The 72,089-nt window shown below is 38.7% G+C and overlaps 3 protein-coding genes and 2 long non-coding RNA genes across 7 annotated transcripts; 3 read left to right on the forward strand and 2 right to left on the reverse strand.

Annotated features, from left to right (window-relative positions):
* Positions 1–15,658: 15,658 nt before the first annotated feature.
* On the reverse strand, positions 15,659–16,642 carry LOC145807607 (uncharacterized). The gene is made up of 3 exons (XR_014350854.1): positions 16,496–16,642; positions 16,284–16,371; positions 15,659–16,135 (listed from the first exon to the last, which is right to left on the reverse strand). It is a non-coding gene; the product is annotated as an uncharacterized LOC145807607 (long non-coding RNA).
* A 6,599-nt stretch (positions 16,643–23,241) lies between these two features.
* Positions 23,242–25,643, reverse strand: LOC145807132 (uncharacterized). The gene is made up of 3 exons (XM_082905065.1): positions 24,122–25,643; positions 23,848–24,041; positions 23,242–23,745 (listed from the first exon to the last, which is right to left on the reverse strand). The coding sequence occupies exons 1-3, from the start codon at positions 25,641–25,643 to the stop codon at positions 23,242–23,244; spliced, it is 2,220 nt and encodes a 739-aa protein (XP_082761191.1).
* A 6,352-nt stretch (positions 25,644–31,995) lies between these two features.
* LOC145807401 (uncharacterized) lies at positions 31,996–40,766 on the forward strand. 2 transcript variants are annotated; one of them, XM_082905490.1, is made up of 9 exons: positions 32,001–32,458; positions 32,917–33,094; positions 33,619–33,752; positions 33,856–33,968; positions 36,785–37,028; positions 38,573–38,728; positions 39,260–39,339; positions 39,450–39,499; positions 40,472–40,764. In XM_082905490.1, exons 1-9 carry the CDS (start codon positions 32,060–32,062, stop codon positions 40,609–40,611), a joined length of 1,494 nt encoding a protein of 497 aa, XP_082761616.1. In that variant the 5' UTR covers positions 32,001–32,059; the 3' UTR covers positions 40,612–40,764. The 2 variants fall into 2 exon arrangements, with proteins under 2 accessions (XP_082761618.1, XP_082761616.1); XM_082905492.1 differs by lacking the exon at positions 38,573–38,728 and having other exon boundaries at positions 31,996–32,458; positions 40,472–40,766.
* A 9,687-nt stretch (positions 40,767–50,453) lies between these two features.
* Positions 50,454–51,661, forward strand: LOC145807841 (uncharacterized). The gene is made up of 5 exons (XM_082906801.1): positions 50,454–50,738; positions 50,836–50,865; positions 50,955–51,205; positions 51,288–51,494; positions 51,574–51,661. Exons 1-3 carry the CDS (start codon positions 50,456–50,458, stop codon positions 51,047–51,049), a joined length of 408 nt encoding a protein of 135 aa, XP_082762927.1. The 5' UTR covers positions 50,454–50,455; the 3' UTR covers positions 51,050–51,205; positions 51,288–51,494; positions 51,574–51,661.
* A 96-nt stretch (positions 51,662–51,757) lies between these two features.
* LOC145807900 (uncharacterized) lies at positions 51,758–54,404 on the forward strand. 2 transcript variants are annotated; one of them, XR_014351306.1, is made up of 4 exons: positions 51,758–51,846; positions 51,943–52,283; positions 52,381–52,464; positions 54,223–54,404. It is a non-coding gene; the product is annotated as an uncharacterized LOC145807900 (long non-coding RNA). The 2 variants fall into 2 exon arrangements; XR_014351305.1 differs by having other exon boundaries at positions 51,768–52,283.
* Positions 54,405–72,089: the final 17,685 nt, after the last annotated feature.

Consider the following 72,089-nt stretch of genomic DNA (forward strand, 5'->3'; position numbering starts at 1 on the left):
TGGCATCGCCGAACAAAACTGATACAATCTTCCTTCATAGTAGACCGGTAGTAACCTTGCCTGAGAATCTTCTAGGTTAATATTACCCCGTTCATATGCGCTCCGCACTCTCCCCCATGGACTGCCTCCATTAGGCACTTCGACTCTTCTGCGTCAACACACAGCTTGTGCATTCCCAGATGACCCCTCTTGTACAGTTTACCTCCGCAGATAATAAATTGAACGACCATCCGCCGAATTGCCCTTTTATCTTTGGCATTTGCCCCAGGTGAATAAACCTCTTTTTCCAAGAAGTTTCAGATATCATAGTACCAAGGGTTTTGATCTTGAACTTTATCTATTGCGGCGATAGACTCGTAGGCTGGCGTATATCTTTGCTCAATGATAATCAAACACATCCAGGCTCCAAAAGGAATATCTATCATAGAAGATAGAGTTGATAAGGCGTCAGCAAACCTGTTGTTCTCTCTTAGTAGATGTGTGAAAGTCAGTTTCTCAAACCTAAGAATAAGAACATCTAGGGTCTGGTGATAGATCTTCATCTTTTCTTCTTTGAACTTCCAATCTCCTTTTGCTTGAGACACAACCAGGTTCGAGTCCCCAATGACGTCCAACCTTTTTACCCCTAGTTCTAAGGCGGCTTCCAAACCAGCGATACACGCTTCGTATTCTGCTTCATTGTTGGATACTTTGCACCGAAGTTTGAAGGTTAAGGGTATAAGGAAATTGTCGGGTGCTATCAACAACACCCCTATCCCATAACCATACTGGCTAGACGCTCCGTCAAAGTACATTGTCCAAATCTCTTTCTCGACTTGCAAAATAGCTTCATCTGGGAACAGGTATTCTATCGCTTCATCCCCTTCTACTAGGTGATCTACCAAGAATTCTACTACAGCTCTCTCCTTGACAGACTTGCGAGTAACATACTTCAAATTAAATTCAGAGATGAGAAACAACCAATGAACTAGCCTAACCGTAAGCACTGGTTTCTCAAAAAGATATTTGATGGGATCTAATCTCAAAACTAGAATTACGGAGTGAGCTAACAGGTAGTGTCTTAACTTCCTGGTAGCCCATACCAAGGCTAGGCAAGTTTTCTCTAGCGAAGTGTAGCGTGTCTCATAATCCAACATTTTCTTGCTCAGGTAATAGATGGCTTTCTCTACCCTATCCTCAGATTCTTGAGCAAGCATGCATCCCATCGTTGTGTCTGTTACTGACAGATATAAAATCAAGGGCTTCCCCGACTCTGGCAGTGACAACACAGGTGGATTCTAAAGGTACTGCTTGATTAGCTCGAAAGCAAATTGACATGGATCGTCCCATCAATCAAAATTTTTTTCCTTTCTTCATAAGACCAAATAGTGGTTCACAAGTCAAGGTTAATTTAGAAATAAACTGTCTTATGAATTGCACTTTACCTAGAAAGCCCTGCACCACCTTTTTAGTCCTTAGTGGTGGCATTTCTAAGATGGCCTTGATTTTGGAAGGATCTGCCTCGATGCCTCTCTGTGTGATTAAGAAACCTAGTATTTTCCCTGCTATCATACCAAAAGTACATTTTTGCGGATTCAGCCTCAACCGGTATTCTCTAATCTGTTGAAAGAATTTCTTCAAGGCGGTGTAGTGGCCCTCTCTTTCCTTGGACTTGACAATCATGTCGTCCACATACACCTCCACCTCTTTATGGATCATATCATGCAGAATCATGGTTGCATTCCGTTGATAAGTAGCCCCAGTATTCTTCAACCCAAATGGCATCACCCTATAGCAGTAGGTTCTCCACGGCGTAGTGAAAACTATTTTCTTTCTATCCTGGGGTGCCATCAGAATCTGGTTATACCCGGAAAATCTATCCATGAAGGAGACCAATGCATGGCCTGCGGTGAAGTCCACCAATTCATCGATGTGCGGTAGAGGAAAGTCGTCCTTCGGACTGGCCTTATTCATATCTCTGAAATCCACACACACCCAAATTTCGCCATCTTTCTTCGGCATTGGAACAATGTTGGCCAAACAAGTCGGATACTCAGATACTAGCAAGAACCCTGCGTCTATCTGCTTGGTGACATATTCCTTAATCTTCAAAGCCCAATTTGGGTGTATTCTCCAAAGCTTTTGCTTGATGAGTCGGGCCTCAGGGTCAAAAGGGATCCATTGTTGAACAATCTCGGGATCAATTCCAGGCATGTCTTTGTAGGACCACGTGAAAACATCTTTGAATTCTTTTAATAAAGTGACTAAGCGCTCGCGCTGCTCCAAGGACAACGTGGACCCGATCTGGACTAGATGCGGATCCTTCTAAGTACCCATATTAATTGGAATGATTTCATCAACCAGGGGTTTCACAAACCTCTCCTCCTTTCGATTAATCAAATGTTTCAAAACCAGAGGAATTCTTTCCTCATCATTTTCATCAAAATTTTGAAAATCATTATCAATGCAATAAACAAGAGGCACAAAGAAGTATTCAAAATCTGCAGCGGTATTCTCATTCAAAAGATCCAGCTCGTCCAATTTCTCGGTTACAACTGACTCAAAAGAAAAGAAAAAAGACGACCTGGACAAAACTTCGGCATCCAGGTTATCAACCCCAGGAATATCGGACCCAGACTTAGAAGAACCGGAATCTGATTCCGACTCCACAGACTCTGTAGAATCAGATTTTGGTTCACTACCTGACTTAGAATTGCTAGATAGGTAGCCCCCTTCCGAGTGCCAAGCGAGGGATGGTGCGTCAAATGCATCCAAGATACCGCTAGAAGGGTTCGCACCCGATTGGTCTCTGATCATGGAAACGGTTAGGCTATCCCCCAAGCTCTCTGAGTTGATCTGAGGATCTGAAAGAAGACATGCCTATGCTGCTCCTACCTTAAGTTCATTGTTGTCGGGGTCATTTCCTGTACTCTTTGTAGCCTCAGTGGTCAGTTTAGTCAGTTCCTCCATTTCACTCTCTTGCAGCTGCAAGTCAAAGAAAATCTCAAAGCCGGGAACCCACTGCTTCTCAGAGTTGAACCAAGGTTCGGGGAAACCGCAGAATAGGAAGTCTTCACCCTCCCGAACAAAATAGCCTTTAAGGGTTCCCCGAATTGGTCGGTGCACAAGCTCGTACCGCTTCCCGTTCTACTTAGCTTTGGCTTTTCTGGCCATCTCTTTCCCTTTCTTTACCCAATCCTCTTTGCTAGGCGTATAACCAAGACCAAAGGCATGAGGGTTATGTGGTACGTTGGCTAATGCAGCGATGCCTTTCCGGCCACTTCTTTGTAATCCCATTCTTGGTATATGTTGGAGTTTGTTCATGAGGTATACAAATTGAGCGCTGACATATAAGCCCTCATCAACAGCCAAGATATTCTACACTACTCGGGCCTCATCCAAGGTAAACCTCAAAAAGGAAGATATCCTTTTCGCCATGCACAATCTCCAGTACTAGCGTATTGACCTCTGGCGCAGGATGAATAGATGAATTCCCGAAGACTATGGCTTGGTAAAGGGTAAAAAAGACAACTCTTACTTACTGTAGCCAAGGTCGCCCAAGTAGCAGGTTGAAAGTGGCTAGAACATCTAGGATGTGAAATTCAATATCCTATTGAGCGGGTCCAACTTGCACTCTAATCTGTACCGTTCCCATTACCTCTCGGCTCGTATTGTCGTACGCCCAAATAACCTGGGCCGTAGGCACGAAATCTATCGGTTTCAGGCAAATAGCATAAGTTGTGCGGCATGGACAGACATTGATTGCTAACCCGGTGTCGACTAATACGACTAGCACACACTTTTCCCAGCACTCTACGGATATGTATGGAGGCTTGTTGTGTGCAGAGCCTTCCGACGACAGTTCTTTGTCTGAAAAGGTCAAAGGTGGCGTAGCGCCTTCCAGGAAGACTAATCCCACCAGTTGTTCTGGGGTAGTCTCAATGGACAACTTGGCTTTATCCATCGCCGACAGTACAGCTTGTCTGTGCAGTCGCGAAGCCATAAGTAGCCCTTAGGTAGATATATCATCTTGAATCTTCTTCAACTGTTTCAGCACAGCCTCTTCCTCCAACAGTTTTTCTTTCTGTTTCTGCACCTCTTTGTCCTTCCCAAATGCCTCAGGTTGGTCCAGATGTGGGGGTTTGAAATATCGGCCACTTCTTGTCATGTGGTTGACTTCTTCCACATACCAGGTATTGTTAGGAAGGCTTTCAGCCCAATCCTTGTTAGTATGGGCAAGATGCAGATCATCATCTTCCCACCACATACCTCTGGCAACCGACAAGCAATTGTTCGGTTCCAGTCTAAGTGTTCTCTCAGTAGAAACATTCCCCGCAGGCCGTTGAGCTATTCCAGCTTTCTGATCACTTTCACTCATTTCTTGCCCAAACCACTCCAGCACGGCTTCTTGGTCTGTATGTACAGTGCTAACAATTCCTAGTTCCTGAGCCAATTGTTTTTCACCGGTGCTTTCTGGTAGTTTACCCTTTCCATTAGTCGTTCCGACCATTGTTGCAGTTCTCGCTTTCTATTCTTCATGCTCTGATTCAGTTCCCTCATCTATATCAAGTTCATCACTCAGCCATCCAGAATTGTCTGTTGACCCATTTAGATTGAACCAATCAATATGCCCGTCCCCTTGATCTTGCTTATCAAAGAACTGTAAATTGTTTATGTCCTCCTTCAGGTCGGCCAGATCATCTAATCCCTGACTTGGTCTATCTTCTCAAACTACACTGACCCCCAACCCAGTTGGCAACACCACTTCTGGCTTAGCTTGATTGATTGGCAGTACGTCCCTTCAAATAAGTCCTCAAAGCCCTCGGGCAATAGACTGATATTCTCTACCAAGGCTGACCTCCATTCATCTTCCACTGCCACCACCACTGGTTTGAGTTTGAATGTGGACGTGCTCGTCATGCATAAGTCTATGCTCTCAGGGATGAACAACGCAGGCTTAAGTAGGTGGGAAGGGGTGATGTATATACTGGGGTCATAAGGGATGGCCAGTGTATGGATGTGGTTTATATGCCGGGGTAAAGGGACTTGGTTATGTGGTGGGAGAGGATTTGTAGTATTGTTTGGTTTTTCAAGAGGTGCTATCACCTTATTGTCAATGAGATCTTGAATCTCATGATGCAGCCTGAAGCACTGATCAGTATCATGACCATAATGATGGTGAAAAGCACAGTATTTTGCCGGATTGCGTTTCAAAGGGAGAGAATTGGGTAGCGGGCGTTGTTCCAATGGCTTAAGATGCCCCTTTTTTATTAGAACCCTCAGGGCTGTAGATAAGGACATATAGAGCGGGGTGAAGGTTCTTTGGTCTCGGGCTTGATGGCTCGAGGTTTGCGAAGTTGTATTAGATGTACCGGTAAAAGGGGTGGCCTTTTTGGGTGTGGTAGTGACCATGCTCACATCCGAAGGCTGTACAAAGGTGCCATTAGTCGTGGTTGTATTGGACCTGCGTGTAAAGGGCCTTTTGGGTTATTCCTTCTCATGGTCTATCAGCCCCTGCTTCATCACATCCTCAATTTGAACTCCTATTTCATGAAACTCAGCAAATATAAACAAAGGCAAGACTATCATTTTCTGTAATAGTCTTCCTTACAAGTTACGAACCACCATTCCGATTTGCTCTTTTTCAAACGGCCAGATAGTCATCATAGAGGCCTTAGCCCTCCATTGGGTCACAAAATCTGAGAAGCCCTCCTTCGGCTCCTAGCGAGTTACTTTGAGATCACAAGTAGTGACATCGATCTAAGTATTGTAAAAGTACTGTACTATGAAGGCTTCAGCCATTTCCTCCCAATTTCTCTTCACAGAGTCTTCAAGCTTGGCATACCAAATAGCCGCTATACTCGACAGGGTCTGACCAAAAGCGACAATTTTTGTAATCTAATGAGACCCATTGGTCATAGGATATCATAGAAGAGCCGTAGATAGACCATAGGATCCCCGGAGCCGTCGAACCAGTCTATATACGGCATCTTGAATCTGTCCGGCAGAGTCACTGTCGAGTTACTATATCTATCCTCAATATCAAGGATTAAATTCATGCCCTGCGCCTGTTTGAAGAGCTTTTCTAGCTTGTTCACCTTCAGTGTAATAGGGTCAACCTTGAATTCAAATGATGCCTCCATTTGGTAAATTGGTGCCTTGGAGGTCTGAGGTGGAATCAGATCTGCTGGGATGCCCATATTTTCTTGGACATTGATTGTGACCCCGAGTGCTAGAATTCCCGTTGGGGGTACATGGGATGTAGAGGCTACTGTCGGTTGTGGTTGCTGTTGTTGAAGCCTATCTATCACTTCTTCTTGGCGGGCTATAACCTCAGCTTGGGAGGCTATGACCTCAGCTTGTCGAGCAGCATCTCGTTGCATAGTCTCAATAGTCTGCTAGAGCTGACAAAGCATATCTTCCATGTTGATTAGAGGATGTTGGGTTACCGGAACTGGCAAATACCCTCTTTCTGGAGTAGGAGACTAGGCCTAACTGGGCGCGGGCGAAGTGAACGGTGACTGCTGGATTGGTGAATTCTGCCTAATCCTCCTCCGTTTGGTAACCGGTGGGAGTAAAACAAACACGGGCTGTCCCCTAACAAGATCCCCAGATCTGTAAATCCTTCACACTCAAGTCCAGAGTGCTTGAGGGGTAACAGAATCATCTGAAGCAATGGTGAAAAAAACTACCTCTTGAAAAAGAAAAATAAAGCAAAGAGAAAACAAAAATCAGAAACCACACAGCCCCTCTGCTCAGATTCTAATTAGTACATTGATGTAATCAAAGTTGTAGAACCATGATCAAAACTGAATTCTGCCTTCCAAAAACTAATACCCAGACTTGCAACTGATACATCCATTCCTGCAGAGTTTCACTCTAAAAGCACATATCAAGCAAGTGAGAACCAAAACACCCTATGGTGGGGTAGGGTTACCCTATCCTAGTTTCATCAAGAACTAGGGTTCACTACTCAAGCAAAGTGTTTCACACAATCCTGAATTCGGGTAAGCAACCTGTCCTAGTTTGGAATAGTCTCTATGGCTTCCGATATGCAACTAGGTTGATTGGTCAAAAAGGGTACCTTAGCAAGACTAACTAATATACCTCTCACACCTTACACCAAGAAGTGAAAGAAGGATCAAACGGTACAACGGTAGTCCAAATCCAAGGGTTGTGTTCCCATCGTGGCAGACCCCGCAACCGGTCAGCTTTTTGGCAAGCTTTTCCAAGCGAGCCTCCGGCAAACCGTTCAGGAATAGCAAATGGCAAACACTGTGACTTTAGGCGCACCAATGCAAATGCAAATGCAAAGAAACACATAAGTGTAGATAAAAAAGTCATATCATGAGTTCAAGTCAGGTTCTCTAATTTCCCCAGTAGAGTATCCAGAAACTGTGGCTCGCCTTTTTCATGCCCCCTTTCGAAAGGTTTGAAAGAAAGGCCTCACAGTTCGGACCCCCGTGGTTCTGAATCTAATTTCACAAGTGCAATGTAAAACTGATAATCACCAAAAAGTCCAAATCCTGTAAATCTTTTGAAAAATTGATTTTAGGATCAAAAATGCCAAAATTGGATTGCCTTGCCAGATACAGAGTCACCGCCTAAATATTTTATTTTTGGGGAAATTTAGGAAACCTTGACTCGTGCCAAAGGCCACGTGTCCGTCATCACCAAAGTTGCCTCGGCTTGGGAACTTAGGTACGAGAGGGGAAGGCCATGAATTGAGCACCCCTGCTCGTCCGATCAAAGATCGGCCTCTACTAATTATGATATGATTTTTTATAAACATTATGTGTTCTTGTTCCGGTTATTAAACTAGCTTTATTATGTGATGCGCACAAACAAGTATAGACTAGTTTGCACAATTTAGAACAATTCAACTCATGTTTGTTTGTGAAAATGGTTTGAATTTGCCACCTCAGGTGGGCTTAAAGTTTGCGGTTTTGCCACCAAACATAGTGGGTTTAAAACATGATTTGCCACTCAACAAAGTGGGCTTAAAACACACATTCGTTGAATCATTCCAATTCAAACAACAAGCCTTCATCCACAGGCATTCAAGCAGTTTAGCATTTAAGCACATAGCCTTATGGAAAGCATGCTAATCATGGCAACATTCACACTTATGCAAGTATGCTAAAGCGTAAAATAACTCACCTAGTACTACAAGCTAGGAAAACATGAGTTAGTGAAAAATATGCATGATTCCTAACTATGTTAAGTGTCTAGTGCAACACATGCAATATGCAATTAATAGGCTCAGCTACTAATATGACATATGAATCGATTTGATAACATGCAGTTAAACACGTATTCAATTTGAAGGTATTGAAATGACAATGCAATTTGAATTATGCACCAAGCCTCGGTGCATGCAATACAAATGAATGGATGCAAGCATAAGGTATGCTAATTGAGATGTGACCCTAATCTAACCATCAAAAAAGGGTAAATAAAAGGGTGAAAGACGTGGGGTTGGAAGACATACACACACGCATGCACACTTATTACAACATTACACCTTCGCGAAGGAGGGTCCGAATGAATAAGCTAACCAACTAGCTACACTAATTAAGTTAACTATTACAAACTAAATTAATTAATTATTCTAGTTAACTAATTATTAAAAACTGAAATCGAATAACTAGTTAAACTAGCAAATTATTTACAACTCTTAATTAGCTACAACTAATTAATTACAACACATATTTGAGTTGGATATTTAAGCGTTAAATAAGCTTGAAATGCAAGGGAGGCTCATGCACGTGCTCAGTTTCCACCCGAAAAGCCGTTGTTTTGCTGCTGCAAGCCTCTATTTGCACAAATGAACACCAAGAAAGCCATCCAGTTCCAGAACACTTCTGCTCCACGTTACCAATACACTGTGCAAATTTCATTGGCGGTTGACAGGGGGCCGGTCGGCTACCATTGGTGGTCGGTCAGCCACTGGTGATGGCTATCAGCCACTGTTGGCTTGAACTTCCTTACTGTAATAGAGAGCAAAACAGAGCAAAACAGTGTATTTCTCAAGGGTTGTTTGCGCACTTTGCCTCTCCTTTTCATGGAAAAATCAAATGAGGGACAAGCTTTGGTTCACAAACTGTTAATTAAGCAATTTCATTGCATGATGGCTTATGAAACCAATTGTGCAAGTTTAATAAATGCAAAATGAGACCAGGATGACCATCACCCTATCATGCATTATCAAGGGCAATGGAGACCAAGGAAAGTGGCACATTTCATCACTTTTGAGTATGAAATGTCCCATTTTCCTTGTGTTCAAACTAACGTCCGATTTGTACACATGCAATGCAACATAAAAGAATGTTTATCTTGCCTCTTTTACTAGCCAATTTTGTTTATTCATTTTAATTACCAAATCATTCAGTAATCCATTAAGTCCATTGGTGAGTGTCCTCTAATGGAAAGATGGCTCAAACCACATGTTGCTTTTGGCATGAAAGAGGCATTACACTGTTGGTAATGAACCCTCTAAAGGATTAAACCATTAGGTGTAGCACCTCCATTTCACACTTAGGCAAACAAGTGGTTTAACACCACTTTCAAAGAAAAACCAGAAGGTGAAGAAATAAGGGATATTGCAGAGATTATAAGTGCTAAAATGAAGTAGAAAAAGCACTAAAACGTGCTATCAACTCACACCAATGATGGCTAAAGCTTTAAAACACTAAGCTAGTGAAAGGGGTCACACTACAACTATGCAAAACAAGACTCAGATGGACTAGCTAGCCCAAAACCGAGCTAAAACAGGTTATTGCAAAGGATAAAACATGCTAGACTTGAGCTAAGTTAAGCTAGAAAAACATGTTGACATATGAAGCTAACTAAGCATGCAAACATGACAAAAGGAGGGGAGGCTAACCCCTCCAAATTTGGACTTGAAAATAAGTTTTTTGCCACTAGAAAACCTCTGAAATTCAATGGTTAAAAGGCCGAAAAAAATTGATTTGGAAGTGATGAATAAAGGTACAAATGCTTTACAAACTAATAAGTAAGAAGGGTGAACCACCACCTAAGGGCTCAAACCAATACTTTTAGGCCACAAAAACAGAGTTTTTCTCAGTTCAAAACCAGCCCCAAAATAGTAAGAAAAGATGGTAAAACAAGCTTGCAAAACAAAGTAAACGAGGCAAGTAAACTACCTCTTGAAGCAAAGGGCAATTCTAGGCACAAAACCAAGGTAAAACCACCTTCAAGAGCTCCAAAAAGACCCCAAGTAACCTCAGCTCAAAGGTAAGAGGATTTGATTTAGGATGTGTATGCAAAAGTGTAGAGAAAACAAGCAATTAGGAACAAAATTGTAAGAAAGAGAGAGAGAGAGAGAGAAAGACATATATTTTTGCTCTAAATTTTCTAACCTTTAAAAATGGGGGAGGAACCCCCCTATATATAGAAAAACAAGTCTTGAGCTTAGAAACATCCTACCATACACGTGCAGGGAGATGCAGCTCAATGTGCTAACAGCTGGCACAACTGTCAACAAATCTCTGGAAAAAGAGACTGGTGGCCGTCGGCCACCACTGGTTGCCGACCGGCCACACCAATGGCCAACAAGCACAATCCATGGCCGACAGCCTATGGTGGTGGCTGACAGGTCACCAAGAGTTTCCAAACACAAAAACAACAAGATTTGGTCCAAGACCAGGCAAAGAAAAGACAAGGTTTAGAGGCTCAAAGACAGGGCATTCTGCCTAGGGCTTCAGGCGCTTAAAACGAATACAAACAAACACAATCATCGAGTGAACAAGTGATGACGTCCAAGTCTTGAGGATGGTCAAAAATGGGGTGTCTACAATAATGTTCACTAGTTAGCTAGTAATTCCGATAATGTCTCACAAGGGAAAGTTTGAAGCCAAAAGCTACCTATCATTTGCAAAATATTTTCGATTTCTGTACTCTCTGTAATAAGATCATGTTGTTGCATTTTCTCTCCATCAATTCCATTCATGTGGGGGATTGTTGGAAATTATGGTTTTTATAGGCATATTTTGGGCCAACTTTCAGCCTAAATTTGAGTGGGGCCCACACGTCTTTTGGAGTGGGTCCAAAGAGGTGACATGTTCCTTGCCGCATGGCAAGTCACACGGTGCAAACAGTTCATCAAAACCATTTATGAGTAATTGGAAAATTGACATCATTTTCAGGGTTCGTGGAATGGGAAACTAAAGAGTCAAATGTGAGTTTCCTTGAAATGGTTGTCCCACATTGAAAACTTAAGAGAACTTATGTGTGTGTACAAGTTCTAGGCGGCAATACTTGGGTTGGGCCCCAAAGGGCACCCCAAGTTTTGTGAAAGGAGGAGTTAGAAACAAAGTGGGCTTTGGCCAAAACCACCACATGCGCGCGCGCTGCAGCTGTCCATCCGTCTGTTCGACTGGTCGGCGGAGCCAAGCGTTGCCAGGCACGGGTGTGGGTTGTGGATCGGGTCAGTCCTAATATTAATTTTTTGGACAAAATTTATTTGTATTTTTTTTCAAAAATTTTTTGATTGGAATTTTCATTTTTTCAAATTTCAAATATGAAAATTCAAACTCCAACCAGTTTGACTTTTTATACCAACCAAAATTCTCTTCCTTCTCTCAAACAGATTCAAACTGTTTTTTGCCACACTTGTTCAGTTTGAATTGAACCTGTTCGGTTCATATTTCAGACCTATATATATCGTTTGCCACACTTGTTCAGTACCACTTACCTACATATATACTGCCTTCCAGCAGTCCGAAAATTCATTCAATTGTTTTGCAATCCAGAAAATTATATCGTTTTTCCCATTTTGCTCTCTTACATTGATATTATTCATAGTAGTTTTTTTTTATAAAAATTTTTGAGAGCGTAGAACATAGGTTTTGGTTCGCCGAATAGATTGTTTCGAGTGCTACTATAATCTGTGTAAGATCATTGTATCTTGGAAGATAAATGCCATTTATCTGTAAGCACCGAAGCAGGGCGAATCTGTCTTAAGGACAGAGTGTCACACACTCGACTTAATAATTTTTTGTACTTATTCGTTTTGGTAAATAAATTATGTAAGTAATTTATTTTTATTTATTTGATTTGTTTCACATTATTTGCTCTTACACAATAGATCGTTCCTATAATTTCAAGGTTAAAGTCGTGTTTTCAAATTTTAAAAAATTTATTGTAACAATTTTAAAGTATTTTTAAAATACAAACAACGTGTATTAGAAAAATAAATGTAAAGTTGATAATTCTATTTTATAATAACTTGCATTTGGTAAAAAAAGTCTTATATGGTTGGCGCTATGACTTGATATGGCTGGGTTAAGGGAAACGTTTCTCTTCAGTTCAAATTAGATTGAAGGGTGTTATTAAGCTTCCGTAAGCTCATTACAGGGCCCGTATCATTAATTCGAATTGTTCAATGTGTAGGACTCGTTTTGTATTTCACTCTATAGAAAATCACGTTGATCAGATATTGATAGCCACTTGATCAAATCACATTTGTGTCAACAGTAAGTATAATTTTTAAAATAAATAGTTGGTACAAATGTGAACTGATCAAGTGACTATCGATATTCAATCAATATGATTTTTATAGGAATGAAGCACTGGACAAGCTCTACATGTTGAATAGTTTGGATTATTGATGTGAACTTCGTGATGGGCCTATGAAAACCCAACATCACCCTCCAATTTGGAAACCAACTGGAGAGAATCCTCCCCTTTAAACAATCAGATTCATCATACGTATTAGTATTTTGACCAATATGCAATGATTGGTTCAGTTGTGTCCCTCTCTCATGAATAAGTCTAGGTACCAGACTAATGCATTTAGATATTTTTGAGTGGGTGGTTGTGTGATAGATATTAAATTAATATAATATGGAGTTTATATGTAAAATAAATCTGAATCATAAAATGATAATTTTGAATAATTTGTGAGTAGGTAAGTCTAGATTTGTAGTATTGTTGCTATTTCATTTTACTATATATTTTCTTGTCATTTATATTTTTAAAAGAAAATTAAAAATACACACCTTGAGATTCATTTAAAACATGAATTGTCCTCTATAGTTCTGAAAATTATAAATACCCCCTAAACATAATTTTTTGTTTCACAGAATTAGAAAAAAAAAAATTAAATTCTTAACTATTCTCTCATGCAATAATAAAATTACCAAAATTATAATTGAAATACATTTATAATATCACTACAAGAAATCAGCTTTTTAGAGACGAATTTATTCTATCCCTAAAAATGTAATATTTGTCGAAAAAAACTTTAGCCAACTAATTTTTTTCGTTGCAAGGTTTGTCCCAAATGGTGTGTCCGAAAAAGTCAAAAATTGACTTTTAGAGACAAAATTTGCATTTGTCACTATAAACAGACTTTTAGAGACAAAAATATGTGGTTGCAAAATGTTTTTGTTTTGAGACAACCAAGATTTGTCTCTAAATGTCTATTACAACTCTATGGTAAAAAATTAGTTTTTGAGACAATAAAAGTTAGTCTCTAAAAGTTTTAATTTTTGAGACAATCAAAAGTGGTCTCTAAAAGTTTTACCTTTCTAAAAGTGGTAGTTATAATTTTTTTGAGAAAACTAAAATTGGTCTGTAAAAGTTTTATTTTGCAACTTTTGTAATAAAATTGTTTCTCTTAGAAAAAATTGTAAAATTTTTTTTTTTGATCAGCAAAACACGAAGCTATATTGATTGCAACAACATACAACATAAGATTCAAATGATATTTTCTATATTTTCCCTCCTATTTCTTAGCAAGCAAACAAATCTCAAATAACCAAATACCATAACAACTTTCATTCACATCCACTAATTTATTATCAACAATTATTCTAATATATCATCACAAACATCCAAAAGAAAGCAATTTGCATTGACATTGATATTTCCAACAAAAAATCAAATAATCAAAAGCATAACAATTATATATATATATATTCCCTTTTTGATTTTGTAACATTTCTCATATATAACTTTTGCAATAACATTGTTTCTCTTAGAAAAAAATTGTAAATCTTTTTTTTTTTTTTATCAGCAAAACAAGAAGCTATATTGATTTCAACAACATATAACATAAAGATTCAAATGATATTTTCTATATTTTTCCTCCTAGTTCTCAACAAGCAAACAAATCTCAAAGAACCAAATACCATAACAACTGTCATTCACATCCACTGATTTATTATCAGCAATTATTCTAATATATCATCACAAACATCCAAAAGAAAGCAATTTGACATTGACATTGATATTTCCAGCAAAAAATCAAATAATCAAAAGCATAACAATAATATCAGAATTAGCAATTTAAAGACAAGTCATTTCTTTCATCCTTCTATTTTCTATGTCTGGGATAATGTTGAAGTATATCAAGCTATGTCGGAAACCAACCTAATCTCGATCTACCCAACTCTTCCTTGTTTCCACCATCTGATTCATGGTTTTAAGTGTGGCTCCTGAAGCCCAGATCCAAATTTAAATGGCTTGTGTTTGAATGTTGAATCATTTCTTGTTTGCTGCCTACAACACAAACCAGTTAAGCATATCAAGAACTAGTAATCATGAATAATCCAACATATGGAAATCTTTAATTCAATAGCCAAATCCTTTCAAACTTTCTTGTTTGCTGGATAGTAAGTGACAAACGAAAAAGGAACCAAAAAGAGGGAAAAAAATTAATTTGAACCAAATATCAAACATGGTAATTTAACTAAACATCTTCCAACATAAGGAGTCGAGCGGGGAAAACATATAATTATTATAAAGAATAAAAAAAATCAGTCATTCCTCCCAATCTAGGCTCAAATTTCATCAACAATGACAACCAAAGCTGAAATCTGTGATTTCAATCAATAATAAGCATACTTGTAACCAACATATACTTTGGGGCGATTCACTTGAAAATGAAATATGTGCATTAAATCTTCATTGGTTTTATTTATTTCTTATACCAATATGGCATTTTGAAGTTGCCCCAAAACACCTCACATGTATATCTACAAACTAAATTGCTAAGGAAACTATTGTCTAAAACTCGGGATACATTCTACTTTCTATTGAAATTGGAGTGTAAGAATTCTGCTTTCATTTTATTTTTGGTAAATAGGAATGTAAGAATTCTGATTAAGATGTATATTTCAAATGTATGTACAAAACTCTACTTGGCTGATTTTTGATAAACAAATGTCTAAAGAAAAGCATGAATTGCGAATATCTATATCTAAATCGTGTCATAACCAAAAAATTAAGGCTACATAAGTATATTCTGACCTTGGGTGCCAACCAGTAAGGGCTTCCATTAAATGATAATGGACATAATTGTCCAGCGATCTACAAATTTAAAGGATGCCATTATATTTTCTAGGAGGATAGATTTTAACAAGCGATCTCATGGTTTAATGCTAAGCATTGGTTGACACTTGCTATGAAATATCTAGCAGCCAGAGATACTTAATTTAATTCAAAGTATATGACAGGCTATAATAGTAAATGGCAAAGCATACTATGTCCATTTTTTTTTATAAAAAAAAAATCTCTGATTGTGTAAACTCAACGAATGATAATATTCACACACAAACATACAATTTAGAACTCAACTCAAACATGACTAATACTCAATTGGTTTGATTACATTTCATGAGTATATACCTATTGCTGCATAGACTTACATGCTTTGTCATTCCAAAATCAGCCAATTTGATATGGCCATTTAGGTCCACAAGGATATTTGCTCCTTTAATATCCCTACACACAAGATATAGCATAAATTATAAGTTTAGAGATAGTGTTAGATCAAAAGACCTCTAGAAATGACAAATGAAAAATATACTTCTCTGTAAGATGCAATATCAAATGTGTAGTACAGCTTATCAATTAAACAATTTCCATAAATGCCCAAAATTACGGTCCACGGGAAACTATATCAAATTTTTTTTTTCATAATTAGCATCACTTAATGAGTCTTCTATTTCAGAACATCAAAATAACTTTTGGAAATAATGACAACAACAAAATACATGTTACAACAAAAACAAAAGCATTGCCCATTTTTTAAATCAACAAAAGTAAATGGAAGGCATAAAACTTACTCATTCATACCAATATACTGCACAATATTAGGATACCTTAACCGGCTCAATAAAGCAATTTCCTATCAGAAACACTCAATATAAGAACTTCCATCCAATAGTTAATAGAAATTAGACCAAAACGAGCAAAAAGAGAACTAATTTCTAATGAAAAACAAGAAGCCTTCTCATGCAGATAACCTCAATTAAATTTATGACTACCAAACTTACTTGTCCCAGCTACTTTGCACTTTCCTTTGACTTTGCATCATCCAAGAATAATGTAACCTCCTTCATTGCACACATTTCACCACTTTCCCTATAATGGTGAGGATAAGGCAAGATATAAAAAAAACTCGATCAGTGAACAAAATTTGAGAGAATGCATTAGAAAAACTATACATGCAACTGTAATCAAATGGATTTGATGGTAGGAAGCACACCACATTATGACAAGGTAATACAATCTCTTCCATCATCAATCTCTAACTGATCTACATCATCGCCAATTTCGCCATCTCTTCCTTGAGGCACGATCACTTTGGCTCATTACACAATTTACATTAATCAAGTTGATTGAGATGCCACCAAAAACATCTAATATTGAAGATGAATCATCAATGCTTAGCAACTTCATCCCAAATTGTCACAAGGAGTAGTAGTCATACATGTATAAATTTTATTTATTTATTATTTATTTTGTGTCAAATAGCCATGCAGCTCAAAAATTACAAAAATTGCAGAGAGATAACAAGATTGAAATTCTTAGGATCTGTTTGAACGGATGTGGATTTAAAATGTGTGTATTTAACATTGTGTACCACAGACCTAGATCAAAAGTGGATCTAACTGCTCACAAATTGAAAGGCTCTTAGTAGACTATTTAACTGCATAAAATTTAAAGGTTCTAATATTGTTAACCTAGCATTTTGGTCAGGCCTCAAAATTGAGGTGCAAAAACCAGCATTTTGGGACCTGCTACAAATATTGTTAACCCAATCTGCAATGAGAAGCCAAGTAAAAGTGAAACCAACAAAAAGAAACTAGGCCAAGAGGAAGAGTAGGCCATTCCTTTTTTCTCTCTTTCTCAATGCTTCAGCTACTAATGAAGGCACTCTGATCTTATACAAGTGCATGCTTCAATACAAACGCAAATAGGGATATGATATGATAGGATAGAAATCTAATTATTTATGGCTCAAGAGTTAAAAATTAGCCGATTTGTCTTTTGACTCATTGAGGTAGTAGTTAGGTAGTTGATTCAATACAACTTAGGCATTGGATTCACTTGTTGGTTGATTTGGTGGCTACTTATTATGCTCTCTGTTTCTCTCTTTTTAGTCGCTCTGTTTAGACTTGATGCATACCAAGTGTTCCATTTTTTTTTGTTAAATTACAAATACACTCCCTAATAGAGGTCACCTAACCCAAAACCTATTAATTACAATAATATAAAATCTTATATCATTGTAATAGACATCAATCTCATAATTCCAATCACAATTATGGCCATCTCATAAAATTTAAGCTAAACTAGTCATAGTATATCAAATTCGGACTATCAAATCATTACATATAACAAACTTAACATTTCAACTTCTCATTCTGCAATTCTTTTTTCTTTCTGGAAATGAACTCGACATTACAAATTGTGCGGGGGCGAAATATCCTCTGCTTTCCGTACTCCTTGGACGTCAAGCTTCTCGTGACGGCGTCTATCTCTGCAACACAGAAATGGTGAGCTGCTCGGCGGTGGTGTGCCGGATAGACCCTCCGACGATCAAGTCAGACCACTGGAGGAAGAAGAAGGCTATCAGAGAGAGAGAGAGTGTTGGCGATAGAGTGAATTTTGCATACCTCTAACATTCCTCTTTCCTTCTATTTCTAGGCTGGTCATGTAGCCTCAAGATTGTGCGCGCACTACCTCTGCTGTCCTTCCCTGGACAGGTGACAGTGCTCACCTCTCACCACCTTACGCGTGTAAAGGCTTAGTCCTCCACCAGTACAAGCAGAACTGTCTAACGGTATTGATGCGCGCGTGGAGTAGATGTCCTCTCCCTCACGCCATTGGCCTAGGTGGCACACCTAACCGGAGTACCACGACCGGCCTATCCCTTGTGGAGAACTGTCACCACATGCACGCAACCGAGCTATGTGTCGCCGGCCTGCCCCTTTGGCAAAGGGGCCAAGGGGTGATGCTCATGACCGGGCTGATATTGACCGGTTTATTGTGGCTTACCAGTTCCGAGGCATGCCGGCATCCATCCGTTCTACCTTTATCCGAGGTTATCTGGAATCTGTCCATCTCGGCTAACCATTCAAAGGCATGCCGGCCTTCACCTCGTCCTCGGTTTAGGCCAAGCTATTCGTAGCCTGGTCTCGCCACTCGACTGCGTGCCCTGCCAAATGTCTACAAGTCACAGTTCGGCCGGGCGTAGTTCACGTCTGGTCTGCCGATCTCCTTGACCGAGCAAAACAGATCCACCGACCGTCTCAGTAGAGGAAATAGCGCGGCGCCGTAAAGTTTGTCACGACCGGCACTATCGTAGCTCGGCCGTACTAATGGTGCATATCTCCCCTTTCAATTGCCCCTTAATCCCATCCAAGCTAATCGTGATTGGGGTTACCCCAGTGACCGAGCTAATGGTCCGTGATTTGCACTATTTCTGAGCTGAGCATGACGGCATCTCTTCCAAGCCGAGCATGATTGCATCATTTCCAAACCGAGTAAGTCGAGCATGATTGAATCATTTCCGAACCGAGCAAGATTGGGGTCAAACGGCGTCGCCGAGCAATCCCATTTGATCGGTAATTACTTCAGCAATCTTATCGAGGGCCATACAATCGTACTGACAGCCGTCCTTTCGATGCCACGTGGCTTTATCCCGTGCGGCCCCAAAGCTATCTTTTCATGCGCGAAATTCAAACGGCGTAGCCGTTTGGTTTTTCCCCCCCTCTTTTATGCACAAACGAAGGGTCACTTCAACCCTTACTGCTCATCGCTCTCAAGCCCAAAAACCCTTGCTGTCAAAACCCTCGTACCTTTACCATTACTGCCATTGCTGCCTTTCCGATTCCTCTACACCCGTTTTCGTTCCTTCTGAGGCTATAATCGAGCTCTTGGTCGATTGATCTCTTTGGAGTCCGTCGCTGGTAAGTCTCTTCACCAATCCACCCTATTTTCTGTCCATGTTCTTCACGTTTTCCATCTTGTGTTCTTCGTATTTTTGCTTGGAAATGCTAGGCACCTACCAATACCTCCTCCATGGGGTAGTATTGGCACACCTTAGGGTAAACTGGAACTGGAAAGGTGAATGGGGCCTTCGTGCCCCTGTTTCTCCTTAGTTTGAATGGATGGGCTTTGAACTTAGGATGAACCGGATGAACACTGGACAGAACCGAGCTAAATGCTCATTTAGATCCGTAAATCAGATTTAACCGAGCTAAAATTTGTTTGAGGTCTCTACTTGGGGCCTTGACCGAGCTGAACACCCAATTAGATCCGTAAATCAGATTTAACCGAGCTAAAATTTGTTCGAGGTCTCTACTTGGGGCCTTGACTGAGCTGAACACCCAATTAGATCCGTAAATAAGACTGAACCGAGCTATAACTTGTTCGAGTTTTCTTCTTGGGCCCTTACCGAGCCGAAAATAGAAAATCAGAACCGAACTAGAAAGGCCAAATCGGCCAAGTTGTCTAGCCGAGTTAGGATCGAACCGGTTGAACACCCAAAAACCCTTCGTCGAGCTAAAAAATCCTCATTGAAGCCGTGCAATTTATGTCGTGCTAACCCTTGGACTTGTTTCTTAACAATGCAGAACAAACTAGGACCGACCAGGCCCGTCCAGAACCATCACTGGTGGAGCTCAAAGTCCGAGCAAATACACCAAAATTTTTCACCGAGATACAAATTAAATCACCGAATAAAACCAAGATAGATGGGGAAGTACCGATTCATGGTGAGCTCGCTCGGTGCGCTTGCCGAGTTTCGTAGGGAGTACAATATTCCAGACGATGTCATTTTAGAGCTGGCCAAGAAGGGAGATACCCCTTGGGGTGACCTAGACCGGTGCCCCTTCACGGTCGTGTCCATAATCGAAGGAGGACTTCGCTTCCCAGTCTAACCCTTGATCTGCGAATTCTTGAGGCAGACAAGGCTTTGCCCAACCCAAGTGTCGAACAACACATACAAGATAATAAACGGCGTGACTGAGCTAAACAGGAGGCTCGGTCTCAATCTCGGTCTTGCTGAAATATTCCACCAGTACACCCTTAGTAAAAATAAAAGTGGGCTTTGCTGGTATCTAAAAGTAAAGAAGGGCCGAGCAAAACTCATCGAGGGAAACCCGGACAAGGAGACCAATGATGACGACTTCTTGTGGGTGTCAGGTAATTATGAGGACACCAAGGCGCCCATACCGGGCTGGAATATTAGGAAAGATTTTGGAAGTGCTGGTGAGTAGCTCGGCTAACCGCACTATTTTCCTTCGGCATGAGTTTCTCTAAGTGCCGGTCTAACACTTCTATTTGCAGATTACAAGCACTTGGCGAAAGACTACCACCGGGCTAACCAGGAGGCCATAAGAGTCTTACTGCGCCATCCAGAAGAAGAAAGAGAGTCAGCAAAGCTGCTCGGCTTTGAACCGACCTACACTTACAAAGCGCCGCGCAAAAGCCGGGTTACTGACTTCCTCCGTGCTCCTTCCCCAGAACCTAACCCAAATCTTCCGCCGATCAAACTCGTTCACCTCACTGCCAAGCAAGAAATGGCGAAGATCCAGGCAATCAAGTCCCTGATCACCGGTGAGGAAAGCGAGTCCCAACCGCCGGAAGCAATCGGGGGAACATCTTCCACTGTAGCTGGGCAAAAGGAAGGGGCTGTGCTGGCTCTTGCCAGCGAACAACCAGCTGGCCGGTCGAAGAAGCGACCGAGGAAAGACCAGAGAGAGCAGTATCTCGTTGACGAGGACTCCACTGAGCATGCCTCCACCGAGCTGGGGGACCAAACCAAGCAACAACCAACCGGGCCTTCCAAGAGCCGATCCTCCCCTCCAGTCTAGGTTCCCGAGATCAAGTACAAGGGCCGGGCTGTCTCTGAGGCCGATTCAATGTACGCGGACAAGGATTACTCTCTCGGTTTCAACATGACCATGGGGCTTATCCTTCCCGCTGACATGAAGAAGCACGACGAGCTGTCCGACCTGAAGGTGCTTCGCTCGGCAGCAAAATCGATCGTTTTGGTAAGTTCCACTCTTTTTGCTACAAGTTGTTGACCGGTTTTTGCTCGGTTTTATGAACATTTATAATCTTGCATATGTTTTCAGGCCGCGCAAAATAACTATTTAGCGCATGATCGAATGATTGCAGTGCGGCAGAGCCTGCGGGATGCCATAGCTGAGAACAAGGCCCAAAAGGCCGAGATAGTGAAGCTTAAGGCCGCGCAGGAAGTAGTTGAGGCCGAACGAGATAACCTGAGCCAAAAGGTTGACCGAGCTGAAGCGGACAAACAGCAGGCCGTGAAGTCGACCAAAGCCCGGTATCTCGCCGAGCTGAGGAAGCTGCGCGATGCGCATAAAGAGGAGAAAGACAAGGCGGTTAGCGACGCCGAAGACAGGGGCTATGCTCAAGGCGAAAAAACGTATGAACGGCAGGCGCAGGCGACCAAGGACATCTTTTTCCAGTGCGGTTGGAAAGCTGCCGTGGAGAAAGTTGGCCTTGGTCAGGATGCTGACATGTTCTTTCATCCATCTGCGGCCTTCATACCGCACTATATGCAGGCCTATGCAAGCGCCATGCAGAAGAGGCTCATAGAGGAGGCCAAAAAGAAAGCCGCGGAAGAAGCCGCCGCCGCGCAACAAATCGAGCAAACTTCTCCTGAAGCATCTTAGGATGCCGAAGATCAAGTAGCTGATCAGGAGGTTGTCGTAGTGAAGGACGCGGATGATGAGTTGGAAGAAGGCTTGCCCGAGCACAGTGCGGAGGTGGCCGAGCAGACTCTGGAGGTCGCCGAGCAGACGGTTGACCTAGAATTGGACTGAAATGCCCCCTCCTATTTCCTGCTTCATTTTCGTCTCTTTTCTTTCTTTGTTTAATGTAACCGGGCTAGGGCCCCACAGTTGTAATGCAATTTCTTCAATCAATGAAATTGGAACTTTTTGCCCGCTGATCTTCTCTTTTTGTTCGGTTGCAACATGCAAAATGTCCTGATTCAAACTTTAATGTGCCACAACTGATAGGTCAGCAATGCCGCGCAATATGCCAAGCTAAAATCAAAATTTCTTTAACTGAAATGCCTACGAATCAACTAGCAGCTCGGTTCTTTGATTTTTCGAAAGAACCCAAAATTTTCATTCGGCCGAGCAAAAATTACCACTGCCGCTCTGGCTTTGACAACAGTTCAAGACCTGTTTTTGGGCGGGCAAAAATCAGCTCGGCCCTAAAAGAAGTTAGACAAATCACAATTATTTCACTTCGGCCGAGCAAAACCAGCTCGGCCTTTAGATCAGACGAAACACCAATATTCCGACATGGCCGAGCAAAATTAGCTTGGCCTAGGAGTTGGATAGAACGTTAACATTTTTTTCCTCCGAGCAAAGTCAGCTCGGCTTCTTGTAAGTTGGACAAGGCACCAACATATCGCTTGGCCGAGCAAAGTCAGCTCTGCTATTATCGGTTGGGCAAAACACCAACATTTCGTTTTGGCCGAGCAGAATCAGCTCGTCCTTAACATTGGGAAAAACACCAATATTTCATTTAAGTTGGACATGACGCCAACATCCCAATTGGGCGAGCAAAAAACCAGCTCGGCCCTTATGTGAATTGGACCATACGCCAATCATTTCATTGGACAATACACCAACTGTTTGTGCAGTCCACTTAGATACCGGCGAGAGAAAATCAGTCCGGTCCTATTCAGGTCGGTCTCTCTGCCCCTGGCATCCACTGTGGCCTTGTATCCTTGCAGTGTCATTGCACAGAAAGGTGTGAAACAAAACAATAAGAGGGCTATTTTTCATTACAAAAAGCAGTGCTATCTTTACATCAAATGCCAAAAGGCTAAAGGTCTAAAAAGCTAAGCAATTACATTTTAAAAGTAAAAGATCTTAAGGTTGGCTGCATTCCACGGTCTGGGGACAGCCTTGCCATCTAAATCTTCCAGATGGTATGCCCCTTTTCCAGTGAGACCAGTCACTCTGTATGGTCCTTTCCAATTTGCACTGAGCTTTCCTTCGCCAAGGACCACCGTGTTGCCCAACACTTTCTTAAGACCCCGTCCCCGATCTTGAACAGCCTGGGGTGCATAGCCTTGTTGTATTTCTTGGAGAGTTCTTGCTGATAGGCCGCTATGTGGATTAGGGCCCACTCCCTCATTTCCTCGGCAAGGTCTAGCTCCAATGCCACTGCTTCATTGTTCAAATCTGGCTGGAAGGTTTCGGACCGGATGGTTGGCATGCCAATTTCCAGCGGGATAACGGCTTCCATGCCATAGGCCAAGGCAAACGGAGTCTCTCCGGTCGACCGTCTTGGCGTAGTGCAGTACGCCCAGAGTACGCTAGGGAGTTCTTCAGCCCACTTCCCCTTGGCCTTCTCAAGCCGCTTCTTCAGCCCGTCCAGGATGGTCTTGTTTGAGGCCTCTGCTTGACCATTTGACTGCGGATAGGCCGGCGTTGAATTACAGAATTCGATCTTCAGCTGTTCGCAAAATCCGCGAAAGAGTTTCCCATCGAATTGAGTGCCATTATCAGAGATGAGGGCCTTGGGTATACCGAAGCGAGTAATAACATTTTATCAAACAAACTTCTTCACATCCTTTTCCTTTATGGTCGCCAGTGGCTCAGCCTCAACCCACTTTGTGAAGTAATCGGTGGCGGCGATGAAGAATTTGCGATTGCCCGGGGCTGCTGGGAGTGCCCCACTATATCCAATCCCCAGAGTGCGAACGGCCAAGGACTTGTAAGGGGGAGCAATTCTCTCGCTGGCTGGTGGATCTGGTGAGCAAATTTTTGGCAATTTTCACATCGGCGAACGTATTTCTGCGCATCTGCCTGCATGCACGGCCACCAATAACCTTGGGAAATTGCTCTGTAAGCCAGTGACCTACCCCTAGTATGGCTGCCGCAGATGCCTTCATGGATCTCATAAAGGAAGGCTTCCACCTTAGCAGGGTGAACGCACTTCAGATACGGCCTGGTAAAATACTTCTTATACAAGGCTCCGGATGAGGAGAGCCAAAACCGCTCTGACTTGGCCCGGATCTTGTTGGTCGCCTTCTTCTCTTCTGGTAGAACCCTATCTTTCAGGAAGACGATGATGGGGTCCATCCAGAAAGGACCCAAGTCGACACAGAGCACCTCGGTCATTTCCAGTTCCTCAATGCTTGGCCGAGGTAAAAATTCTATCATCAAGGGGTTAGGAAAAGCTGTCTGAGCAGAAGCAAGTCCGGCCAATTCATCAGCCGCACTGTTTTCCTCTCGGTCGATTTGTTCCATCCTTATTGCAGCGAACTTCTTGATCTCTGCGCGTACGAGCGTCTGATACTTGGCCATTCTTTCGTCCTTTGCCTCATACTCCCCCGAGACTTGATTGACCACCAGCTTGGAATCGCTGAAAACCATCAGGGCTAACGCCTTCATTCTCAATGCGCTTCTTAGCCCGGTAAGGAGGGCTTCATACTCCGCTTCGTTGTTGGATGCTGGGAAGCCGAGCGTAATTGCCTGCTCGATAATCAGCCCATCCGGTGAAGTCAGTACGATACCCAACCAAGCTCCATGCTTGTTGGATGCCCCATCAATGAAGAGCTTCCACATCTCGCCAATGAACAGCTTCCAGCAATCAGACGGGTTTTGGGAGGTTCTCAGTTCAAAGTCTCTGGTCGGCCCATTCTGGTCTTTCTCCTTGCCTTGGTTAGGTTCTTCTTCGCCAGACTGTGTTAGTTCGGTCGTGCTTTGCCCTTCTCCTACTTGCGAGCCAACACTTGTTTTTGTTGCCAGAACCATGGGTTGTGCTAAATCCGCACCAACCAAATCAATCGGGCAGACTGGATGCATCCCAGGGGCAAATTCCACCACAAAGTCAGCAAGTGCTTGAGCCTTGATTGCGGTGCGCGGTCGGAACTTGATGTCATATTTCCCTAATTCCACGGCCCATTTCAAAATTCTCCCAGTGAAGTCTGCCTTTTCAAAAAGCACCTTGAGCGGGAACTCGGTTAACATAACTATTGTATGGGCATGAAAATAGTGTGCCAGCTTTCTTGACGCCATCATTAGGGCCAGCGCCAATTTTTCCAAGGGAAGATGTCTTGTTTCGGCTGCGAGCAGAGTCTTGCTTACATAGAAGATCGGTAGGTGCTGGATGCCTTCAGCACGGACCAATACCACGCTGACCGCGTGTTGAGAGACAGCCAAGTAGAGATACAACTCTTCGCCCGGTTGAGGTGTGACCAAAATAGGGGCTGAGGAGAGATATGCTTTCAGGTCTGCTAGTGCGCGGTCGCACTCATCATCCCAGAAGAACTTGGACTTCAAAGTTTTAAAGAAGGGCCTGCAACGATCCGAAGACCGACTGATAAATCTGTTTAACGCGGCTGCCATCCCGGCAAGATGTTGCACGTCCTTCGTGGAGTTAGGACGCTACAGCTCTTGTATTGCCTTGATTTATGATGGATCGGCTTCGATTCCCCACTTTGTAACCAGAAAACCCAAGAACTTCCCAGTGCCAACTCCGAAGGCGCATTTGGAGGCGTTCAGACGAAGCTTGTGATGCTTTAGGATGGCAAACATTTCTGCTAGGTCGGTGAGGTGTTGAGACTTCTCCCTACTCTTCACCACCATGTCGTCGATATAGGCCTCCATTGTTTGGCCCAAAAGAGGAGTGAACATCTTTGTTACCATCCTCTAAAAAGTCGCCTCGGCGTTCTTTAGTCCGAACAGCATGACTTTGTAACAATATAAGCCCCTGGAGTGGTGAACGATGTGATCTCTCGGTCCGGTCTATACATAGCTATTTGGTGGTAGCCGCGATATGCGTCCAGGAAGCTAAACCTCTAATGGCCAGCAGTTAAGTCCACCAGCTGGTCAATTCGAGGGAGGGGAAAGCTATCCTTTGGGCAAGCACGATTGACAGTCTTGCAGTCAACGCAGACCCGCCACTTGCCATTCTTCTTTGGAAGCACCACCGTGTTGGATATCCATCGAGGGTATTGCACTTCTTCTATGGCCGCAGCTTCTAACAGGTTCTTCACTTCTTCCGCTACCACCTTAGCATGGTGCAAGGCTGAGCGGCGTGTCCTTTGGATGACGGGCCGTGCATCAGGGAAGACATTCAACTGATGGCAAATGAAGCTTGGGTCAACGCCAGGCATATCGTAAGGCGTCCACGCAAAGGCCTCCAAATTAGAAGTCAAGAATTTGACGTAATCTCACCGCTCGGCGCTCGTCAAGGATGATCCCAAGAGGAAGAACTTAGTCGGGTCGTCCTCGTCGATGCGCACTTCAACCAAATCCTCTACCAATTTTTCCTCGGCCTTCCTTCCTACGTCTTCAAGGACCTCCTTCCCCACGGGCCCCTCAATCATCTGGACGAACCCTTTGGCTGCTCGGCTGCCATTTATCGCAACGAAGCATTATTTTGCCATCACCTGGTCTCCCCAAACCTCTTCGATTTGCCCGGTGGGCACCGGAAAGCGCATAACTTGATGGAAGGTAGACGCAATTTCTTGCATGGCGTGGAACCACCCCCTGCCCAAAATTAAGTTGTATGTGGATGAAACTTTCAGCACCCAGAATTCCACCTGCTTTACTACAGAACCCGCTCTGACCGGCAAAATGATCTTTCCGATCGGCCACTCTGGTTGAAAGTTGAAACCAACCAAGGGGGACGTCGCGGGAGCCAAGTCTTTGTCCTCCAGCTTCATTTGCTTGAAAGCATCATAATACATAATTTCGACCGAACTTCCCTGGTCGATCAAAATTCTTTTAATGTCAAAGCCTTTGACGCGAAGAGTTACCACTAAGGCATCATTGTGGGGCATCTGGATCCTTTCTAATTCCTTGCTTGTAAAGGTAAGGACGTCTTTTGTCTTGGTTTTCCCCCTCTTCATAGTGGGCTGAACAGAGAGCACTTCCCTCATATGCTCGGCTTTCTTGATCATCCCTCTCAGCTCGCAGACCTTGGCTGGTTCAACGATACCATAGATAACGTTGATTACACCTTGCAGGGCCGCATCCAGGGCGGCTAGGCCATTTGGCTCGGCTTGCCCTGATGGTGCGGCCTTTATTCCCCCATCTATGTATTGGTCAAGATGTCCAGCCGCCACCAACTCCTCCAAGTGTTGTTTGAGCGGCAAGCAGTCCTCCGTTCGGTGGCCTCGTTCTTTATGGAAGGTGCAGCGATATTTCGAATTGAAGCCCCTCTGCGCACTCCCCAACTTGGCCGGCCAACGGACGAAGGGTTCACCTCGAATCTCGCTCAAAATACGGTAGATGGAGATTTTAAAGACCGTGGTGATTCCAGTCCGTGCCTTCAATTTTCTTTTGGCATCCTCCGCTACATCACTGGGAGTGTCAGCCCAGTCGTTTCGGCGGCCCTTGTTTCTGTCATCACGGTTTGAACCATAGCGCTGATCTTTTGACCGGTTGTTTGGGCGGTTATCCTCCTGTCCAACTGAGTGAACTTTCCCCGCCACCCTTCTGTCTGCCACAACCGGATTAGCCTTCTCGGTCGCGGAGGCGGCATCATCCTCCACGCGAATGTGCTCATTGATCCACTGCATCAATGAATCCATGGTTGTGGATTGATGCATCGTGAGTGAATCTCGCAGCCTATGTCCGACTGGGAGACCCCGTTTGTATTGAGTGATCGCCAGATTGGTGGGGCAGTCGAGGATCTCATTGTAAGTTTCCCAGTACTTCGTGTTGTATGCCTTCAACGATCCCCCCGACTCCATCTTAACGCCCAGAAGATGATCAACCTCCTTCGGCATTCGAGTGTTGGTTTTGAATCTGGTGACGAAGGCTTCCGCTAGTTGCTGCCACCCCTCAATACTCCCCTCCGGAAGCCTTTCGAACCACTTCAAACCCAGCTCTCCCAAGCTTGCTGGGAATATGAGGCACATCAAGGCGTCGTTGCGCCGGTGGCCAGCCATTACTTGCCAGTAATGGCTCACATGCATGTACGGATTCGTCTTGCTGTCGTACAAAGTGAACTTTGGCTGGTGGAATCCGGCGGGGAGTGGTGTACTCTCAATCTCTAGAGACAGCGGCGTGGCTGTAAGTTGCGCCAGCTCTTTGTCCACTAGCTCAGGGGCTATCGCTTTGGGGGCTAGCATCGCCACTTCCTCACTACAACGAACTAGAGCGCTCAACCTCTGCAATGCTGGCACTCTCTGAGCCTCCCGACGGCACGCCCTCTCCTCCAATACATCCCTGGAACGTGTGGAGAAAGAGGATCGCGACATTGGCGTCGGGCGTGAGGGGCGGTAAGTGCTGTCGCGAGAGAGGGACCTGCCCTCTCTTGGGTCAGAATCTCCAACCCCATAGTTCCTGGTGATGGAGAAAGAGTGAGTCCTCCCCTGGCGGCGACTGCCACAACGAGGGAATGGGGTGCGCTCACTGAGGTTGCCCTCTCCAGCAACACCTTTCCCTTTAATCTGGCGTTTCAGTAGCTCCATCTCCGCCGCCATCTTGCGAATGAGGGCATCTTGGTCCTTGAGTTTGTGCTCCAGGCGCTGCGTATGGGACTCCCCTCGGCATCGGCGGCCCTCTGGACTCTGCGAGCTATTAGTACTCCTCTCGTGTTTGTCTCGCGCACCTCGCGAAGAAGTCTCTAGGCCCGCCATGGCTGGAATATTCGGGGGGCCTTCTCTCAAGCGGACATACTCAGGTGTGACGCCATCGACAACGGACAGTGGGGCTTCGTCGTTGTTGGCCATGGAAATGGTCGAAGAAGCTCAAAGAACAAGGGTTGAGTACCAAAGAATTCCCACAGACGGCGCCAATTGTACGGGTGCGAAATATCCTCTGCTTTCCGTACTCCTTGGACGTCAAGCTTCTCGTGACGGCGTCTATCTCTGCAACACAAAAATGATGAGCTGCCTGGTGGTGGTGTGCCGGATAGACCCTCCGACGCTCAAGTCAGACCACTGAAGGAAGAAGAAGGCTATCGGAGAGGGAGAGAGAGTGTTGGCGATAGAGTGAATTTTGCATACCTCTAACGTTTCTCTTTCTTTCTATTTCTAGGCTGGCCATGCAGCCTAAAGATTGTGCGCACACTACCTCTGTTGTCCTTCCCTGGACAGGTGACAGTGCTCGCCTCTCACCACCTTATGCGTGTAAAGGCTTAGTCCTCCCACCAGTACACGCAGAACTGTCCAACGGTATTGATGCGCGCGTGGAGCAGATGTCCTCTCCCTCATGCCATTGGCCCAGGTGGCACACCTAACCGGAGTACCATGACCGACCTATCCCTTGTGGAGAACTGTCACCACATGCATGCAACTGAGCTATGTGTCGCCGGCCTGCCCCTTTGGTAAAGGGGCCAAGGGGTGATGCTCATGGCCGGGCTGATATTGACCGATTTATTGTGGCTTACCAGTTCCGAGGCATGTCGGCCTCCATCTGTTCTACCTTCATCTGAGGTTATCTGGAATCTGTCCATCTCGGCTAACCGTTCAAAGGCATGCCGGCCTTCGCCTCGTCCTCGGTTTAGCCCGAGCTATTCGTAGCCCGGTCTCGCCACGCGACTGCGTGCCCTGCCAAATGTCTACAAGTCACAGCTCGGCCGGGCGTAGTTCACACCTGGTCTGCCGATCTCCTTGACCGAGCAAAACAGATCCACCGGCCGTCTCAGTAGAGAAAATAGCGCGGCGCCGTAAAGTTTGTCACGACCGGCACTATCGTAGCTCGGCCGTACTAACGGTGTAAATCTCCCCTCTCACAAATATTAATAATAATAACAATGCAGAGGAGCACGCACTCGTGCGTGCTCACACAAAGATAGAGACATAACCATCAAAACTCAACTTGTAGTTCTATGGTGAAATTTCGATCAAGCAATTAGAGCACATCACAATAAAATTTCAGAGAGAGAGAAAGAGACCTTTAATCGTTTATGGAGACGAGAGAGAGAGAGAGAGAGAGAGGCCTCGAGGTCTTTGAGGATCTCCTAATGCAAGCGATCAAGGTGGTGCTTGGCGGAGTCCAAGAGCGAAGAGGCCAATTCCTTCAGTTCCGCGATCGGACTTAGGGTTTTCTAACGAAGAGATGTAGATGATGCTACAACGTTCTTGCTCTTGTTGCCATTGGTGTTGTTCCTCGAAGATAGAGTCGATGTTGAAGAGGCCGTTGTTGATACTACATAATCAACACAAATATTAATTGATAAACAAGCATTTTCAAAGAACAAATGCAAACAACAAATCGAAAACCAAGTCAATGAGACTGAAATTGATTAATCGAACAAACATGGATACTAAAATCGCTGTCAAGAGAGACACTATGAGATTCCTTAGGGTTGAAATCAACAATCCATCGATTAGAGGTGTAGATCAGGAGTCTTTGAGATCAGATTAGGGATCGAAATCAATAAACCACAGATTCAATGGAGAAGGAAATTAGGGATTCGATAGATCGATCGATCGATCGATTGAGAGAGAGAGAGCCATTCTTCAAAAAATGAATCCCGACTATTGAAGTTCAAAGAATGAAAATAATGTATAAGTTGAGTTTATTGGGGACCAACTAAAATTGTAGGCAAAAAACATTAACCCTTTTGCAACCAAATAGACTTGTTTAAAAAATATAATAACATAATTAAATATATATATATATATATATATATATATTTTAAATTTCTTCATTTTATTTTTAAAAGTATAATTTTTTCTGACAAATTATTTTGTTCCTAAAAATTTATTTCTAAAACCTTAATTTCTTGTAATGAATTATTAAAAAAAATTAATTGACTTATGAATTATTAAAAAAAATTAATTGACTTATGATTTATTAATAAAGAGATAATTTGTTTTATGATTAGAAATTTAAAGGAATATAATATAATTTTCAAAAATATAAGAAGTATTTTGTATTTAAAGAAAAAATCTCCAAACGTGTATTTATAATTTATCCTATTTTTGATGGTGGAAGGATCTGTTTGCAAGCCATGTCTGATCTTATCAAGGTAAAGGTTGCATTATGGGTGAAGAGCATGGATAGCACCAGTGCACTCTTTAAATGACCTCATTTTGAACTTAGAGAAAGCTAACATATCCTAGACAAATAGATTCGAGGGTTATACATAAAACAATTTTTCCAGTTCAACCCAAACTTTTTTTTTTTTTTACAAGAAAATCCTCTTCATCTCCCGCAGGTCCAAGGCAGCGCCCCCCTTGCACAGATCAGCAAAGTGTCCTGTTATCCATTTCGAGTAAGAAACTATAACCTGAGAACTTATCTCGACCTCTCAAGACAAATTCCGCTTACGTTAGGACTCGCACAGTAAGGGAGTATTGAACCCACACCAAATGCTGTGGTAAGTTGGTAACAGCAACTTGAGACATAGGCCTCGTTTGGCAAGTAGTTGTTTTGGGCTAAAAGCCAAAAAAATTACTAAAAAAATCAAAAAGCTTATAACCTATACTAAAAAGTCAAAGATTTATTTTTCTCTCTACTTTTTGCACATGTTTTCGTAAAAAGCTAAAAAAACTATCCCAAGCATACTATTTTTTTTACCTCATATTTTATCCAAAAAGTCAAAAAGTTATTAAAATAATATATTTCCAAACGAGGCCTTAATCTCTTAACTAACTGCGCCACGCCTAAGAAGTTGGGTGAAGAAATTTCGAACTTGAGACCTGGGTCTTAACCCCAGCCTTTACCAAGTGCGCTAAATGCCTTGGGTTAACCCAAACTAATATGTTGAGGATGGTGAGGGGTCTAAAAATGTGTACTTTTCTGACAACTTTAATGCCCAAGCTGAAAGTTTCCCACATAATTTTCCTACAAACTTTTCCATGAGCTTTCTTGCTTTTTCAGCACAATGGCTTCCATTGTGTCTTCTAATCCTCTTCAATTCTGTTTCTGCAATACCACACAATAATATTCCAAGGCTAAGTGTACTCGGCCAAAAATTCCTTAGAGACCCTTCTGTCACAGTTTCGGCGTCTGTTTGGAAGGACTTGAAAACCTATTTTTACAACCAAACACTTGATCACTTCAACTACAATCCTCAAAGTTATGCCAAATTCAAGCAAAGATATTTAATGAATTCTAAGTATTGGGGTGGTGCAAATGCAAGTGCTCCAATCTTTGTTTATCTTGGTGCAGAGGAACCAATAGATGGTGATATTGAAGTCGTTGGGTTTCTCCCCGAAAACGCCCCTCGTTTCAATGCTCTCATGGTTTACATAGAGGTACTTACATATAAATTGTGACATTCGTTGCTAAATACTCGAATTTTTTCAACACAAAAATATTTTCGTCACAAAAAGCATATCTTGAAAAACTTTGGACATTTTTGAGTTTCTTCTAAGAGTTTTGTCGTTGTTTTTCTAAGTAAATTTTTTCATTTTTTTTTAAATACAAGTACAATTAGATAGTGTGGCTATCGATATACTATCCCACTTAATTATTTATTTTTATTTGATTGATGAGTTTTAAAAATAAAACGATTCAAATAATCTCAATAAACTTGAAGTGAGCCCTACCCAAATACCCCGAGTCTTAAAAAATGTGGATAGGTGAACCATTTTGCATGAATGAAGATTTTTCCTTAAATGCTAACTGTATTGAAATGTCAGGATTAAAGCTCCAATATTGTACGGGTTATCAAAATTTTACAGTTTTTTTTTTTTTTTTTTTTTTTTTTCAGCACCGGTTCTATGGAAAGTCAATTCCATTTGAAACAATGGAAGAAGCCATGACCGCTCAAGGTTATTTCAACTCGGCTCAAGCTATAGCAGATTATGCAGAGGTGATCTTGTACTTGAAGAAAAAATTATCTGCACACAACTCTCCAATTATCGTTATTGGAGGATCATATGGAGGAAGTAAGTTTCTATATTGTTTACAGCCATTGTTGAATACTTATATGTTGGAAGAAGGATTCCTCCGGTCTAAATATGGATTGTACAGTAACTAATAACCAGTCTTATTTTGATGATTTGATTATTTCATTTTGTGGGCCTCTTGTGTTTATCATTTATAGAAAAAAAAATAAAATTCAAATTAATTAGATAATCGAAACTACATGATTCATCATACTTGTCTTTAAAGCAATGGATGACCAATATAATTTTCAAACTAAAATGTACACTGCTTAACAGCAAATGTGATGTAATATGATTTACCACTATCGGATCAATTTGTTTTCTTTTCTTTTTTTTCATGAACGATAAACACATTTTAGTTTCAAAATAAAGAAGTCAGATTATCAAAGTGGGCCCGTGGTAAGCTCCATGAACCTCAACACACTGTCTGATCCACATTATGGATTGGAGTGAAACCCAATCCATTTATTTTTAAAATTGATAATGTAGCTTGTTTAATTTTTGTGTTTAATTAAAACTTACAGTGCTTGCTGCATGGTTTCGGCTGAAGTATCCTCACATTGCTCTGGGAGCTCTGGCTTCATCCGCTCCTATCCTTTACTTTGATGACATCACTCCCCAAGATGGATACTATTCAATTGTCACCAAGGATTTCAAAGTAAAAAAAAAAAATCTTCAGTAATTTTAGTTTTTCAGAGTGTTTTTCACCAAACTAATTTTTTGGAGAAAACAATTCCTTTTTTTTTTTTTTTTTTTTGCAGGAAGCTAGTGAGACTTGCTATGAAACAATAAAGCAATCATGGTCTGTAATTGATGAAGTGGCTTCCCAGAAAAATGGCCTCTCAATCCTCAGTCAAAGATTCATGACATGCTCGTAACTGACATAATTCACACTTACTCTTTTGTTTTTGTTTTTGTCAATTTTTTTTTTAAATTCCAAAACAATTACCAAAAACAAAAGTTGTTTGGAATGATCTAAATAAGTGCACTTTTTGTTTTTTTACGAAAAGATATGCAGAAAAATAGAGAAGTGATGTGATGAAAAAAAAATAAAAAGATTTATTATTTATAGGATGCCAAACCACCCTAACTTATTTTCTTAATCCAAATTATTTCATGGTTAAAGTCGTGTTTTCAAATTATAATATATTTGTTGTAAAAAAAACTTAAACTAGTGATTTCGTGGTTGAAGTTGTGTTTTATTGTGTAAATTTTAAAATCATGTTCTTAATATATGATTTCAACAACACTACATAAAAACTCACTTAGACCAAGGAGGTTATTGGTTCAATTCCCTTTAGGAGGTTGAATTAAGGATGTGTGCTTTGCCAAGAGTGGAGAGATTTTCTCTGATAAGTGCTAATCTAACAACTAACATTTGCCAATAAAAAAAAAAACCACTTGGACCAGGAACAAAAAATTTAAAATTGCTCGGGCTCGAGAATTCTATTTTACAACAAATTGCAATTGGTAAAAAAGTCATATATGGTTGGCGCTATAGCTTGACTGGTTTAAACAATAAGATGCATAATATGTGTTAGCCCGTTCAAAAAAAAAAAAAAAAAGAAAAAAAAAAGAAAAGAAAAATGTGTTAGAATTTTGACCAATATGCAATGAGGTGTCCTTTGTTAATTGGCATGGACAGCTGGCAACTTTGACGTAATCCACACCATATGTACCAAGCATAAAACTACATAATTCATTTAAAATTTTCATTGAACAATTTATGAATATTTTAGCTGAGTATATTTTTTCTATATACACGACATTTTTGTGCTGTTTGGTTTTGAGATTCACGAATTCTGTTTTTGAATTTTTTGCTTTTTGAATTTTTTTTTTTTTTTGGTTTTTAGTGAATATATTTTAATATTTTAATTAATAATTTTATTTTAATTTTTTTAATTCACTTAATTTAGATGAACTTAAAAACATATTTGTCAAGAAATCTTTAAAAAAAAAAAAATTCCAAAATTCCAAAAATGTAATGAATTAATTTTTATTTTATATTTAGTGAATTTTTAAATATATTTTTATAAATATTTTAATAGGCAAACTTCACTTTACTCCTTATGGTTTGGGCAGGGTGCAAATTATCTCCCTAATATTCGAAAATCACCACATAACCCTCATGTGGGTACTGGATTGAAATGCACACTAACTTTTGTTAACAAAAGTTGTAAATTAACAATTATACTCTCAACTTCATCTCTCTCTCTCTCTCTCTCTCTCTCTCTCTCTCTCTCTCTCTCTCTCTCTCTCTCTCTCTCTCTCATATCTTCTTCATAGTTCACTACCCAAACTTTACATATATATATATATATATATATGCATATAGCAGATACAAAACCAAAATCAATTTTTTTTTTTTAAACATAACACAGATATATATATATATATATATGTATGGATAAAACATGACCATATATATACATACATACATACATACGATTCAAAATGACTTGAAATATACATATGTGTGTGTATCTATATGATTCTAGATGATTTGATGATGATGTTTTATGAATTAAAAATCCGAAATTGTGTTTTTCACTATGTTTGTATACATGTATATATATATATATATATATATATCTTTGATTTGATGATTATTAAAAAAAAAATTGAAGAGAGAGAGAAGATGTTGATTCAAAAAATTTATAACTCAGATATATATGTATAAATCTATGCATATATATATATATGTGTGTGTGCGCGTGTCAATCTTCACCAGATGATTTGATGTATATATATATATATATATATATATCTTTGATTGGAAAATATTATATAAAACAAAAAATAAAAAGAGAGAGAGAAAAAAAAAAGATGTTGATTCTAGCAAAATATATATATATATATATATATATGAATGTAAATATATTTGTATAACTATTTGCTAATGGTTGAAAAATAGAAATAGGAAAAGAATGGCATCCTTTGTAAATTTGAAGAGGTATAAAGGGTATTTTCGTCATAAAAATTGACTCACTCTCTATAAAGCGGCGTGTCTTTCACATTCTGATATCTTAGACAGAAAAACTAACAGTGCGTTTTAATCCACAAATCACATGGGGTTATGTGGTGAATTCCGAATGTCTGGAGAGTAATTCACACTCAACCCAAACCACAATGGGCGTAAAGTGAAGTTTGCCTATTTTAATTTTGGGTAAATTAGAAATATACTTCTTGAGGTTTGTTTAAAATACAAATTGCCTCCTGTGATTTGAAAAATTACAAATATCTCCCTGATAATTTTTATTTAACAAAATCAATTGAAATATTGAAATTATAACTATTCACTTATACAATAATAAAATTATCTGAATTGTTAATTGAAATAAAATTTTAACATTATTAAAAACTGTTAATTACCTTGATGATTTGTTAATAAAAGACCTATTTGTTATGAAATTAGAAACCTTAAGGAGGCATAATGTAATTTCTTAAATCGCGGGGGTAATTTGTAATTTAAGTAAATCTCAAGAAGTGTGTTTGTAATTCATCCTTTAATTTTTTTATGTATATATAAATTAAGTGAATTTGAAAAGTTAAAAAAAATATTAAAAAAGTTATAGAAAAAAAAATTTAAAAATTATTTTTGAAAACTCAAAAAAAAAAAAACAGATAGTAATTGTATTTATTTATTTATTAATTACTCTTATCCATCTATATCCTATACTATTTTTTTAGGAAGTTGAATAACACGATTGGGCTGAAGAACTACTTGGAGTTAATATATTGCCAAGCAGCTCAGTATAACAGCCCACCGGAATATCCAGTGACAGTGGTCTGCGGCGGCATCGACGGAGCATCTCAAGGCACTGATATTCTCGGTCGCATATTTTCCGGCGTCGTTGCTTACACAGGAAACATATCCTGCCATATGATCGAGGACACTTCTAATATTGAAACAGCTTTGGGGTGGCATTGGCAAGTAAGTAATCACATATTTATCATTCCGGTTAATAACAATACTATAAATTTATCCTTATTAATCCAAAATTTATCCCTAAAAAGAAAATCAGTGGCCGAGATTCATTTTATATGTGGACTCCACACTTCATCAATTCAATTTTTACCACACAAACACATTTGGGATAAATTCAAGGTCCGTAAGAGATGGTTCCTAGCATTTTTCTTACGATTAATTAAACTTTTAGGCAAATTACATTGGTCGTTGTTACATTTTATTTCTTGTGTCATTTTAATTTTTGAAATTTCAATTAATCCAATTTTAATATTTAATTTTAAATTTTGTATCAATTTAGTTTAATTGATAACACCGATTACGATTTTCGAAAAAAAATAATCATTAAGCTGATTGAGATTAACTCATTAAGTTGAACAAATTTACAATTTTATTTATAAAAACATAACAAATGCCGTTTATGCATACATTTCTATAAATAAAAAAAAAAAAAAAACAATAATGGTTGTAATCTTTTTTTGGTCAATAGATAAGAGAGTAGTCACATTATCAAAACACCAATGCTACGTTACCTTAAGATATCACCCCTAAATGGTCTCTAATGATGTGGCATTGTGCTTAGACCTCACATGATGAAATATTTGACAAATCAAATTTTGACATTTGTCATACACATTATTAGGAGTGACTTTTAGAGATGATAAATTAAGTGTCTAAAGTATTTTTCTTCTGAAAAATGTTCACATCATCAAATAGACCATTAACCCACAATAATTAGAAAGTCAGCAAAGTGTAACCAATCTACGAAGCGCCAAACAACTATTACTAATCACATAAAATCTTCATAATAGAGGAGAAATAAACCAATTATCACAAAGGATACCGGACTCCTCTCTATAGGAGTTGAACCCGAAACCTCACACCACAAATGGTGCTATACAACCATTAGGCCAAATGTCTTGGTTAATAACGGTTGTAATCAATTAGATCATATTTAGATAAAATCATAAATTTAAGGTCAAAATCAATTTAATTGAAATTATAAATATCAAAATAACACAAGAATCAAAATATAGAGACTACTAATGTATTTTTTTTTATATTTTTATTTCTTAGAGTATTAGTCTTGTGTTATTTTATCTTCAAAATATAAAAAAAAAAAATTCCATTTAATACCTAATATAACAAGTGTTTTAATTCAATCTCTCAACATTACAGTTGCATCTAAAAACACCATTATTGAGGACAACTAATTGGTACATCCTCACCATCAAAATTTCAATGCACAAACTTCATTATTGTTGCAATCACTTTCTTTTGTGTGCATATTGGAATTGTGTGATCGTTAAAATTCTCTAATTAAAGATTATTGAATTTATATATATGTTTTTTTTTTATCGGCAAAAAAATCTTTATTAATGAAAGCATGTTAAGGGAAATACAGTATATTAATAAAAAGAAGCTTGGAGCTAACTCAAGCTCCAAGCTCCAGTTGTGTGTGTGTGTGTGTGTGTGTGATCTTTAAAAATCTGTATTGTGTGTGTGTGTAGGAATGTAGTGAAATGGTGATTCCCCTTGGCCGTGGCAGCAACGATACTATGTTTTTCGCAAAACCTTTCATTCTTAGCAGCTTCATTGAGGATTGCAAAAGTATGTACGGAGTCCCACCAAGGCCTCATTGGGTCACTACCTACTATGGAGGCCATGTATGTCCTTTTCATTATTCTTCTCCATTTAATTTAATTTACTACTATTTTTCTATGCAGTCTCTACCACATATTTATGAAGTCAAAATAGATTAGTGCCTATTGTAATTTATTTCTTGTGTTAATTTAATTTTTGTAAATTCTATTTTATTACAAAAATGAAGGTTAAATTTGTTCATTCTCTTGTTCTCTCTCTTATATTCTTCCCTTTTAATTTAACCCTTGAATTTTATCAATTTTTTTTTTTTAAACACATTATCAATTTGATTAAATTGACACAATATAAAAAAAATTAAAAAACAAAATTGATGGAATTGAAACTGAAAGACTATATTGGCACTATAAGCAAATTGCAGGTTCAATTGTGTAATTTTTTTCTATTTATAATTCGGGATTCTAACTTTTAAAATTGGGTGTTCTCTATTTTTGTTGCTGACCTTTCTAATAAATTTGTTGCCTTCATCAATTTTTTTTTTTTTTTTTTCTTGAATGCGTCTTACAAATTTAAATATTTTCAAATGCAATTTGCAGGATATAAACATGGTTCTCAAGAGGTTTGCTAGCAACATCATCTTCTCCAATGGTTTGAGAGATCCTTACAGCAGTGGAGGGTAAATAAAAAAGATGTGTCTTTTTTCAAAAATAGAAAAAACCAAAGTAAAATTGAACAAAAATTACCTGATTGACCCCAGTTTAATTCTGTTTGCGTGATTAATTGTAGGGTATTGAAAGACATATCAGATAGTGTTGTTGCTGTTCATACGGTTAATGGTATGTGCTTACCTATATCTCTACAATAAACAATCAATACATATGTTTGCTTGTGTATGTTTGTTGTGGATTTACATGGCAAATGTTAGTGCAGATATAGAACTCATTATATCATAAGAAAATAGGAGCCAACATTATTTTCTAGATATATGCAGCTTTGTCTTGAACCGTTTTTGGTGTAGATCATTCATTAAAAAATAATAAAAATAATTTAAAAAATTAATTAAATTAATTTGATAATTCTAATGATATAATTTCATCGTTTAAAAAAAAATATTAAATAGATGGCAATATTTTTAGAATTATGTTTCCTGTCTACTAAAAAGCACGGACACTTCTAATTATAAGCTTGAATACAACAATTTAAACACATGTGAAACTAATTATAAGCTTGAATACAACAATTTAAGATATAATAATAAAACAAAACCCATATAAATTTATAGAAATTAATGTCATATTGCATTTTATATTATATTTGAATGATATATTTATATATATAATATATAATAAATATATAAAATTATATATTTCATGCGTGTTCCCCACGTATCGTGTCCTGTATTTTTTGAAAATTAACGTGTCAGCGTGTCCGTGTCGTATCCGTGTCGTGTCACGTGTCCGTGTCCATGCTTCTCAGGCTGTCTATTTTTTGAAAAAAAATGATAAAATTGTATGGTTATAATTTTCAGATAATTTGATTAATTTTTTTTTTAAAAAATTGAATAGATAATTTGCACTTAACAACTTACAAAATGAACATGTTTGATTGTTAGAGTGAGACTCCCGGTGGATCCAAAACTGGAGATGGCAATCCGTTCCCTTTGAATATATAATATTGGCCCTTATATGTGTACATGACATATGTTGTATGGAGTCACGCAAATGATGAAAAAAAATGTCAGTGAAATTTATCTGGTGATATATAACAAGTATCTGTTCTCAAATATTTGGTGAAATATAACTTTGCAGGATCCCATTGCTTGGACATTCTTTGGAAAAGCCGAAGTGATCCAAAATGGTTGACAAATCAACGGAAAGAAGAGGTCAAGATCATCAAAGGGTGGATCAAGAAGTATTATGACGATCTTCTATCATCTTCCAAAAATTAGATCAATATTGATTTTCTTCCAGATCTAAAAAAAAATATAAATAAATAAAAAATAAAAACTTAAGAGATCACTTCAAATTTATCAATAATAGAAGGATATAATTCGATTGAAGATTGTACCCACAATTATGCCTCCAAAGTTGGACTCAAAATCCACTACAAGAAAAAGCACAAATGGCGACTAAAATGAAGAATTTCGTCGCTGAAAGTTGACCAAATGGCGACTAAACTTGATTTAGTCGCCAAAAATGAAGCCTTTTGCCGACTAAAATGAATTAGTCGCCGAATACCAAGGATTTAGCGACTAAACTGTTTGTTGGTCGCCGAATGTAACAGTTTTGCCGACTAAAGGGTGTTTGGTAGCCAAAAGCGACGTTTTTTGGCGACTAAATTAATTTAGTAGCCAAAAGTTATGGTTTTGGCGACTAAAAACCATTTTAGTCGCCGATTATGGGTCTTTTGCCGACTAAAAAAAGATTAGTCGCTGAAAATGAAGATTTTTGGCTACAAAAAAAAAATTAGTAGCTAAAAACAGTGAATTGGCGACTAAATTTCAATTTAGTAGCCAAAACGGGACGTTTTTGGCGACTAAAAACAGATTTAGTCGCGAAAAGTGCTATTTTTAATTTAAACATATTTTTTTAGCGACAACAAATTAATTAGTAGCCCAAAAATCATAGAATTGGCGACTAAATAATTGATTTAGTCGCCAAAAGTGGCCTACATTTTTTTTTAATAAATAATTTATTTTTTACATAAATTATATTCAATAAAAATAATTATATTTACAGATATGGTTTTGTATAAATACCGGTCAAAATAGTATATAAATAATATATATTGCATATATAATCATGTGAGGTTCAAGTGGCATAGTGGGGGGAGTATGTTGGTAAAGGTGTTGGCACTTGGAATGGTTCACGGTTCGAATCTCAGAAAAACCAAAGAATTTGTTTTTTTTTTTTTTTACGGAAGAACCTTTGGCGACTAAACTTTTAGTCGCCAAAGGTGTTATTTTGGGCGACAAAATTGTTTAGTCGGCGATTCATGGACTATTGGCGACTAAAATATTAGTCGCCAAATGTGTGCTTTTAAAATGTGTAATGCACCAATGGCGACTAAACATTTGGTCGCTAAAGAGCTATTTTTTGCCGACTAAAAAAAGTTTAGTCGCCGATACCTCTCGCGACCATTTATGCGCGACAAAAGGGGCGACTAAAAAAATTAGTCGCTGAAAGCAAAAACTCGACTTTCGGCGACTAAAAGTGGACTTTTGGCGACTAAAAATTTAGTCGCCAAAAGTGATTTTTCTTGTAGTGATCATTGTAGTGTTTAAAAATGCTCTCTTTCATATATATGTTCTCCTTGTCTAGTTTTATTTTTTATTTTTTTTTGATTGTCAAAAGAAATGGTAGATGGAAGAGATGCGATGCTGTAACGGTAGATGGAAGTGTTAGGGGACGGGCTAGGCTTAGATTAACATTGACTAGCGTTTCAAATAGAGATATGAATCTATTTAATTTGACTAATGAAATGGCCTTTGATAGGGCCGCGTGGAGAAGAAGGATTCATGTAGTCGACCCCATTTGATGGGACTCAACGCTTGGTTTGATTGGTTGGTTGGTTGGTTGGTTGGTTGCTCAAAAGAAAAAGTATTTTATTGATAAAATCAATAGACATTAGATATGAAAGTACATCAATAAATGAGATGATCAAGAAGTATTATGAAATCTCTTGTCTAGTTCATCAATAAAGTCCTTTATTGATGAAATCTCTTGTCTAGTTGATGGAGTCATGAACCATACATGGCTTTGAATGTGATCAATGAAATGTCAAAAGTCCCTAATAATTTTTTTCCTCTTTTTGTATGTGTGTTGATTTACTGCACACAAAAAAATAAATAAATAAATAAATAAATAAAAAATTAAATAAATGAGGAAAAAAATGTGGCGGTATTTCTAGTAATATGAAATACCAGTTTTTAGTCCAACATATATTTGAAACAGAACAAAGTTATCATCATTATTCAAATATAAAAAATCAGGCACATTGACTCATAAGCTAGAAAAGACCAAAAGGAAAAATACATGAATGAAAGGTATTTTTTTCCATGATTCTGTTTTTTTTTGGCACAAGTAATTTCATAGGGAACTTACTTTCTGGTTCAATGGCCGTCCCTCTTTCATTTTACTATTATTTTCTTATCTTTTATATTTTTAAGGGTTAATTACAAATATACCCCTTGAGATTTGCTTAAAATACGAATTGTTCCCTGTAGTTTAAAAAATTACAAAAATCTCCCTGTCATAATTTTTTATTTAACAAAATTAATTGAAAAAATAAAATTTTTAACTGTTCACCTATATAATGATAAAATTATCTGAATTATTAATTGAAATAAACTTTCAACATTATTAAAAACTATTAATTAATTTGATAATTTATTAATAAAATGATCTATTTGTAATGAAATTAAAAACCTTAGGGGACATAATGTAATTTCTAGAACCACAAAAGATAATTTGTAATTTAAATATATCTCAGGGAGTGTGTTTATAATTTGCCCTATTTTTAATGGTGGAAGCATCTCTTTCGGAGCCTTGTCTGATCTTATCAAGGTAAAGGTTGCATTTTCGGTGAAGAATAAGGATAGCATCAGTGCACTCTCTCTAAGACTGTATTGGTTGGAAGATTTGATGAGCGAAATGAAAATGAAAATAAAAAATGAAATAGAAAGAAAAAGAAAAAGGAGAAAGAACTAATCAGTGTGTTTGGTTTGATTTTTTTTAAATAACTTTTTTGAAAATTAAGTTTTTTTATTTTTGTTTTTAGTGAATATTTTAAAAATTTTAAACATTTTTTATTACATTTTTAGATGCATCTTACTTAGATGCATCTAAAAAGTAAAAAAATTGTGAAAAAATATTTTAAAAAATTAATAAATACATAAAAATATAAAAAAATGTACTGAATTCTCATATATATATATATATATATTTGGTATTTAGTGAATTTTTAAAAGGCTTTTTCAAAAAAAATTTATTTTTTAGATACATCTAAGTCATGTATGTTTAAAAATAAAAAAAAAAATGCTTAAAATATTAAAAAAACTTCAGTAAAAACAAAAACACACAGAAAATAAGAAAGTAAAATTTTCTGAAAAGTGTTTTTGAAAAAGTGAAACCAAGCAAAGTGATAGGATTTGAATTCCAAGCAATGTTTGGTTGAGTTGGGAAATGGAGAAAGGAAAGAGCATAAGTGAACTCAAAAGACAAAAAGTGAGATTGCATTTTCCTCTCCCTTTCTTTTCTCTTGTATTTTCCATTATAGCCAAATAAAGTGAGAATACATTTCTTTTTTCTTTCCATTTCTCCCTTCAAATCTTTTAACCAAATGCAACCTAAATCATCTCATTTTTAAATTACATCACGTGGTGTCAAATTAAATTGGAATTCATTTGTCTAGGATATTTAGCTTTCTGGTTGTTTTGTTGTTGTATGGTCCATGGCATCTTGCCATTGCCAACTTCTTAGGGTTGCTCCTTGTTCATGCTAGTGATTGCATATGATTGGCTTGATTTGTATGTACCAAGTCGGCAATAATGCAGTTTACTACCTTAGCTTTTTAATGTATTGATTCCATAATTTTTAAAATTTTTTTTATCATTAATAAAATTAGATTTTTTGCTGTTAAAAAAAAGAGGTAATTACACCCCAGTGGAAGGCAGAAACAAAAAAAATACAAATTTATAAATTTAATTATTAATATTTCCAAAGAATAATATTAGGAATTGTGAAAAAATATCATGAAATGTATTTTAAAAAAATTTCATCCTTTGATTAATGTGTGGTGTTTTATTATATGTGTAATACAAATGTAAAAAATATTTCATGATCATTGTCATGATATATTTTTTTTTATGATTCTTAATATTACTCTTTGCAAAAATTTTCATTGATTGCAATTATTTTTTTAAATAGCCACTGATGTGATATTTTTCCTTACTGCAACCACCCAACCATAATAATAATGACGACGATGATGGCCATCCTCCTAACAATGACAGATATAATAAATGTGGCTAAAACTAACTGAGTTGAAGGTTTTACCAAGGGGCTTGGACAACTTGAGAGAACAATTGAGGCCCTGTTTGGGAGCGGGAATTTTGGCTAAAATAATCAATAAATATAAGAAAAATTAAAACAGTCAATAAGGCAAAATATTACATTTTACAAATCAATCAATTAAAAGGCAAAAAAATCAAGTTGCCAAATTCCCAAACGGTGCCTTTGTGCAGTGGGACCAATAGATGGCGACGTTGAATTCACACTGCAAGAAAAGAGGGCAAAAAACGCGGAAGTATTTGCGACGACGCGTTCCCCGTCGCAAAAAATGGTCTTTTGTGACGGCAAAATTAACCGTCACAAAAAATAGTTTTAGCGACGGCGTTTAACCGTCGGTAATAAAACTGCACGGGCAGGTATTAAAATGCGGAAGTGTTAGCGACGGCGTGTTGAACCGTCGCAAAAAAAAAAATGTTTGAGACGGCATAAGTTTGCTGTCGCAAATACTCGACAATTTGCGACGGCAAATGTCCGTCGCGAAAAAAGGATTACCAAAATGACATCGGTTTATTAATAATTATGTATCATTTGCGACGGTGTAAAGGTCCCGTCGCAAAAAGTAAAAAAAAAATTCCCCCCCCCCTCTTCCCTTTCATCTTGTCGCTCAGTTGGATCGAAATCCCTAAAATTGTTTGAAACAAAATTTCTTTCCCCCAAATCCAAACGAGCTACGGGCGACGAACGGCGAAGGGCTAGCGGTGGTGCAGTGGTGCTTCGACGACGATAGCTACTCAGGTATGCTCTCTCTCTCTCTGTATATATATATATATATATATATGTATGTATTACCTGTTCAAAAAAAAATGAAAAATATATACATGAATATAATTTTTTTTTTTCTATTTGTAAATTTATTTATTTACTATTATTATTTTTTAATAAAAAAATGACTTTGAAATATCTAGTTGAGGCCCTTTATAATTACTCATAATCTAATTTTATTTTTTTAATACTGTAAATTTTATTTAAAATTTATAACAATATCTCCAACTTTCACAATTAAAATTATTTTGATAAAGAGGCATTCAATATGTATTAAGGCATGGTTTGGGAACACTCAAATAAGTTATTTAATGATTTATTTTTTATCATATTACCCCTCATTTCCATTGAACACACCCCTCTGAGACTATAGTTTACTCCTTCCAGACCCCATTAACAAGACTAATTTTGGTGTAAATCTTGCTTATATTTTTAGTGATGTGAGAAAACTAAATAAATCTTGCTGTATATTTGTGCTTGATTTATTTATTATTTTTGTGTGTTTTCAATTATGTTTGGTCTCAACTCTCACACTGTGGTTTCTTTGGGTGGTGTCTCATATTGAATGGCTTGGTGAAGAACCGAGACTGAGACCAAACAATAGTGAAAAACCGAAACTGAGACCAAACATATCTGTATTCATTTACCTTTATTAAACCTTCTTTTTAATATCATTTAATAAATATCTGTGTGTGTTTGTTTTTTTATAGCAAAATAGGCACGTTAACCTGACCGTGAAATCTTGATTGGAGAGGGATGAGTCGTTCTGAGAATTTATATAGTCCTATATATGTATTTGATTATATTTTGGTTTTCAAACTTGATATCTGCAAACTACAGGAGGGCTTAAGCCTCTGCCCTCTGGTTTTCTTTTATAACTCTGCACCTGTTTGTTTTTTACTTCATTTGATTTTTTTTAAAAAAAAAAGATTGTATTTTGGTTTTCATTTTTGTTTTTCTTCTAAAAAATTTGAAAATTTTGTTCGTCATAGTTGTTGAAAGTGGTGACTGGTGACAGTGGTTAGAGGGGTTGCCAATGGGTGACGGAGCATAGATGAGTTTTGAGTTTGCTAAAAGGATCTCTTGATTTTGGGTAATAATAAAAAAAAAAGAGTAGAATTTAATTTTGAATCGGTTTGAGTTAAAGAGCATAGATGAGTTTTGAGTATTTTTTAGACAAACTTAAATAGATGAGTTTTGAGTATTTTTTTGAATAGGTTTGAGTTAAAGGTATTATATTTAGAGTTACTTTGATGAGATATTTTTGTGGATGTGTACAGATGATGGATAAGAGTTGGATTGATTTGCCAAATAGGATGTCGAGCGAATACATTAATGGGATTGATGAATTCCTTGTGTTTGCCTACACCAATAGGGTTGAAGGATCGATGATCAGTTGTCCGTGTAGGAAGTGCGAGAATCGATACTATTTTGTACGAGAGGGTGTACGTGAGCATCTGATTTTGAATGGTTTTTTAAAAAAATACAAACATTGGATTAATCATGGGGAATCTTACGTATCTCTGCATCGTAATCGAGAGAATGAAACATTAGCTAATTTAGACATTGGGGATGATATGATTGGAATGATACAAGGGGCTATGGGAAATCCACATGCCGGTACAAGTGTTGAGGGTAATGAACCACAGGGGCCAGATCCCTATGCATCTGAACCCCAGCTCGGTCCAAATACAGAGACTGCAAAGTATTTCAAACTTCTTCAAGATGCACAAAGTGAATTGTATCTGGGTTGTCAGAAGTTCACATCCTTGTCATTCATTGTTCAACTTTTACATTTGAAGGTGCTTAATCAGTGGACAGACAAGTCTGTTGACATGTTTCTTGAGTTATTGAATGAGGCGTTCCTGTTGGGTGTGAAACTCCCGGACTCATATTATAAAGCTCAAAAGGTCACAACAGATTTGGGCATCACGTATGAGACGTGGGATACATGTCCCAACAGTTGCATGTTGTTTCGAAACGAGAACGCCAATCTTGATAAATGTGTCATATGCAACAGTTCTAGATGGAATTCAAATGGTGATGGTGGTTCAAATGGTCCTAACAAAGGTGGCAAACGAATAGCTGCAAAACAGATGAGGTATTTTCCTTTAAAGCCAAGGTTGCAGAGGTTGTTTATGTCATCCAAGACGGCCAAGTTAATGAGATGGCATGCAGAGGAACGAACTGATGATGGTGTCTTCAGGCATCCTGCTGACTCCCCTGCATGGAAAGATTTTGACCGTCGGAATCTTGACTTTAGTAATGACTGCCCAAGTGTAAGGCTTGGCTTAGCATCCTATGGTTTTAACCCATTCAGAACGATGAACATAGTTCATAGCACTTGGCCTGTTGTGCTCGTTCCATACAACTTGCCGCCATGGATGTGCATGAAGCAACCATTTCTAATTTTAGCCGTGCTTATTGATGGCCCAAAAGGACCTGGTGACAAGATTGATGTGTATATGCAACCGTTGATTGAGGAGTTTAAAGAACTATGGAACGAGGGTGTGTCAACATTTGCTGCATCAACAAATCAAATGTTTCAAATGCATGCAGCTTTACTGTGGACAATTAGTGATTTTCCTGCATACGCAAACTTGTCAGGATGGAGCACTAAAGGCGAATATGCATGTCCTTGTTGCAAAAAGGAAACTACATCGTGTTGATTGAAACATAGTAAGAAACAATCATACTTGGGTCATCACAGATTTTTACCTACTGGCCATAAATTCCGGAAGGATAAAGTATCATTTGATGGTAGTCGGGAAGTCAGACTCAAACCAAAATTGTTGTCTGGAACTGAGATGTTGCTACAATTAGAATCTGAGGGTATTTTAACCCAATACAAGAGGGATGACCTTATGGAGAGGCATAGGAGACAGGTAGAGAAGGAGAAAGCTGGACATCGCACCCACAGTTGGAAGAAAAAGAGTATCTTTTATGAATTGCCATATTGGGAGCACAATCTAATAAGACACAACCTCGATGTGATGCATATAGAGAAGAATGTTTGTGACAATGTGTTGTGGACAATATTAGGGGTTGCAGGAAAATCGAAGGATGGTGTTAATGCTCGGCGTGATTTACAAGATATGAATATTAGAAAACCACTACATTTGCAGTTAAGAGGGTCGAATAAAGCCTATTTACCACCAGCACAATTCACGATGACCAAGGATGAGAAAGATTTGTTCTTGAAAGTGTTGAAGGAAGTAAAAGTTCCCGACGGGTATTCATCCAATATATCACGTCATGTGCGCTCACATGATAGAAGTGTTGGGGGTCTTAAGAGCCACGATAGTCATATTCTGATGCAAAAACTTATTCCATTGGCTATTCGAAGATTGTTACCGAAGAATGTAATTGAACCCTTGATTGAATTGAGCAATTTCTTTAGACAATTGTGTTCAAAAGTGAATCGTGTGACGGATTTGCAATATATTCAAGATCGTATCGCTATAACACTTTGTCATCTAGAGAAAATATTTCCTCTGAGTTTTTTTGATATAATGGAGCACTTGCCTATACATCTAGCTGATGAAGCCTTATTGGATGGAGCGATTCAGTTTCGATGGATGTATCCAATTGAGATGTATCTTCTTACTTTGAAACAATACGTGCGTAATAGAGCTCATCCTGAAGGATCAATTGCTAAAGGATATATTATGGAAGAATGCATGAATTTTTGTGCACAATATCTCAATGATGTGGAAACCAAATCTAGTCGACCCGTGAGGAACTATAGTGGTGCTGATAATTTGGGTCATGCTATTGGTGAAAACACAAGCTTTTATCTTGATAATACTTCTTGGGTACAAGCTCATCGATACATCTTATTCAATACAAGTGCGGTTCAACCATTCATAAAGTAGATTAAGTCACTCACTCAATATTTTATTATGTTTTATTGAATTTTCAACTAAATTTTTTGTATTGCTAAAATTTCAATCTACACAGCAAACACCTTGAAGTACTTAAGCTCAAAATGCCTCGTGTCGACGATCATCAACTTCGGCGTGAACATTTTGAAACTTTTCACATTTGGTTCAAGGAACATGTATGTATTTAACTCTATAGATTCTAGTTACTTAAGTCAATCTACATTTTAAATTTTACATTTTCGTGTTAAATAGGTCCAAACTTTGCGAAGGACTACTGATGTCATATTTTTTGAAGAAATTATTCTATTGGCAAATGGTCCTCATAACCTGGCAAGGAGGTTCAACGGGTATATACTGAATGGGTTTCAGTATCGAGTAAAGGCCATGGATGATCGTCGAGCCACACAAAATTGTGGTGTAGCTTGCAAGGCAGATACCATAAGTTATGCTAGTCGAAAAGACAAGAATCCTCGTTTGGGGTCTGTGTACTATTATGGACAATTGACAGATATTGTTGAGATTCGATATTCCAATGAGAAGAAACATGTGTTGTTTAAGTGTGATTGGATTGACAACATTTATGGAAAGAAAGAAGATGTCTTCAATTTCATGTTGGTGAACTTCAATCATTTGTTGTATCGAGATGATCGAATTACCAATGAACCTTTCATCTTGGCGTCCCAAGCAGAGCAAGTTTGGTATGTTGTAGACCCGTTATAGCCAGACTGGCAAGTCGTGGTGAAGATGTCTCAAAGAGGTTTATTTGATATGAGTTCGACTGATCCACAAATCGAGCCATACATGAGCCAACAATTGGAAGAAAATATAATGCTTCGTGATGAAGAAGTTGGTTGGGTGAGGGAAGCCACAGAAGGGGAAACAGTGATGTTCAAATAGGCTGATATTTAATCAATATTAGTAATTCAATTAAGGCCAAGGTTGTAGTTAATTATCAATTTCTTAATTTACTTTGTCTTTGTAATTGTATTAGTTCAAGTAATCCATATTATAGTTGATGACAAACCATTGTCTATGTTTCTAATGTCAATTAATGTTATATTGCTTGCAGATTATTATGGGAAGGAAGAGGAAGCCTGATCATCCCCGGCGCATGATGTCTGATGTGCTACATAACAGGACATCAGTAGCACCACCATCAGAGGAGGCATCACATCGGCCAACATCGGAGGGGCCATTAGTGCCACCACCATCTGAGGGGCCATTAGTACCACCGTATCGACCACCATCAGTGGCACCACAGCAGCTACCATGTACTCAGCCTCCACGCCTATCATCGGTGCGTCCACCATCAGTGGCACCACAGCAGCTATCATCATCAGCTTATGAGCCATCCGCAGGTATGTAAATTTGCTTTGATTTGTATGAAAATTATTTACACATACATTTATTTATGCTCATTATATATAACTTGTTTATTCTCATTGTATTTTGCAGACCCTTCGACTTCTTCACAGCCCACCTCAGGTTTATTTGATATGATTTGTATTCACATTATTTAAATTTGCATTTGTTTATTACCATTGCATATTGTTTATTATTATTGTATATCGCAGGTCATGTTAGTTCTTCATCAACCTCGACTAGGCGTGGTAGAGGATGTGCCAAGGGAATTAAAGAGTGGGGTACTGGTAAAAAGCTGGACATATAATTTGATGGAAATTACTGCCCAATAGGGGATAACGTGGCCAAGTTAACTACTCAACTTGGCATTATTGTGCGGAATGGTAACATTGTTCCTCTTACTTTTCTTGACTGGAACAATGTGCCTGATGATATTGTTGATGCTATCTGGAAGGATGTGAAGGTAAAAGTATATTTTTGTCCACAAATTCGAATTCCAAATTTGTGTTATACTTAGCCTTAAACTTTGAAATTGTGTTTTATAGGACAATTTGAATATATGTCCAGAGGAGTACAAGCCAATCTGCATGAAAAATTGCAACAGCATATGGAAGGATCACAAGAACAAGCTTAAGGCTAAATATTTCAAGCCTAGAAGCTCTGATCCTAATCTGAAGGATGATGTTCCTATGAACATTGTGCCAAGCCAGTGGGAACAACTTTTGGAGTATTGGCGTACTTCCGATGCTGAGGTATACAATTACGTTATATTTATGATATGTAAACATACAAATCATATTTACATACTTACATTTGTTGAACCTGTTATAGAAAATTGCAAGTAGGAACGCTAAAAATCGGCGAGCTCACGGCATAGCTCATACCATAGGGCGTACTACTTTCTCTCAGATACGGCATGAGGTTTACATTTTATTGTTTTATTTTTGTATATAAATAAACATTGTATATTTTCAAATTATTTGGATTCTAATTTTCATATTTCTAAAAAAAATGTAGATGACCAGTAAGGGGGAGTCTACTGATAAGATGAATGTTTGGCTTATGACACGTAGAGTAGATGACCCAGAGGTTATCCAGACCTTGGTAGTTTCCAAACACCTTTGATTGTATTTAAAGTTTATTTTTTGTGTGTCAACCATCTTAATTTGGCATATACTTGTATGTCTTATTCAATACAAGATGAGTTTAATCGTCAACTCTCTATGCTACCTGAGGATGGTCGGACTTTGGAGGCTAGGAATGCCATTTTCCATGAGTTGATAGGTCATGACGGACATGGATATTGTTGCACATACGGGAGAATTGTGCCTCGGAGAGCGGTGTATAAAGATGGTGCTGGGCCATCACAGTCAACACCCCAGCCATCGACTATTGATCAGATCACGCAGCAGGTTCGTGCAGAGCTAAGGGATGAGTTGAGGGAGGAGCTGTGAGCAGAGTTCTCTACACATTTGCAGCAGATCAGAGCTGAGATGATGGCCCTTGTGTCACAGGGGGCGAGTGTGGATCCCAACAGACAGGTTCCATATAAATTAAATTGTTTGATAGTTCAATTTTCACTCAAGATTATGTATAAAATTCGAATATGATTAACACATTATCCATCGACTAACATAGGTTCCTGACGCATCGAGTGGCCACCGGGCATTTAGGGAATCTGCAGAAGACGAGAATCCATATACACAACCACCAGAAGATCAGGTATAAAATGTATCTTTGCATTCTAAGCTAAAATGTATCTTTGCATTCTTTACATTCTAAGTTAAGAGACTTGTGGGAGAAGACAGGACTAGTTAGAGCCGAATTTAGCACGAAACTTGGCACATACGACCACCTAGGCACGAGAGACTTGTGGGAGAAGACAGGGCTCGAATTGGGATCCCGGTTTGGGAGTTAGAGCCGGATTTCACTTTAGGCAAACTAGTTCCTTAAGAAACTTAAATTCAAGGAGTTAATGCCCCAAATTCACCAAACCACGTCGGTTTAGCATGAAACTTGGCACACACGACCTCCTAGGCACGAGAGACTTGTGGGAGAAGACGGGGCTCGAATCGGGTTCCCGGTTTGGGAGTTAGAGCTGGATTTCACTTTAGGCAAATTAGTTCCTTAAGAAACTTGAATTCGAAGAGTTAATGCCCAAAAATCACCAAACCGCGTCGATTTAGCACGAAACTTGGCACACACGACCTCGTAGGCAGGAGAGACTTGTGGGAGAAGACGAGGCTCGAATCGGGTTCCCGGTTTGGGAGTTAGAGCCGGATTTCACTTTAGGCAAACTAGTTCCTTAAGAAACTTGAATTCGAGGAGTTAATGCCCCAAATTCACCAAATGGCGTCAGTTTAGCACGAAAATTGGCACACACGACCTCCTAGGCACGAGAGACTTGTGGGAGAAGACGGGGCTCGAATCGGGTTCCCGGTTTGGGAGTTAGAGCCGGATTTCACTTTAGGCAAATTAGTTCCTTAAGAAACTTGAATTCGAAGAGTTAATGCCCCAAAATCACCAAACCACGTCGGTTTAGCACGAAACTTGGCACACACGACCTCCTAGGCAGGAAAGACTTGTGGGAGAAGACGGGGCTTGAATCGGGTTCCCGATTTGGGAGTTAGAGCCAGATTTCACTTTAGGCAAACTAGTTCCTTAAGAAACTTGAATTCGAGGAGTTAATGCCCCAAATTCACCAAACGGCATCAGTTTAGCACGAAACATGGTACAAATGACCTCCTAGGCACGAGAGACTTGTGGGAGAAGACGGGGCTCGAATTGGGTTCCCGGTTTGGTAGTTAGAGCCGGATTTCACTTTAGGCAAACTAGTTCCCTAAGAAACTTGAATTCGAAGAGTGAATGCCCCAAAATCACCAAACCGCGTCGGTTTAGGACGAAACTTGGCACACACGACTTCCTACGCACGAGAGACTTGTGGGAGAAGACGGGGCTCGAATCGGGTTCCCGGTTTGGGAGTTAGAGCCGGATTTCACTTTAGGCAAACTAGTTCCTTAAGAAACTTGAATTTGAGGAGTTAATGCCCCAAAATCACCAAACCACGTCAGTTTAGAACGAAACTTGGCACAGACGACCTCCTAGGCACGAGAGACTTGTGGGAGAAGACGGGGCTCGAATTGGGTTCCCGGTTTGGGAGTTAGAGCCGGATTTCACTTTAGGCAAACTAGTTCCTTAAGAAACTTAAATTCGAGGTGTTAATGCCCCAAATTCACCAATCGGCGTCGGTTTAGCACGAAACTTGGCACACACGACCTCCTAGGCACGAGAGACTTGTGGGAGAAGACGGGGCTCGAATTGGGTTCCCGGTTTGGGAGTTAGAGTCGGATTTCGGTCTAGTCAAAATTATTTACTAAACTATCTTTCTAATTATATAGTAGTTAATTTTTTTATATTTTTCTGTAATTAAAATATTAACACCATTATATTGTTATTAATTATTTTTATTTTTTTTTTCAGATATTTCCTAAGTAGCAGTTTGCTTCGTGTGGAATGTGGGCATGTAAAGATTATGACCAACTTCTGTTTTTGTAACCCACGAAAGAATCTGGACGAAAACTTTTGGTTTTGGTTTTGATTTTGATTTTGATTTATGTTATTTAAATTTGTGAACAACATTATGTATGTATCATGTGACCAACATTATGTATTTTCATCAGTTGCCAACTTTTGTTTATGTATGTATTTATATTATTATGTAATTTTTGGATTTTTTTGTAGTTATTTTTCATTTGCCAACATTTGCCAACATTACATCATTTGCCAACTTTAGTTATTTTATTTATGTATTTATATTATTATATCATTTGCCAACATTACAGGTTATTTTTATATTTTTAATAATTGTAAAATAGGGTTTTTTTTATAATTTTTTTTGAGACGGCAGCACACCCCGTCACCAAAAAAAAAGTGCCAGGCTTTTTGCGACGGCAGCCATATTGTCGCAAAAGGTATGGAATTTATTGAAAAAGAAGGCTTTAGCGACGGTATAATTGCCGTCGCCAATAGTCATTAGCGACGGCTCAGGTTGCCGTCTACAATAGTCAAAAGCGACGACATTTTTTAGCGACGGGATTTTTGCCGTTGCACAAACCTATTTTAGCGACGGAAAGCTTGTGCCGTCGCAAAAAAACCCAGATTTTCATCCAATATTGGCGACAGAAAATTGCCGTCGCAAAAAAGAAAATTTCCCGTCGCAAATACAATGGCGATGGCAGTTGCCGTCGCTAAAGCTCTTTTGCAACCCCCTTTCTTGCGACCCCCACTTGCCGTCGCAAAAAGAAAATTACCGTCGCAAATAGCTTTTGAGACGGCGTGCGGGAGTATTTGCGACGGCGTTTTGCCGTCGCAAAAAACAATTTTTTTTGTAGTGTCATCGGGTTTCTCCACGAAAGCACCTCTCGTTTCAATGCTCTCACGGTCTACATGGAGGTACTTACCACATATATTGTGACATTTATTAAATATTCGTTGCTAAATACTTGAATTTTTCCAACACAAAAATATATGTTCTTCACAAAAAGCATATCCTGAAACGCTTTTTGACATCTTTTGAGTGTTGGCAAAGAGTTTTGCCGTTTGTTTTTTGGACTAAACCCTCTCATGTATGTTATTGCAATAGTAGTACGGGTACTTTGGTCATTGTGTCATTTTGATCCTTATAATTTTAATTGACTCGATTTTGACATTGAATTTATAATTTTATTTCAATTTAGTCCAATTAATTACAACTTTTATATGCATATAAGTGGTATGCGTCATATTTTTAAGAATATATTATAAATTTACTAATCTCATGAGTTAATCTCAACTAATTTAGTTATTATTTATGGTAAAAAAACATTAACGGTATTGTCATTAGACCAAATTGACACAAAATTTAAAATTAGCGGTCAAAATTGTACTAATTGAAAGTGTAGAGATCAAATGATATACAAGGGGCAAAACGCAAGGACCACTAATGTAATTTATCCTTTCTTTAAATACAATTAAGATTAGATAATGTGACTATTGATACATTATCTAGCTTAATTATTTTTGTTTTATCTGATTGGTGAGTGATAAAAATTAAGCGATTTAAATAATCTAAAAAAACTCAAAGTAAGCCCTACCCAAGTACCCCAATTCTTAAAAAATGTGGATATGTGAACCATTTTGCATGAATGAAGCTTTGGTCTTAAATGCTAACCGTAATCACCACAAAATATCAAGGTTTTAGAGACTAAAATTTAGGAATAAATTATTTTTTAGTGATCTAATATTTTTGTTATGAAAAATGCTGTTATTATATTTTTAGTAACAAAAATTTGACATTAGTGATGAATTATTATCTTTTTGGGACCAAATTTTTTGTCTCAAATAATAAATCACTTTGAGACCAAATTATTTTGTTCCTAAAAAACTATTTACTAGTAACATTTTCAAAATTTTGTTGCTAAAAGTCGTGTTTTTAACTTTTTGAGACGACCTTTTAGTGACTATCCCCACGACGATAGAAATTAGTCCCTAAATGTCTTTTGTAACACAAATTTTTACTTTTAGAGATCAACACATTTGATTTCTAAAACTCTTATATGTCGTAGGAATGACAACGAGGCGGGGCGGGGCCGGGACTACACTCCTCGTCCCCGATGGCTAAAAAATTCCCGTCCCTGCCCCCGATCCCCGGCGAGGGAACCCATCGCCTCCCCGTCCCCGTCCCCCGGCGGGGGAGCTCATCACCTCCCTGTCCCCGTCCCCTAACAGGGATCGGGTTTCCCTGACCCTGAAAAATCCTCGAGCTTCAACACAAGAACAACAAATTAACATATTTATCACCATGTTTTATCGTCATCAACAAATACAGATTTAAACTTAAAAAAAAAAAATTAAACACAGATCAGATCACACACACACACATATATTGCCATCCCCACAAACAGATCAGATCACACACACACACACAGAGACAGATCTAACACAGACAGATCCATCGTCTGGCACAAATCTGAGCGACGCCGTCAGTGGCTTCGGTGGTGGTGACAGAGATCGAGATTGAGAGTAGCTGGTGCTGGTGTTGGCGGTGGGTTCGGTGGTGGTGACAGAGAGACAGACGTTGTGCGGCGGTGGTGGTGATGTCGCTGTTGGTGAGAGAGATGAGGGGTCGGGGCCAGCGGTGGTGGTGACGTCGCCGTCGGTGATTGCGAGAGAAAGAGTTGACAGTGAGCAGAACGAGAGAGTGAGAGAGAGTTGAGATGAGAGTGAGTGAGAGAGAGAGAGATATATATCTGAGTTGAGTGAGTGTGAGAGCAACACAGGAAGCGATATACAAATCTAATACATTGGTTTGGTTTATTATAAATATAATATACGGTTTGGTTTGTTATTATTATTATTATATATAAGGGGTATAAAAGTAATTTCACTTCGGGAAAAGTTGGGAACGGGGCCGGGGACGGGGCCAGGGATTGGGCCAGGCCGAGGCTTAAACACTGATCACCGTCCCCGGCCCGTGACAGATCGGGGATTGATTTTCAAATACCGTCTTCTCCCCGTCGGGGGTATTTTTCGGGAAAAAACTGCTCAAATCGGAGTTGGGATCGGGGATCCCCATCGGGTCGGTTTCAAATTGCCATCCCTAATATATCGTAGAGATTCAAATGTCAGGATTAAAGCTCCAATATTCCAATATGGTATGGGTTATCAAAATTTTACAAATCTTTTTCTTTTCAGCACCGGTTTTATGGGAAGTCAATTCCATTTGGAACAATGGAAGAAATCTTGAACAATGGCCCCGTTTGTTTTTAAAGGTAGAATGGAGTGGATTGATAGTGAGGGAATTAATAGTGAGGGATTGTTAAATTATTTTTATAGAAAATAATAAAACAAATAAAAAAATACAAAAACATTCAACATTAATGTTTTTAAAAAAATGCCCAACATTTAAAAAATTCTAAAAAAATAAAAATAAAATAAAATAATTTCAAAAAAAAAAATACAAAAACATTCAACATTAATGTTTTTAAAAAAATGCCCAACATTTAAAAAATTCTAAAAAAATAAAAATAAAATAAAATAATTTCAAAAAAAAATAAAACAAATAAAATAATGATTTTTACTTAACCAAAAATACAAAAAATTAAACATTAATGTTCAAAAAAAAAATAGCCGACATGTTAAAAATAAATAAATAAATAAATAAAAATAAAAAAATTTCTAGTTCGCAGGACTATTTTTCTAATACCAAGTCCGAATCCCCTTAGGGAGGCCCATCCGAATTCTCTTAGGGAGGCCTATCCTAATCCGGAGCTCACTATTAATCCCCTCTCCATCTCTCAAAATAAACACAATATTAGTTGGTCCCACGTCACTATCAATTCCAATCCCTCCTCTAACTCTCCAAACAAACGGGGCCTGAGACAACTCGAGGTTATTTTAACTCAACTCAAGTTATAACAGATTATGCAAAAGTGATTTTATACTTGAAAAAAAAATTATTTGCACACAAAAATCCAGTTATCGTTATTGGAGGATCATATAGGGGATTTACTATAATATTTACAGCCATTGTTGAATACTTACATTTTGGAAGAAGGATTCCTTCGGTCTAACAATGGATTGGATAGTAATATCTGGGTCAGTGGTGTTAGTGAAAATGTATGATTTTTCACAAGTAAATCAATCAATGAAAATAAAAATTAATGCGGAAAAATTAAATCAACGATGACACAAGAATTTTTATGTGGTTCCCTCAATGTGAGGTACGTCCACGAGATCGAAATCCGATTTCACTATCGACCAAAAAGTTTCCAAACGATTACAAACTAGACACGAATGGTCTCACAAAACTATCTTCAAGTGAATTCCAAATAATCACAAATAAACAAGAAGAAAGATCTCACCAAATAAATGAACAAAAGTTTTCGAAACAGAATTGAAGAAGACCCAAAAATAATAACCCAAATCAATCCACACACTGCCTCTACGTCCAAACAAACTTCCAAGCATCAATCAGAATCAAACCATCTACCGAAAGAAAAGCAATGCTATAGCTGCTGCAACACACCCACCCACGGGAAAAGCAAAACAATATCAATCAAACATTGTTAATTCTTGAGTTTTATATCAAAATCCTAGTTGCAACCAAATTGATTATAAAATACCTATTGGGCCTTCAAAAGTTAGATATAATATATTAAAAATATATTATAACCAACACCAAACCAAATTAAATTCTTTTAATAAACCAATTGGGTCCCATACTCCACTAAGGAGGCATACCCAACAATTTTTCCCCTACCGACTTAGGGGGAGACATCAACCATACCCTCCAAAGTTTGATACTTTAAATGTTTGTCCCTCAACAAAGCCTTAGTCAACATATTCGAAATATTATCATCTGTGTGAACCTTTTCGAGTTGCAACAATTTCTAATCTAACATATCATGAATCCAATGGCATCTCACGTCAATGTGCTTTGATCTTGAATGAAAAGTAGAATATTTGTTCAAATGAATAGCACTTTGACTATCACAATAAAGCACATACCTTTCTTACTTCAAACCCAACTCTTGCAAAAATTTCTTCAACCATAACTCTTTTTTACAAACTGCTGTAATGGCAATTATAGCACTCAATGTCTTTCTTTGAAAAAGAACCGTCTCTTGATTTGTCATGGTTTTGGTCACGACCATGAAGAGTCTCACTCCTCCCTATTGTTTTACTTCGGCCTCTCATAATAAATGCCTCTGAATGAGAAGAACCCATTAATTTTCTTCTAATTTCTTTATTCAACAAGCTACTAGTGACTTGGCTAATTGTGACAACTCCATCGAGTGCCGAATTACTAACCGTCACAACCAAAGTCTTTCAACTTTCAGGCAAGGACTAAGTAGCATCAAAGCCTGCAACTCATCATCAAAAATAATTTTCATAGAAGTAAGTTGGTTAACAATACTTTTTATTTCATTCATATATTCTGGAATAAGGCTACCATATTTATATTTTAAATTAACCAACTTTCGAAACATAAAGGCTTTATTTGTGGCAGATTTTCTTTCATAAAGGCATTCTAATTTTTTTTTCCATAAATCATGTGCTGAAGTTTCAGTAGTAACATGATGAAACACACTGTCATCAATCCATTAATGGATAACACCAATGGCTTTTCAATTAAGCCTCTTCCATTTATTATCTTTCATACCCTTAGGTTTGCCACTATCACCTTCAATTGGCTCATACAAATCTTTACAAAATAATAGGTCCTTCATTTTAGTTTTCTAAGTAATCCAATTGCTTCCATTGAAGCTAGACATACGACTCATATACCCTTCCATTGATTTACACAAAAAAATAAATACAAATAAACCGTAAGTTTTGATACCAGTTGTTAGGAAAAATATATGATTTCCCATGAGTAAAGCAATCAATAAAAATAAAAATTAATGCGGAAAAATTAAATCAACAATGACACAAGAATTTTTACGTGGTTTTCTCAATGTGAGGTATGTCCATGGGATCGAAATCCGATTCCATTATCAACCAAAAAGTTTCCAAACGATTACAAATGAGACACGAATGGTCTCATAAAACCACCCTAAAGTGAATTCCAAAGAATCATAAATAAACAAGAGGAAAGATCTCACAAAATAAATGAACAAAAGTCTTTGAAACAGAATTGAAGAGGACCCAAAAATAATAACCTAAATCAATCCACACGCTACCGCTCCATCCAAATAAACTTCCAAGCATCAACCGGAATCAAAGCATCCACCGAAAGAAAAGAAATGTTATAGCTCCGGCAACACACCCACGGGAAAAGAAAAACAATACCAATCAAATATGATTAATTCTTGAGTTTTATGTCAAAATCCTAGTGTAGACACCCAATTTTTGACCGTTCTCGAGACTTGGACGTCATCGTGTGAACACTTGATGATTATCCATGGTCGTGTTCGTTTTGAGTTCTCAGAGGTCTCGGCTACGCGCCTTGTCTCAAGATCTCTCAACTTGTCTGTTTTGTGCTTGGTCATGGACTAAACACTTGTGCTTTTGCTTTTGAGGACAGGGAATGGCTTGTTGGCCACCCCCATACCTCACCGGCCATGGCATGACGCCACCGGCCTTGTTTCCTTGCCATCGGCCAAAGGTTGTGGCCGGTCGACACCTTTTATGGTTAGTTGGCCACCTTTGTTGGTCAATTGGCCATTTTGGTTGGTTGACCCCCTTCCATCTGCTTTTGGCAGATATTTTGTACCAGCTGTCACAGCTGGCATCCACATTTAACCCCCTCCATGCACGGGTATGGAGGGATTTGTCTCTTGCTTAGCTTGTTTTGGAAGCTTTGCAAGAGAGAAATTCTATAAAGAGGGAGCTTCTCCTCCCTCCTCAAGGGTTCCAGAGGTTTGAAAATTAGGGTTAGAAGTTTATATCTATCTATCTCTATATCTCCCTCTCTTTACATATTTATGTCTGTATAAGGTTGTTTTGTTCATACTTTTGCATACAAACACCTAGCATTACACCATCCTCTTGGAGCTGGGATCCTTGGAGGTTGATTTTGGTGTTCTTGGGTTGCTTTGAACTCAAAAAACCTACTGGACCACTGTTCTTGAAAAAGGTCTACAAGGGTGAGTGTTCTTGGTTTAGTTTCCCCATTTTTGCTTAAGGTTTTAGACCTATTTTCTTATTGTTTTGAGCTTGACTATAAACTAAGAAAAGTTCTGTTTTTACTTGCTTTTGATCTTTGTTTAAGGTCTCGTTGAGGTTTGGGGTTATTTCCCCCTTTCAAGGCCTTGTTAGGCCTTGTTTTAGGCCATCCATTTTGGCCATTGTTCTTAGCTTTGCATGACCTCTCTACAACTAAAATCCAGAGGATTTTCAATGGTGGAGAGGTGGTTTTGAGGTCCTAAATGGGAGAGGGTCACCCCCTTTCCATGTTGTCTTTAATGCTTGCATGAATGGCTTGTGTTGTAGCATGTTTACCTAGCTTGTTTTAACTCCATTTCAATGCATATTAGGCTTTGTTTTGCCATGATATAGCACTTTTTTAAGTTGGTTTAGACATGCCTTGTATGTTCCATACACTTGTCTTGTAATGCCATGAAATTGCCTTAACATGGATCATGTTGTAACATGTGTTTTTAGCATGATTTTGGCTTGGCTCCATGAAGCGTTTACGCATATTTTGGCATGCTTGAGGTCTTATATTGGTTGTTTGGGTCATCCACGACTTGCTTTGTATAGCTACCATGCAATCTAGCTTGTAGGTTTTGAGTGTTGAACCCTCTAGCATGCTCTACTTGCATCATTTCAGTGGTTTGGCACCACTTATAATGACATTTTAGTCCATATAGTATGCTTAAATACTTGCATTTATCACCTATTCCGTGCTTTGGATAGTTTGGGTTTTATGCTTCATAAATGTGACATTGCGTATGCCATTATGTGTAAGCCTTTGGATTGCCATCTAAGCGGGTTTTTGGGCTCATTTTGGCATGCCATAACTCTGATTTTGGTCGCCTAAATCATGCCATGTTTGGTTGTCTTAGGTGTAGTGTAACACCTCTTTGGTGGCCTTGTATGCCTCATGCCTTGCCCCTTTTGTTTTAGCTTGTTTTAGCTTTGGCCATTGCATGTTTTAGGCTTACTTTGGCATGGTTTGGAACTGTTTTGGTCCAGTTTGGTCATTTGCTTCATGTGTCACATGATCATGGTTTAAGCCTTGTGGCTAGTTTCAAGCTTTTGTGCATGACTTGTTGGAATTATTAGGTTGATTTGGCATCATCCTTTGTATGTTTTCAGAGCATTAAAATGCTTTCCATATGCCCATGTTTATCCCTTTTAAGTGTCCTTAAAAGTTGTCATTTTATGCTTAAGTGTTGGACCATTATGCATGCTTGTTTGTATGTGACTTTGTCCCTTATCCCTTAGCATATTGGCCGCTGATTTGGGCCTATTTGAGAGATGCCCATATTGGTTTAAGACCATCCTTTGCATGTTGTTACATGCTTGCCTTGCATGTTGTCGCATAGTTGGCCCTTTTGCATGTTGTTGCATGCTATATATGTTTGTACGTCTAGATGATAGGACTACTAACATGTTGTTGCATGTTTAAGTGATATTGCATTTGGCATGCATCTTTGATTAAGTTGCTTAACATGTTGCTACATGTCTTGCATGTTTGCATGTTCAAATTGCATCTTGCATGCTTGTTAGCTTGCATACTTGTTACATACTTGCATGGTTGCATGCTTGTTCAAATGCTCATATTGCATTAGATGTGTTGCACACTTGAGTTATTTGCATGCTTGCTTGTTTGTCTAGGTTGCATCGCATTGAGCATGCATTCCCTACCTCTTGACCAACCATGATAGAGGTTGGGATCTATTGTATGATTGTATGCATTTCATTTGATATCAAATTGCATACTTGGCTCCTTGGGCCATCATGCATTGAAATGCGTGATTGATGGCCCGAGGATCGAGGCCTACACTCTTTTGAGTCTCAAACATGATAAGGAGGGTAGTGGTACAAACATTGCTTCGAAATGCATTGCCATGTCTTGTCTGTCCTCTGCTGTAGCAAAACAGGGTTCTACATGAAGGGATGGCCGACCGACCACACTCAGTGCCGATCGGCCAAACATTTGTGGCCGGTAGCCATATCCATGGTTGATGACCAATTCGCCATGGCCGGTGGTGTTCCCTCTTGGCCGGTGACTTCCCACAACCCTCAGGGAGTATTTCAGAAGCAATTTTAAGACCTGTGCAGTTTTCAGAGGAGAAAAATAGTGCAAGCAGAGGCAGTAAGAGTATGGTGGTGGATTTCCTAGTGGAGCCGAACGTACATGCATTCATTCCTCTTCTCGAGGCTGCTTTACCGCTTTATTAGTTTAGTTAATTTGCTTAATTAGTTAAGTGGTCTGTAATAATTAATTAGCTGGAGTAGTTAATTATTTATTTGGTTTGTACTATTCTTTCGGTCCCTCCGCGAGAGGGAGAACTTTTGTAATAAGCGTGCGTGTGTGTGATGCATGTCTTCCAACCCCCACTTCTTTCTCCCATTTACTTACCTGCTTTCAATGGTTAGTTCTAGGGCACGTTTCAATTAGCCTCCTTATGCTATGCATGTTTGCATCATTTATCTGTATTGCATGCACCGAGCTCGGCGTATCATACTAATACTTGCATCATTCATCTGTATAGTATGCACCGGGCTCGGCGCATCATACTAATTGCATAAGTATTTCAATTCCAACTTGAATACGTGTTGAATTGTTGCATTTCATATGCCATTGTAGCTTAGCTGAGCCTATTCTAGCTGTATTTTGTATGCGTTGCATTAGCCATCTTGACATGGACTTGGATCATGAATTTGATTACTAACATGTTCCTTGTTTTGGCTCGGAGTACATTGTAAGTGTTTATGCTTTAGCATCTTGCATGTATGTGAGTGTTAACATGACGGCATGCTTGCCATGAGGCTAATTGCTTATGTGCTATAACTGCCCGAATGCCTGTGGGTGAAGGTTGGGTTGCTTGAATTAGATCAAATTCATTGAAATCCGTGTTTTAGCCTACTTGCGAGTAGCAAACCTCAAACCATTTTCCAAACAAACAGATATGCGATGCATTGTTCCAAATTAGGCGATCTAGTCTATACTTGTTTTGCTGTGCACATCACATAGTTAAAGACTAGCTAATAACCGGAATAAGGACGCATAATGTTTTCAAAACGAGATATCATTGTTAGTAGAGGCCGATCTTCGGATCGGGCGAGCGGGGGTGCTCATAGATGACCTTACCCAATCGTACCCAAGTTCCTGAGCCGAGGCAACTTTGGTGATGACGGACACGTGGCCTTAAGCAACGAGTCAGGGTTTCCTAAATTCCCCCAAAACAAAATATTTAGGTGGCGACTCTGTATCTGGCAAAGCAGTCCATATTTGGCACTTCTTTACAAAAATCTGTTTTTCAAAACGAATTGCCGGATTTGGACTCTTTGGTGATTTATCAGTCTTGCATTGCACTTTGCAAGACTAGATTCAAAACTGTGACAATTTGAGTCCGAACTGTAGCGTGAGGCCCACGGGCGCGTACACACCTAGTTGTTACTAAATTGATTATAAAATATCCATTCGATCTCCAAAAGTTAGATATAATTATTAAAAATATATTATAACCAACACCAAACGAAATTAAATTCTTAATAAATCAATTGGGTCCCATACTTCACTAAGAAGTTTTATTTTGATGGTTTAATTCTTTTATTTTGTGGGCTCCTTAAAAAATCAAATTAAATAGATAATCGAAACCAAATGATTCATCATACTTCACTATAAGAGTTTTCACTCTTGGCAACTAAATTATTTGGTCACGAAAGCAGTCGCCAAAAAATTGTCGGTAAATGTAATTAGCAACTAAAATTATTTTAGTCGCCAAATGTATACAATTCCCAACTAAAATTTTAGTCGCCAAAAGGTTGGACATTAAATTAAATTAAACCCTTTTTGGCGACTAAACTTTTAGTCGCCTAATGTCCCACTTTTTTAGCTACTAAAATTTTAGTTGGCAAAGAGTTCTTTTTTGACTACTAAAAATTTAGTCGCCGAAAGTCCCCATCTTTGGCTATTAAATGTTTAGTAGGCAAAGAGTTCCTTTTTTGGCTACTAAATATTTGGTCGCCTAAAGTTCTACATTTTTGGCAACTAAAATTTTAGTCGGCAAAAGTGTTTTTACAATTTAGACTTTGTTTTTAGTTACGAAAAATTTTAGTCGCCAAATTTTTGATTTTCTTTTGGCTACTAAACTTTTAGTCGCCAAATGTCTTTTTTTTTTGCTACAAAACTTTTAGTCACCAAATGTCTTTTGCCAATTTCTTTTTACCTACTAATTGTTTAGTCGCCAAAAACATGATATTATATTTTATTGCAAAATTATAATTTCTCTACAACATGTCTATATACAATGCAACTTGTAATATGTATATAAACAAAATGATACATACTATCAATCATTCCACAATCTGCATCCATATACCCAAAATAAATAACATTAAATATCAAAGTCCATACAAATCAACTATTGTCCAAACTAAAATAATAATTTCATACAAAATATATCATACAAAAATCAAAGCCCTTCGTGTACAAAAAATACATTTCCTACCAAGCGAAATTACCATTTGGCATGGTACTAATTACCATCGTAATCTGTACCACAACAAAAGGTGATATATGTGCCACGACAAAAGTTTTATACGGACCATGACAAAACGTCCTATATGTACGCTGACAAATGGTATATATGTACATGACAGAAGGTGATCTATGTACCACGACAATCATTATCTGTTGATTCCCAAAAGTTTTCTGTATCAGTAATAATGAACTACACAAAAGTTGAGGACGACAAAAGTATTATATTAGTTCTACACAAAAGCGAAAATTCGTCTCCATACACCAATATGGATTATCCACAAGTCCACGCAACAAAGCCATCTACAAAGAAAAACAAAAAACGAAACATTAGAATTAGTTACAAAATATCAATTCAGTTAGTCATATGCAACATGTTCTAACAGGCATTTAAGGTAGAACAATCAAGAAATGTCTTCTTGGAAATAAAAGAAAGTGTATATATATATATATATATGTATCATGCAATATTTATTCCAACCAACACAAACAATGTAATATGTAATTTCTTCATCTTATAAATATATAAAGGCAATTATTAGAATATGTAGATGTTACTTTAATAAAGTTGTTGCTTTTTGAACTAAGTGTTGCAAGTTTTTCGACTAAGTGTAAGGTGTATTTAGGGGCTGTTATGAATTTTTGCCCCCGGAAATCCCCTTTTATGTTATGTTGGATCTCACAAGTCCTATTTGTCATGGCGAAGCTATCCGTGCGAGCCAGACCGTCGTTCGGGGGCTGTTTTGAATTTTTGCCCCCGAAACGCCTTTTTTCGACTATGTTTATGGCGTATTCGACTCTAACTCCCAATCTATGAGTTCGGATTACATTCCATTAGTTGTCACAAGTCCTATTTGTCATGGGGAATTGTTTGTGTGAGCCACACAGTGGCTCGGGGCGTGCTTTGAATATTCACCCCCGAAACGCCTTTTTTCGACTAAGTTTAGCGTGTATTCGGCTCTAACTCCCAACCTACGGGTCTGAATTACATTCCGTCAGTTCTCACAAGCCCTATTTGTCATGGGGGAACTGTTCGTGTGAGCCACACGGTCGCTTGGGGGCTGTTTTGAATTTTCACCCCCGAAATGTCCTTTTTTGACTAAGTTTAGTGCGTATTCGGCTCTAACTCCTAACCTACGGGTCCGAATTACGTTCAATCAGTTCTCACAAGTCCTATTTGTCATGGTGAAGCTATCTGTGTGGGCCACATGGTGATTCGGGGGCTGTTTTGAATTTTTGCCCCCAAAACGCCATTTTTTGAATAAGTTTAGGGCGTTTTCGGCTCTAACTCTTTACCTACGGGTCCGGATTACATTCTGTCAGTGGTCACAAGTCCTATTTGTCACAGGGGAACCATCTGTGTGAGCCACATGGTGGTTCAAGGGTTGTTTTGAATTTTTGCCTCCGAAATGCCCTTTTTCAACTAAGTTTTGGACGTATTCGGCTCTAACTCTCTACTTACGGGTCCGAATTATGTTCCGTCAGTTCTCACAAATCCTATTTTTCAAGGTGAAGCTATCCATGTGAGCCACATGGTGGTTCAGGGGGTGTTTTGAATTTTTTCTCCCGAAACGCCCTTTTTTGACTAAGTTTAGGGCGTATTCGGCTCTAACTCCCAATCTACGGGTCCACCCTTCCGTTAGTTCTCACAAGTCCTATTTGTTATGGAGAAACTATCCGTGTCAGCCGCATGGTCGTTCGGGGGCTGTTGTGAATTTTCGCTCTCAAAATGTCATTTTTTCGACTAAGTTTTGGACGTATTTGGCTCTAACTCTTTACCTACGGGTCCGAATTACGTTCCGTCAGTTCTCGCAAGTCCTATTTGTCATGGCGAAGCTATCTGTGTGAGCCACATGGTGGTTCGAGGGCTGTTTTGAATTGTCGCCCCCAAAACGCCCTTTTTCGACTAAGTTTTGGACGTATTCAGCTCTAACTCTCTACCTACGGGTCCGAATTACGTTCCATTAGTTCTCACAAGTCCTATTTGTCATGGAGAATCTATCCGTGTGAGCCACATGGTCGTTCGGGGGCTTTTTTGAATTTTTGCCCCCGAAATGCCATTTTTCGACTAAGTTTGTACGTATTCGGCTCTAACTCTCTACCTACAGGTCTGAATTACAATTTGTTAGTTTTTAGTAGTCCTATTTGTCATGGAGAAGCTATTCGTATGAGCCATACGGTCGTTCGGGGGCTATTTTGAATTTTCGCCCCTGAAGCGCCCTTTTTCAACTAAGTTTAGGGCGTATTCGGCTCTAACTCCCAACCTGCGGGTCCAGATTACATTCTGTTAGTTCTCACAAGTCCTATTTATCATGGCGAAGCTATCTGTGTGAGCCACATGATGGTTCGGGGGCTTTTTTGAATTTTCGTCCCCAAAATGCCCCTTTTCGACTAAGTTTTGGACGTATTCGACTATAACTCTTTACTTATGGGTCGAAATTACGTTCTGTTAGATCTCACAAGTCCTATTTGTCATTGCGAAGCTATCTGTGTGAGCCACACAGTGGTTCAGGGGTTGTTTGAATTTTTGCCCCTGAAACGCCATTTTTTGACTAAATTTTGGACGTATTCGGCTCTAACTCCCAACCTACAGGTCCAAATTACATTCCGTTAGTTCTCACAAGTCCTATTTCTCATGGGGAAGCTATCCATGCGACCCACACGGTCGTTCGGAGGCAGTTTTGAATTTTCACCCCGAAACGCCCTTTTTCAACTGAGTTTAGGGCGTATTCGGCTCTAACTCCCAACCTACATGTGCTAATTACATTTAATCTATTGTCATAGTTCCTATTTGTGATGAAGACGGTGGCTGTGACATCTATACGATGGTTTGGAGGTTCTTTCACATTTTTGTCCCCTCTACGTCATTTTTCGGTTAAGTTTAATGCGTTTTCAGCTTTAACTCCCAAACTATGTGTGGTAATAACATTTCGTCTATTGTGACAGGTCCTATTTGTCACAGGGAAGGTGGTCATGATATTCGTATGTGGTTCAGGGGATGTTTCCCATTTTCGCTCCCTTATCGCCCTTTTCGGTTAAGTTTAAGGGTGTTTGCGGCTCTAACTCCCAACCTCCACGTGCCAATTACATCCCGTCTATTGTCATAGGTCCTATTTGTCATGGAGAAGGTGGCCGTGACATCCGTACGGTGGTTCGGGGGCTATTTCGCATTTTCGCCCCTATAACACCCTTTTTCAGTTAAGTTTAATACATTTTCGGCGTTAATGATATAAACTCAAAATAATTACAAAGAGATGGAAGTACAAGACCTACTTACACAATTCAAGGCATAAATTCGTTGTATTTGCAATTCTCCCATCTTATTTCATGGCCTTCAAAAAATATGAGACTTTCACCAATAAGAATTTTTAAAAATTTTAAGCAATAGACTAAGTGGTCTAATGATTGAGTCATCTCTAATTTTAAATATGTGGAGTTTATTTGTGTAAGAAGGTGCACCTGTTACATATGATAATTTCACTTGCTAATGCCAATATGTACATTTTCACCGTATTTAAATCATGAGTTTAGAGACTAAATTAAAAATAAAATGGAAATAGAAATGAAAAATAAAAATTAACTTACATTTCATTCTTGAAGGGATGTGTTTGGTGATAATAATTTCGTGTGTTTTGTTTTGTATTCGATTCTATGTCTTTAGACTTCTTGTTAATTTAATAGTAAGTTTCAAGACATAGATCTGACCACATAAGCAACACCATCAAAATAGATGGAACAACAATTTGAGTGAAACTATTTTTGTATGGCAAGAGATCATTTAAATGTTTCAATGTACTGAGAGATCATTGAAATGCTTCAGGAGCTGCTTTGCATTTTCGCCCCCTGAACGGCCTTTTTCAACTAAATTCAAGCCGTTTTTCACTCCAACTCTCAACCTACGTGTGATAATTGCATCATGTCTATCCCCATAGGTCCTATTTGTCACGGTGAAGCTACCCGTGACATCCATAGAGTGGTTCAGAGGCTACTTTGCATTTTCGCCCCCCGAACGGCCTTTTTCGACTAAGTTTAATGCTTTTTTCACTCCAACTCCCAACCTACACGTGCTAATTACATCCCGTCTATCCCCACAGGTCCTATTTGTCACGAAGAAGCTACCCATGACATCCATAGAGTGGTTCAGAGGCTAATTTGCATTTTTGCCCCCAAACGGCCTTATTCGACTAAGTTTAAGGCGTTTTTCACAACCTACGTGTGCTAATTACATCCTGTCTATCCCCACAGGTTCTATTTGTCACGAGGAAGCTACCCATGACATCTATAGAGTGGTTCGGGGGCTGCTTTGCATTTTTGGCCCTCGAACGACCTTTTTTGAAGTTTAAGGCATTTTTCACTCCAACTCCCAACCTATATGTGCTAATTACATCTTGTCTATCCCCACAAGTCCTATTTTTCATGAGAAAGCCGCCCATGACATCAATAGAGTGGTTCAGGAGCTGTTTTGTATTTTTATCTCATGAACGCATTTTTTCAACTAAGTTTAAGGCATTTTTGACTCTAACTCCCAACCTAAGTATGCTAATTACATGCCATCTGTCCCCACATGTTCTATTTGCCATGAGGAATCTGCTTGTGACATCCATAGAGTGGTTCAAGGGCAATTTTGCATTTTTGCCCCCAGAATGCCTTTTTTCAACTAAGTTTAAGGCATTTTCGACTCTTACTCCCAACCTACGTGTGCTAATTATATGTCATCTGTCCCTATGGGTTTTATTTTTCATGAGAAAGTTGCTCGTGACATCCATGGAGTGGTTCGGGGGCTGTTTTGTATTTTTGCCCACCCCCAAATGCCTTTTTCCGACTAAGTTTAAGGCATTTTTGACAAAGTAAACCAATTGTTTGGTTTGCTTTTTTTTTTCTTTCTTAGAACAACTAAAGAAATCTTGGTTTGATTGAATTCAATGTTGTAAAAAGCTTTGTTTGTACTTTCAGAAGCTCAAAGTAAAAAAGTAAGCAAAATAAAATAGTAACTATTGTCTGAATTCTGAAAACAAAGCGGAGGAACGTGCCAACTTGAAGATTGTCTGCTATCTCGTTTTCTATTTTTGTTTACTCTCAATTTCATATCATTCAGCACTTACAAAAGGGACAAAGCATTTTAGGAATTAAGATTAAACAAGAAGTTCAAAAATACTAGAGCTTCATATAAACAAATAGTCTTAAGGGCATTATATAGCATGAAGATTAATTGGGCACAAACATTTTGATGAACAACAATCAAGATAGTTTAAAGAGAGCTACACATCCAATCAACATGAACAATTAACTACATAAGAATGATGCAATGAGAAGAGGAAGATATAATGATACATAGTACTTTAAGTTTACCAAAATTCAAATGCACTCCAAATTGTTATCAATTCATATGAAATCTTGTAAAAAGAGAAATATGATGTAGAGATTAAACCAAACTCAATGACAAGTACAACAAGAAGAAACATAGTACTCCAAATTGTTCCACAAAATCCACATACAATCCAAATTGTAATCAAATATCAATTAAAATGAAATCCTGCAACAAGATAAATGGGATGCAGAGATAAACCACCTGGGCTTTTTTTTAGTTGAATTTGAAGAAGTTTTAGATACAGCAAATGCCTTTTCCCGTGTCACCCACCTGCCTATGTCATTTCATGCAAGTAAATATTATATCATAAGAACACATAACCAAGAAGGATATTTTGGGAGGGGCAACAAAAAATGACTAAAAGTAAATCTACAAGAACAATCAAATATGAAACACATCACTACTTTTTAAATGCAATTGGTAGCTTATTGTCGGAGCTGAGTATTAGGGGATATGAAGAGGCCGAATATTATTTTTAGAGAATCAAGATGTATACATTGCATTTGGCTCCGTCGTATATAAATTCAGGGGGTATCCTAATCGGCCATAGAACCAGCTGAGCAAGGAGCCGAGTAGAGGTTGGTCAGCAATAGAAGGAGCTGAGTAAATAATTGCATGGTGGATTAAAGGTGGGCCCAACTCTGAGGCCCAGAGAAAAAATATATAAATAGAGGGACATCAACCAAAGAGGTATGTGAGAACTAGTAAGCTTAACTTAAGATAGAAGTAAACAAGAGAGTACACACTGTCTTGTCCGTTGGAGTGCTAATTCCAGCACCGTCG

This window comes from Camellia sinensis, chromosome 14 (assembly GCF_055761805.1).
Source record: "Camellia sinensis isolate YWXY chromosome 14, ASM5576180v1, whole genome shotgun sequence".
NCBI classification, from domain to species: domain Eukaryota; kingdom Viridiplantae; phylum Streptophyta; class Magnoliopsida; order Ericales; family Theaceae; genus Camellia; species Camellia sinensis.

Bases quoted from the DNA above. Each gene is read 5' to 3' on its own strand.
- LOC145807132 (XM_082905065.1), bottom strand. From the start codon at position 25,643: ATGGCAGCCGCGTTAAACAGATTTATCAGTCGGTCTTCGGATCGTTGC. The intron at 24,042-24,121 runs GTTATTGGTGGC...TTTGCTCACCAG, and splicing joins TTACAGAGCAATTTCCCAAG to ATCCACCAGCCAGCGAGAGA. The intron at 23,746-23,847 runs GTTTGATAAAAT...TTTTGCGAACAG, and splicing joins AAAAGGATGTGAAGAAGTTT to CTGAAGATCGAATTCTGTAA.
- LOC145807401 (XM_082905490.1), top strand. From the start codon at position 32,060: ATGAGCTTTCTTGCTTTTTCAGCACAATGGCTTCCATTGTGTCTTCTA. The intron at 32,459-32,916 runs GTACTTACATAT...TTTTTTTTTCAG, and splicing joins CTCTCATGGTTTACATAGAG to CACCGGTTCTATGGAAAGTC. The intron at 33,753-33,855 runs GTAAAAAAAAAA...TTTTTTTTGCAG, and splicing joins TTGTCACCAAGGATTTCAAA to GAAGCTAGTGAGACTTGCTA.
- LOC145807841 (XM_082906801.1), top strand. From the start codon at position 50,456: ATGGGAAGGAAGAGGAAGCCTGATCATCCCCGGCGCATGATGTCTGAT. The intron at 50,739-50,835 runs GTATGTAAATTT...TGTATTTTGCAG, and splicing joins AGCTTATGAGCCATCCGCAG to ACCCTTCGACTTCTTCACAG. The intron at 50,866-50,954 runs GTTTATTTGATA...TGTATATCGCAG, and splicing joins TTCTTCACAGCCCACCTCAG to GTCATGTTAGTTCTTCATCA.